The sequence below is a fragment of the Salvelinus alpinus genome, chromosome 31 (assembly GCF_045679555.1).
Source record: "Salvelinus alpinus chromosome 31, SLU_Salpinus.1, whole genome shotgun sequence".
NCBI classification, from domain to species: Eukaryota; Metazoa; Chordata; class Actinopteri; order Salmoniformes; family Salmonidae; genus Salvelinus; species Salvelinus alpinus.
This window is the reverse complement of record NC_092116.1, coordinates 27,515,743-27,585,742: the sequence shown is the minus strand read 5'-3', so window position 1 is coordinate 27,585,742 and position 70,000 is coordinate 27,515,743. Positions and strand designations below refer to the sequence as shown.

The 70,000-nt window shown below is 45.1% G+C and overlaps 1 protein-coding gene and 1 long non-coding RNA gene across 3 annotated transcripts; one reads left to right on the top strand and one right to left on the bottom strand.

The window, feature by feature from the left end:
* Nucleotides 1–12,449: 12,449 nt before the first annotated feature.
* On the bottom strand, nucleotides 12,450–25,889 carry LOC139561414 (uncharacterized). Of its 2 annotated transcripts, XR_011672127.1 has the most exons (4): nucleotides 25,832–25,889; nucleotides 25,440–25,514; nucleotides 25,194–25,308; nucleotides 12,450–14,564 (listed from the first exon to the last, which is right to left on the bottom strand). It is a non-coding gene; the product is annotated as an uncharacterized lncRNA (long non-coding RNA). The 2 variants fall into 2 exon arrangements; XR_011672126.1 differs by lacking the exon at nucleotides 25,832–25,889 and having other exon boundaries at nucleotides 25,440–25,798.
* A 94-nt stretch (nucleotides 25,890–25,983) lies between these two features.
* Nucleotides 25,984–55,018, top strand: ccnb3 (cyclin B3). Its single transcript, XM_071378262.1, has 11 exons — nucleotides 25,984–26,157; nucleotides 26,966–27,102; nucleotides 27,529–27,612; nucleotides 28,760–28,872; nucleotides 29,314–29,446; nucleotides 31,041–31,232; nucleotides 31,372–31,509; nucleotides 34,770–34,925; nucleotides 50,713–50,862; nucleotides 51,275–51,405; nucleotides 54,235–55,018. Exons 2-11 carry the CDS (start codon nucleotides 27,019–27,021, stop codon nucleotides 54,311–54,313), a joined length of 1,260 nt encoding a protein of 419 aa, XP_071234363.1. The 5' UTR covers nucleotides 25,984–26,157; nucleotides 26,966–27,018; the 3' UTR covers nucleotides 54,314–55,018.
* The last annotated feature ends 14,982 nt before the right edge of the window (nucleotides 55,019–70,000 follow it).

The following is a 70,000-nucleotide window of genomic DNA, read 5'->3' as shown; positions in this document are numbered from 1 at the left end:
CATTTGAAAGGACTGATAAAGATGCAGAAAGATGGGAACAGAAGTGACTGCTTTTAGTGGTGTAAATACAGTTGAAGTCAGAAGTTTACATACACTTAGGATGGAGTCATTAAAACTCGTTTTTCAACCACTCCACACATTTCTTGTTAACAAACTATAGTTTTGGCAAGTTGGTTAGGACATCTACTTTGTGCATGACACAAGTCATTTTTCCAACAATTGTTTACCTACAGATTATTTCACTTATAATTCACTGGATCACAATTCCAGTGGGTCAGAAGTTTACATACACTAAGTTGACTGTGGCTTTAAACAGCTTGGAAAATTCCAGAAAATTATGTCATGGCTTTAGAAGCTTCTGATAGGCTAATTGACACCATTTGAGTCAATTGGAGGTGTACCTGTGGATATATTTCGAGGCCTACCTTCAAACTCAGTGTCTCTGTGCTTGACATCATGGGAAAATCAAAAGAAATCAGCCAAGACCTCAGAAAGAAAATTGTCGACTTCCACAAGTCTGGTTCATCCTTGGGAGCAATTTCCAAACGCCTGAAGGTACCACGTTCATCTGTACAAACAATAGTACGCAAGTATAAACACCATGGGACCAAGCAGCCGTCATAGCGCTCAGGAATCAGACGGGTTCTGTCTCCTAGAGATGAACGCACTTTGGTGTGAGAAGTGAAAATCAATCCCAGAACAACAGCAAAGGACCTTGTGAAGATGCTGGAGGAAACAGGTACAAAAGTATCTATATCCACAGTAAAACGAGTCCTATATCGACATAACCTGAAAGGCCGCTCAGCAAGGAAGAAGCCACTGCTCCAAAACAGCCATAAAAAAGTCAAACTACGGTTTGCAACTGCACATGGGGACAAAGATAATACTTTTTGGAGAAATGTCCTCTGGTCTGATGAAACAAAAACAGAACTGTTTGTCCATAATGACCATCGTTATGTTTGGAGGAAAAAGGGGGATGCTTGCAAGCCGAAGAACACCATCCCAACCGTGAAGCACGGGAGTGGCAGCATCATGTTGTGGGGGTGCTTTGCAGCAGGAGGGACTGGTGCACTTCACAAAATAGATGGCATCATGAGGACAGAAAATTATGCGGATATATTGAAGCAACATCTCAAGATATCAGTCATGAAGTTAAAGCTTGGTCGCAAATGGGTCTTCCAAATGGACAATGACCCCAAGCATACTTCCAAAGTTGTGGCAAAATGGCTTAAGGACAACAAAGTCAAGGTATTGGAGTGGCCATCACAAAGCCCTGACCTCAAACCTATAGAACATTTGTGGGCAGATCTGAAAAAGTGTGTGCGAGCAAGAAGGGCTACAAACCTGACTTAGTTACACCAACTCTGTCAGGAGGAATGGGCCAAAATTCACCCAACTTATTGTGGGAAGCTTGTGGAAGGCTACCCAAAATGTTTGACCCAAGTTAAACAATTTAAAGGCAATGCTACCAAATACTAATTGAGTGTATGTAAACTTCTGACACACTGGGAATGTGATGAAAGAAATTAAAGCTGAAATAAATAATTCTATCTACTATTATTCTGACATTTCACATTCTAAAAATAAAATAAAATGATCCTAACTGACCTAAAACAGGGGATTTTTACGAGGATTAAACGTCAGGAATTGTGAAAACATGAGTTGAAATGTATTTGGCTAAGGTGTATGTAAACTTCCAACTTCAACTGTATAGTCTAGTGAGTGTGCATTTAGTCTAGTGATTGTGTATATGGTGTGTATATATAGTCTAGTGAGTGTGTATATGATGTGTATATATAGTCTAGTGAGTGTGAATATAGTCTAGTGAGTGTGCAAATAGTCTAGTGATTGTGTATATTGTGTGTATATATAGTCTAGTGAGTGTGTATATGATGTGTATATAGTCTAGTGAGTGTGTATATAGTGTGTATATAGTCTAGTGAGTGTGTATATTGTGTGTATATAGTCTAGTGAGTGTGTCTATATAGTCTAGTGAGTGTGTATATAGTGTGTATATATAGTCTAGTGAGTGTGTATATAGTGTGTATATATAGTCTAGTGAGTGTGTATATAGTGTGTATATATAGTCTAGTAAGTGTGTACATTGTGTGTGAATATTGTGTATATATAATCTAGTGAGTGTGTATATATGTTTTACGCCAACCCATGTACCCCGACCAACCACCCTCCTCTTACGTACCCTACTAAATGACTGTATACAAAATTGCGCACTTTTTCGTGTGCCTGACATGGTGTTGGTGGTAATGCAAGAATGGATGCTCTTCTTTGTTCGATAATGCCTCCATCTATACATCCTTCTGCTGCGATCCCCCTTCTCCCCTCCTCCTCCCTTTTTCCTTTTGGCAGCCCACCCCCTGACACTAGCACGAGTGGTTCTCCAGATGCAGTGTGTGTGTGTGTGTGTGTGTGTGTGTGTGTGTGTGTGTGTGTGTGGGGGGGGGGGGGGGGGGGGGGGGGGGCTCTGAGTATTTTGTCCACCTCTCCTCTGACACCACAGCTGGCGGCCCAGCCCTACATGGGTGGGTGTGTGTGTGTGTGTGTGTGTGTGTGTGTGTGTGTGTGTGTGTGTGTGTGTGTGTGTGTGTGTGTGTGTGTGTGTGTGTGTGTGTTTCTGCCCCTGCCGTGAAGCCTACTTTTCCAAACCTCTGTGCGTTTCCATGTATCCGTCTAAACCTGGCCTCTTTGTATATACATTTTGCCTGTATGTTTGTGTGTGTATGTTCCTGTCCGTGGGTGTGTATGTTCCTGTCCGTGTGTGTGTGTGTGTATGTTCCTGTCCGTGGGTGTGTATGTTCCTGTCCGTGTGTGTATATGTTCCTGTCCGTGTGTGTATATGTTCCTGTCCGTGTGTGTGTATGTCCTGCGGTGGGGCCGCCCTGTGGCCAAATATGGGAGGCAAAAGTTCACAATCTACATTCCTGCCATGTTAGGTATCTGAGCAGGGGGAATACATCAGCAAAACACACACACACACACACACACACACACACACACACACACACACACACACACACACACACACACACACACACACACACACACACACACACACACACACACACACACACACACACACACACACACGCAGTAGTTGAACTGGAGAACTAGACGAGGGGTCTTGATGGGACCCTATAGGCTTCCCAGTGGGCAGCATACAGGAGGGAGGGGAGGAGAGAGGGGGTGGGAGGGAGGGAGGGAAGGAGAGAGGGAGGGAGGGAGGGAGGGAAGGAGAGAGGGGGAGGGAGGGAGGGAAGGAGAGAGGAGGGAGGGAGGGAGGGAGGGAGGGGGAGGGAGGGAGGGAGGGAGGGAAGGAGAGAGGAGGGAGGGGAGGAGAGAGGGGGGGGAGGGAGGGAGGGAGGGAAGGAGAGAGGGGGTGGGAGGGAGGGAAGGAGAGAGGAGAGAGGGAGGGAGGGAAGGGAGAGGAGGGAGGGAAGGAGGGAGGGCGGGAGGGAGGGAGAGAGGAGGGAGGGAGGGAGGGAGGGAAGGAGAGAGGGAGGGAGGGAGGGAGGGAAGGAGAGAGGGGGGAGGGAGGGAGGGAAGGAGAGAGGGGGGAGGGAGGGAAGGAGAGAGGGGGGAGGGAGGGATAGAGGGAAGGAGAGAGAGGGGAGGGAGGGAGGGAGGGAAGGAGAGGAGGAGGGAGGGAGGGAGGGAGGGATAGAGGGAAAGGAGAGAGGGGGGAGGGAGGGATAGAGGGAAGGAGAGAGAAAGGTCGAGAGAGAAAGGGAGAGAGAGAAAGGGAGAGAGAGAAAGGGAAAGAGGGGCTGTAAAGGGACAAACCTCTCACCTGCGAACTGGACATGTTTTATTGAAGGGCTCAGCAATTATTAGAAACATACACTGATGAATTACATTTCATACTTGGGGATACGTCTCAAATGGCACCCTATTCCCTATTTAGTGCAATACTTGGCACCCTATTCCCTATTTAGTGCACTACTTGGCACCCTATTCCCTATGTAGTACACTACTTGGCACCCTATTCTCTATTTAGTGTACTACTTGGCACCCTATTCCCTATGTAGTACACTACTTGGCACCCTATTCCCTATTTAGTGTACTACTTGGCACACTAATCCCTATTTAGTGCACTACTGGCCCTGGTATATATGGAATATTGAGCTATTTGGGACCCAATGCAGGAGTTTGGATTTTACGCTAAAATCATTGTTTTTTCTAGTCCTAGTTTTCTTGTCGTCTCAATACGCCTCCCTGTCTGAGTAACTCCACCAAAACAGGTCAACAGAGAGAAGAACCCAAAACACACTGACCTCATCCTCTCTCCCACTCACTGTGGCAGCTGTGGAGAGTTTGTGTGTGTGTGTGTGTGTGCATGTGTGAGTGAATGCATGAGTGCATGAGTGCATGAGTGAGTGAGGGAGTGAGTGAGTGCATGAGTGAGTGAATACATGAGTGAGTGAGTGAGTGTGTGTGAGTGCATGAGTGAGTGAGTGAGTGATCATGTGAGTGCATGAGTGAGTGAGTGAGTGAGTGTGTGTGTGAGTGCATGAGTGAGTGAGTGAGTGAGTGATTGATTGAGTGAGTGAGACCATGAGCAGTTCCTTCCCTTCTCCATACTCTTCTCCTCCCATCATTCTGGTACAAGTTGATCTTGGTTTCATCTGACCATAGGATGTTGTTCCAGAACAGTACAGGCTTTTTTTAGATGGTTTTCAAACTCTAAAGTGGTCTTCCTGTTTTTGAGGCTTACCAATGGTTTACAACTTGTGGTAAACCCTCTGTATTTACTCTTGTGAAGTCTTCTCTTGATTGTTGTCTTTGACACAGATGTGCCAACCTCCTGGAGGGTGTAATTAATCTGGCCAACTGTTGTGAAGGGGGTTTTCTTCACCAGGGAGAGAATTCTTCTGTCATCCACCACAGTTATTTTCTGTGGTCTTCCGGGCCTTTTGGTGTTCCTGAGCTCGGCAGTGTGTTCTTTCTTGTTAAGATTAAGAATGTACCAAATAGTTGATTTGGCCACACCTAATGTTTTTGCTATCTCTCTGATGGGTTTGTTTTGATTTGTTCAGCCTAATGATGTCTTGCTTCACTGGCAGTGACAGCTCTTTGGACTTCATGTTGAGGGTTAACAGCAACAGATTCCAAATGCAAATGTCACACTCGAAATCAACTCCAGACCTTTTATCTGCTTACTTGTAAATGAACTAATGATGGACTAACACACACCTGGCCATGGAACAGCTGAGCAGCCAGTTGTCCAATTACTTCTGGTCCCTTCAAAAAAAAGTAGGGGGGGACCACATATAAGAAGTGCTGTAATTCACCGTTCACCTGATTTGGAGGTAAATACCCTCAAATTAAAGGTGAAAGTCTGCACTTTCAGCTCATATTCATTATTTAATTTCAACTCCAATATGTTTATGGTAAACAGCTCAAATAATAGTAACTTGGTCAATGTCCAAATATTTATGGACCTGATTGTATGTGAGTGTTAGGCTGAACCAATAATGTGAATGAAGCTGACCCAATAATGTGAATGAAGCTGACCCAATAATGTTAATGAAGCTGACCCAATAATGTTAAATAAGCTGACCCAATAATGTTAATGAAGCTGAACCAAGGATGTGAATGAAGCTGACCCAATAATGTGAATGAAGCTGACCCAATAATGTTAATGAAGCTGACCCAATAATGTTAAAGAAGCTGACCCAATAATGTGAATGAAGCTGACCCAATGAAGTGAATGAAGCTGACCCAATGATGTGATTGAAGCTGAACCAATGAAGTGAATGAAGCTGACCCAATAATGTTAATGAAGCTGACCCAATGAAGTGAATGAAGCTGACCCAATGAAGTGAATGAAGCTGACCCAATAATGTTAATGAAGCTGACCCAATAATGTTAATGAAGCTGACCCAATGAAGTGAATGAAGCTGACCCAATGAAGTGAATGAAGCTGACCCAATAATGTTAAAGAAGCTGACCCAATAATGTGAATGAAGCTGACCCAATGATGTGAATGAAGCTGACCCAATAATGTGAATGAAGCTGAACCAATAATGTGAATTAAGCTGACCCAATAATGTGAATGAAGCTGACCCAATAATGTGAATGAAGCTGACCCAATAATGTGAATGAAGCTGACCCAATAATGTGAATGAAGCTGAACCAATAATGTGAATTAAGCTGAACCAAAGATGTGAATGAAGCTGACCCAATGAAGTGAATGAAGCTGACCCAATGAAGTGAATGAAGCTGACCCAATGAAGTGAATGAAGCTGACCCAATGAAGTGAATGAAGCTGACCCAATGATGTGAATGAAGCTGACCCAATGAAGTGAATGAAGCTGACCCAATGATGTGAATGAAGCTGACCCAATGAAGTGAATGAAGCTGACCCAATGAAGTGAATGAAGCTGACCCAATGAAGTGAATGAAGCTGACCCAATGAAGTGAATGAAGCTGACCCAATGAAGTGAATGAAGCTGACCCAATGATGTGAATGAAGCTGACCCAATGAAGTGAATGAAGCTGACCCAATGAAGTGAATGAAGCTGACCCAATGATGTGAATGAAGCTGACCCAATGATGTGAATGAAGCTGACCCAATGATGTGAATGAAGCTGACCCAATAATGTGAATGAAGCTGACCCAATGATGTGAATGAAGCTGACCCAATGAAGTGAATGAAGCTGACCCAATGAAGTGAATGAAGCTGACCCAATGAAGTGAATGAAGCTGACCCAATGAAGTGAATGAAGCTGACCCAATGAAGTGAATGAAGCTGACCCAATGAAGTGAATGAAGCTGACCCAATAATGTGAATGAAGCTGACCCAATGATGTGAATGAAGCTGACCCAATGAAGTGAATGAAGCTGACCCAATGAAGTGAATGAAGCTGACCCAATGAAGTGAATGAAGCTGACCCAATGAAGTGAATGAAGCTGACCCAATGAAGTGAATGAAGCTGACCCAATGAAGTGAATGAAGCTGACCCAATGAAGTGAATGAAGCTGACCCAATGAAGTGAATGAAGCTGACCCAATGAAGTGAATGAAGCTGAACCAATGAAGTTGTTACAGACGAGACAAACACCTCTTCTATCAACACTGCAAAGTTGTTCCTGGGACCTGGAGATAAATACTTTTAACCACTAACTCTAACCCTGTGTAATATCATCAGTGAGTAAACAAATACAAAGTCAGTTAGGTTTAATGTGAGGTGAAGGCTCAAGGTCATCAGTTCTGACATATTTGCATCTTTTGTCCAATTTTCACCACTAACCAACTCTAACTTGGATATATTGTCACTAGCAAGCAGTAAATCGTTGGATCTGGTTCATTTGATTATATGCAATTCAATATTTGAAGATTGCAACCATATTACAAGAAATACAAGTTATTTATGGAAATTATTAACAAGCCATTGTCAACTTTCTGTCATCTATGGTTATTTTGCTCGCTGTCACCCTATGTTACATATGATTGATTTTTGTTTGCAAATGCAACTGGGGCCATGTAAATAATGGCTTTGAATCCACCTGCCCCTACCTACACCTTACCTTAGGCACTTCACCATAGAAATATAATTACTATTATATTGCAGAATTAATTGCCTGGTAACTTGGAATTTCCAGTCAGTCCATCATTCTACAGATTCAAAATTGGTCTACTACCTACATCATCTGCATTATGACAGCTGAATCCCCATAGTAACAGCTGCATTATGACAGCCCCTTAGTAACAATGGCAAAATGACAGTCCCTACCTAATAACTGCACTGGAACACAATCATTTCGCTAAACCCGCAATAACATCTGCTAAAAATGCGTATGTGACCAATACAATTTTTGTTGTTGTTGATAACAGTGCCAATATGATAGCCCCATAGTAACAGTGCCATTCCAAACATGAAAACCGTGAAAATAAACCAAAATACACAACACAGCGGAATATAAAGTGCATGGCCACCGGTGGCGCTTGTTTTGATCCTAAAATGAAGAAAATCTATGTGAAATGGAAGGAGTAGCCTTGACCGTCCCGCGGCTGAAAGACTTACGGTATTAGACTATAGCTAATATCGATGACTTAGCTACCATTTATAATGGTTGGATCTTGAAATGATCCTATAAACGTTATAGGCCTACTTTTTAAACGAATGAGAGCCCCATCCATGTATTTTCCCGTGTCTATTCCTTGGTTGTCAGTGTTATAGCTATAGTAAACGTTATGAATGAATGATTTGCTGTTTATATTATAGCTATAGTAAACGTTATGAATGAATGATTTGCCGATTATATTATAGCTATAGTAAACGTTATGAATGAATGATTTGCTGTTTATATTATAGCTATAGTAAACGTTATGAATGAATGATTTGCTGTTTATATTATAGCTATAGTAAACGTTATGAATGAATGATTTGCCGATTATATTATAGCTATAGTAAACGTTATGAATGAATGATTTGCTGTTTATATTATAGCTATAGTAAACTTTATGAATGAATGATTTGCCGTTTATATTATAGCTATAGTAAACGTTATGAATGAATGATTTGCCGATTATATTATAGCTATAGTAAACGTTATGAATGAATGATTTGCCGTTTATATTATAGCTATAGTAAACGTTATGAATGAATGATTTGCCGATTATATTATAGCTATAGTAAACGTTATGAATGAATGATTTGCCGTTTATATTATAGCTATAGTAAACGTTATGAATGAATGATTTGCCGGTTATATTATAGCTATAGTAAACGTTATGAATGAATGATTTGCCGTTTATATTATAGCTATAGTAAACGTTATGAATGAATGATTTGCCGGTTATATTATAGCTATAGTAAACGTTATGAATGAATGATTTGCCGATTATATTATAGCTATAGTAAACGTTATGAATTAATGATTTGCTGTTTATATTATAGCTATAGTAAACTTTATGAATGAATGATTTGCCGTTTATATTATAGCTATAGTAAACGTTACGAATGGATGATTTGCCGATTATATTATAGCTATAGTAAACGTTACGAATGGATGATTTGCCGTTTATAATGGGTGGCATCCAACCGTTGGAAGGAACGATTGTAGGGCTATATGAGTTCAAACTAACTATAATGATGCAATGCATCTGACTTGACTGTTGATGATAGAATGTGTCATTGTTTTAAATAAATACATTGTTTTAATGTATGTATTTATTAGGGACAGATAAAATGACTCAATGTTTTAACAGGCTAAATATTATTATCTAGGCTACTTATCTATAATTAACTCTACTGCCTAAAACTCTTTCTTATAAACCATCTAATAATAAAAAGTCAAAGTCATAACAGTTTTAGTTAAAAGCCCATCTTTTATTTAAGCAGGCTTTATTAACATCGCTACATTACCAGGGTTCGGGAGGGAGAACCGGCAGGGGGCGGTTATGTCAGGTAGGTTGCCCGGCCTGTCTTAACGCCTCCTGCGGCCTCCTCTCCTGCGCCGACGGGACACCCTCGGGCGGCGGCGTCTGCGGACAGGGCGGCTGCTTGATCTGCGTCTTCTGGGCATTGTGATTGATAGATAGATAATACTATGAATGACTTTAAGACGAGCCGTGGGTCCATTTTATAGGGCTGGAGGGGGCGGGCGTGACGTCACCATGGGTTAAATGATGACGCAATAATTATGAATGACTGTTTGAATTTTGAAAACTACTGTCTTCAGTGACGTCATAGTAGCATTGGCAGGATGACGCAATGGTGATCTTTTTTGTTTTGCAAATTTAAATAGTGTTTGTTCTTTGTCATTCCATCAGTTCGGTGCCTTTTGAGAAGTGTTACTTTTCATTTCAAATAAATGTAACATACAGTCATAAAGAAAACATGTTCAACTTCAGAAAAAACATGTTTTCCCATCTCAAGAGGGTTAGACATGTGCTCAGTTTTCCACCACAAAAATCCCTAAAAGTGTAGAGCCAGCTAGTGCTTTTACACTTGATTTGATTATTAGATGTTCAATGTTTCTGTTGAAAATATATATATTTTAATTGAATAACGTTTAGTTTCACCATATTAAAACGAGAGTTCAGTTCACGTAACAGGGTTGACCTTAAAATGAGGGAAATACATACACTACCGTTCAAAAGTTTGGGGTCACTTAGAAATGTTCTTGTTTTTGAAAGAAAGCACATTTTTTGCCATTAAAATAACATCAAATTGTTCAGAAATACAGTGTAGACATTGTTAATGTTGTAAATGACTACTGAAGCTGGAAACAGCTGATTTTTAATGGTATGTCTACATAGGCGTACAGAGGCACATTATCAGCAACCATCACTCCTGTGTTCCAATGGCACGTTGTGTTAGCGAATCCAAGTTTATCATTTTAAAAGGCTAACTGATCATTAGAAAACCCTTTTACAATTATGTTAGCACAGCTGAAAACTGTTGTTCTGATTAAAGAAGCAATAAAACCGGACTTCTTTAGACTAGTTGAGTATCTGGAGCATCAGCGTTTGTGGGTTTGATCACAGGCTTAAAATGGCCAGAAACAAAGACCTTTCTTCTGAAACTTGTCAGTCTATTCTTGTTCTAAGAAATGAAGGCTATTCATGTGAAAAATTGCCAAGAAACTGAAGATCTCGTACAACGCTGTGTACTACTCCCTTCACAGAACAGCGCAAACTGGCTCTAACCAGAAAAGAAAGAGGAGTGGGAGGCCCCGGTGCACAACTGAGCAAGAGGACAAGTACATTAGAGTGTCTAGTTTGAGAAACAGACGCCTCACAAGTCCTCAACTGGCAGCTTCATTAAATAGTACCCGCAAAACACCAGTCTCAACGTCAACAGTGAAGAGATGACTCCGGGATGCTGGCCTTCTAGGCAGAGTTCCTCTGTCTAGTGTCTGTGTTCTTTTGTCCATCTTAATCTTTTCTTTTTATTGGCCAGTCTGAGATATGGCTTTTTCTTTGCAACTCTGCCTAGAAGGCCAGCATCCCGGAGTCGCCTGTTCACTGGGACTTGTAAAAATGCTGAATTTTGGCAATTTAGCAAGTCTTTATTCATATAAATAAATCAGATTTATTGAATTCTCCACGTGTTCTATATTAAAGAGCACTTCATATAATATAACTGGCTTTTAAAATGCAATACAGATGCACAGTTTCTATTTACAACATCAAAGGGCCCTCTTTTCATGGAATAAATTGACCCTTCTGTTTCTTTGAACCCTGGAACAAATAATCACTCAGGGCCTAATCACTCAGGGCCTAATCACTCAGGGCCTAATCACTCAGGACCTAATCACTCAGGGCCTAATCACTCAGGACCTAATCACTCAGGGCCTAATCACTCAGGGCCTAATCACTCAGGGCCTAATCACTCAGGGCCTAATCACTCAGGGCCTAATCACTCAGGACCTAATCACTCAGGACCTAATCACTCAGGGCCTAATCACTCAGGACCTAATCACTCAGGGCCTAATCACTCAGGACCTAATCACTCAGGACCTAATCACTCAGGACCTAATCACTCAGGACCTAATCACTCAGGGCCTAATCACTCAGGGCCTAATCACTGAGGACCTAATCACTCCAGGATCTAATCACTCCAGGACCTAATCACTCAGGACCTAATCACTCAGGGCCTAATCACTCAGGGCCTAATCACTCAGGACCTAATCACTCAGGACCTAATCACTCAGGGCCTAATCACTCAGGGCCTAATCACTCAGGGCCTAATCACTCAGGGCCTAATCACTCAGGGCCTAATCACTCAGGACCTAATCACTCAGGACCTAATCACTCAGGACCTAATCACTCAGGACCTAATCACTCAGGACCTAATCACTCAGGGCCTAATCACTCAGGGCCTAATCACTCAGGACCTAATCACTCAGGGCCTAATCACTCAGGGCCTAATCACTCAGGGCCTAATCACTCAGGACCTAATCACTCAGGACCTAATCACTCAGGGCCTAATCACTCCAGGGCCCGGTTTCCCAAAAGCATCTTTGGGCTAAAGATCCTATGGTTCTAACAATGAATTTATCCTTAAGGTGTATTTGGGAAACCGATCCCAGGGCTTTAGTGATTTGGAATGTAAAGTCAATGAGCATTATGGGTAAAATGTACAAAACACAACAGAAGAGGACAACACTATTATTTTGATCCTGAAATGGATCAAATCTGAGCCAAACTGTAGAATATAATTGTTGGTTGTTGTATAACCCATATACGTCAAGCTCATCAGTTCTGACAACATTGTCCGACCACTAACTCTAACCTTGTTGCATCGCCAGTAAGCAAATATAGCGCTACAATAAATTATCTTTTCATTTTGGGTTGAGTTTATTAAACTCTAAAGTTCTATCCACTTTGCAAAGTTGCCCCTGAGACCTGGAGCTAAATCATTTGAATCGTTAACCCTAACCTTGTGGTAATATCGTCAGTGAGTAAACAAATACAAAGTCAATTTAATCCCAGGTTTAGTTTGAAGTTCAGGTTATGGCTCAAGCTCATGAATTAAATTTAGTCCAATTTTGACCACTAACTCTAACCTTGTGGCAAGCAATATTGTCAGTAAGCAATTATACATAAGCAATGCTATAGCTCATGAATATCAAGCTCATCAGTTCTGAAAACACTTGTAGAACCGTTACTGCAGGAGCTGAATAACCACCCAGATGGCGCCCTCTTGTGGTCATTATGTGTCATTACCACCAGGCCTCCCACTCAGTGTAGTTCAACCACTCTGGAGAACTATGTCAATCAATCAATCAAATGTATTTTATAAAGCCCTTTTTACATCAGCAGTTGTCACAAAGTGCTAATATAGAAACCCAGCCTAAAACCCCAAAGAGCAAGCAATGCAGATGTAGAAGCACAGTGGCCAGGAAAAAACTCCCTAGAAAGGCAGGAACCTAGGAAGAAACCTAGAGTGGAAAATATTTGTAGTTTCTATTGTCATGTGTACAAGTACATTGAAATGCCTTTATTGAAACTCTTTACCAGTAGTCAATATGAGTAGTACTGTAAACTAAAACAGAACGTAAGCAGAGAGAACAGTCTATGGCTTGGATGGCTGGAGTCTAACCATTATCCTGGCCTTCCTTTCACACCGCCTGATATAGAGGTTGTGAATGGCAAGGAGCTCAGCCCCGGTGATGTACTGGAGATAAAGAGTACATATGGCTACTGAACTACATACACTGCTGCCTTTTGGGGGCCCTAAGATAGATTTGTTTGTGGGGCCCCCACACCTTGTGGGCAAAACATTTTTGTGGACCCCCCCCTTGACGGCAGAGAGAACATTTTAAGTTTTAAAGTGAATTTCCTGAAATTCTACACATTCGGCCATGGGGAGTAGAGGACATTTTTCAGTTTTAAAGCAGGTGTTCTGCAATTCTACACATTTTGCCATGAGGTGAAGAGACATTTTTGCAGTTTTAACATACAGAAAATGGGTCGGGGCCACCTAGTGGCCAGGGGCCCTGTCGCTTATGCCACAACACCTCACCACAGCTTAGGCCAAGCACTCAGCAGCGGAGTGACTGGGATGAAGAGTGGGATGAAGAGTGTGCTGTCATGTTGGGGGTCCGATCTGAATTCAACTGATAGGGTTTGGGTGAACCAAGCTGGATGCTGGATGACTGGCTGGGAGTGGGTAGACAGGGATATGGTTAGACAGTGGTGTGGTTAGGTCAACGTTTGTCCATTGGACTTGGTTCCCCTCTCCCCTTCTGCTCCTGTTGGAGAACCAGGGAGTCATGGAGAGAGGCCCTCTTCAGCTCCGCTCTAGCCAGAGAGAGTGCACCGGAGACCAGCCTTCCAGCATAGTTGGTGGTTGGATGTAGAACCAGGGTGTCCTGGACTGAGGCTATCTTTAGCTCTCTCCAACCCAGGGAGAATACATCCGAGACCAGCCTTCCAGCATACCCCCTCAGCCTCACCTCAGTTAATAACGACGTGAGGATTTTATCAGACAGTTGATCAGATAACAGACAGAGATCGTCAATATTTGTTATGTTATTGTTCAGCCATGTGATGATGTCATCAGAGATCGCCTCTGCGTACGTCATCAGCTTGGCACTCCTTCCGTGGAGTCCTCGCTCTTCATAACTGACCTCGCCGGGGGAGTGGGTGCCCTTGGAGGGGCGGAGAGTGGAGCTGGACGGTCCAGAGGAATGGTACTTGATGGTCCCGTTGAATTGATGTGTCTCACCATTCCCACTCATCTCTGTATCCATATGAACCTCCCGTTGTCTTGTACTGTGTAGAACCGTCTTCCTTCTATCTGAGGGTGAGCTGGCATTGGAATAGGACAAAGATCTTGTGCTGAATGAAGAGGGTATGTTGGACCAAAAGCTCTGACTTCCAACTGCTTCCTTAAAGGCAGCTATGATGGCCAGAGAGGCTAGCTTCTCAGCCGATCTCTCCCTAACTGGCAGACTGATGGATGAGGACACGTGATATGTAGCTGAGTGTACTACATCTTCAGCCATGGTGTGGGCCAAACAGTGAATGATCCATCCATTGTCTTGGCTGGGTTCTAGAACATTCTGGAACCCACTCATTGCCTCCATTGGAACCTAAAAGAGAACAACGAGAATCCAAAAGAGATACATTTGTTTCAATTTGTATTATATGATTATGTTATAATAGGCCTATATTATTTCAATTTGTGTGTAGAAAGACAATAATTGAATGTTTAAGTTGTCTGTGTGTGTTCCTGGCTTCCACACCTGGTCTGAACACACACGGAAACCACCGCCACTGTGTGTGTGTCTATGTGTGTGTGCATGGTGCGTGAAACAGACACTGGTTGGAAACCCAGAGCCAGGCTGCCAATCACCACATGAGCTCTCAAGGTTCCAGGAAGTCAGAGAGTCACATGACAGACTGACAGGAAGTGTTTTATTTAGATCAAAAGACGAAAGAGAACCTGTATGGCCTTCTGTAACTCCCAGAAAAAGTCTAATGAAATGTATATGAGAGAACACATAATTGAATTGACACAGTCAGGCTGGTAATTCCCTTCTATGTTCTTACAGGGAACTGACCTGGAACCCAGGAGGTGTTCTGATAGATGATGGAATTGTGTGTGTGTGTATGTGTGTGTGTGTGTGTGTGTGTTGGATAATTTGGCAGATGTAATAAATGTCAATAAAGGATCATTCACAACAGAGTGTCAGGCTGTTCCAAGCGGTAACTGTATGCACGTGTGAAATGAATGTGGTGTTCTGTGTGTTCTGTGTGTCTGTGTGTTCTGTGTGTCTGTGTGTTCTGTGTGTTCTGTCTGTTCTGTGTGTTCTGTGTGTTCTGTGTGTTCTGTCTGTTCTGTGTGTTCTGTGTGTACTGTGTGTTCTGTGTGTTCTGTCTGTTCTGTGTGTTCTGTCTGTTCTGTGTGTTCTGTGTGTCTGTGTGTACTGTGTGTTCTGTGTGTTCTGTATGTACTGTCTGTTCTGTGTGTCTGTGTGTCTGTGTGTTCTGTGTGTCTGTGTGTCTGTGTGTTCTGTGTGTCTGTGTGTCTGTGTATCTGTGTGTTCTGTGTGTTCTGTGTGTCTGTGTGTCTGTGTGTCTGTGTATCTGTGTGTTCTGTGTGTTCTGTGTGTTCCGTGTGTGTGTGTTCTGTATGTTCTGTGTGTCTGTGTGTTCTGTGTGTTCCGTGTGTTCTGTATGTTCTGTGTGTCTGTGTGTTCTGTGTGTGCGTGATTATCCATAACTAAAACACACGCCTTAACCTGCCAAGCATAGATGATGCTATCAGAGGTCTATTTTTATTAAAACTAGTGCACTATATAGGGAACAGGGTCCTGGTTAAAACTAGTGCACTATACAGGGAACAGAGTCCTGGTTAAAACTAGTGCACTATATAGGGAACAGAGCCCTGGTTAAAACTAGTGCACTATATAGGGAACAGAGCCCTGGTTAAAACTAGTGCACTATATAGGGAACAGAGCCCTGGTTAAAACTAGTGCACTATATAGGGAACAGAGCCCTGGTTAAAACTAGTGCACTATATAGGGAACAGAGCCCTGGTTAAAACTAGTGCACTATATAGGGAACAGGGCCCTGGTTAAAACTAGTGCACTATATAGGGAACAGAGCCCTGGTTAAAACTAGTGCACTATATAGGGAACAGAGCCCTGGTTAAAACTAGTGCACTATACAGGGAACAGAGTCCTGGTTAAAACTAGTGCACTATATAGGGAACAGAGCCCTGGTTAAAAGTAGTGCACTATATAGGGAACAGAGCCCTGGTTAAAAGTAGTGCACTATATAGGGAACAGAGCCCTGGTTAAAAGTAGTGCACTATATAGGGAACAGAGCCCTGGTTAAAACTAGTGCACTATATAGGGAACAGAGCCCTGGTTAAAACTAGTGCACTATATAGGGAACAGAGCCCTGGTTAAAACTAGTGCACTATATAGGGAACAGAGCCCTGGTTAAAACTAGTGCACTATATAGGGAACAGAGCCCTGGTTAAAACTAGTGCACTATATAGGGAACAGAGCCTGGTTAAAACTAGTGCACTATATAGGGAACAGAGCCCTGGTTAAAACTAGTGCACTATATAGGGAACAGAGCCCTGGTTAAAACTAGTGCACTATATAGGGAACAGAGCCCTGGTTAAAACTAGTGCACTATATAGGGAACAGAGCCCTGGTTAAAACTAGTGCACTATATAGGGAACAGAGCCCTGGTTAAAACTAGTGCACTATATAGGGAACAGAGCCCTGGTTAAAACTAGTGCACTATATAGGGAACAGAGCCCTGGATAAAACTAGTGCACTATATAGGGAACAGGGTCCTGGTTAAAACTAGTGCACTATATAGGGAACAGAGCCCTGGTTAAAACTAGTGCACTATATAGGGAACAGAGTCCTGGTTAAAACTAGTGCACTATATAGGGAACAGAGCCCTGGTTAAAACTAGTGCACTATATAGGGAACAGAGCCCTGGATAAAACTAGTGCACTATATAGGGAACAGGGTCCTGGTTAAAACTAGTGCACTATATAGGGAACAGAGCCCTGGTTAAAACTAGTGCACTATATAGGGAACAGGGTCCTGGTTAAAACTAGTGCACTATATAGGGAACAGAGCCCTGGTTAAAACTAGTGCACTATATAGGGAACAGAGTCCTGGTTAAAACTAGTGCACTATATAGGGAACAGAGCCCTGGTTAAAACTAGTGCACTATATAGGGAACAGAGCCCTGGTTAAAACTAGTGCACTATATAGGGAACAGAGTCCTGGTTAAAACTAGTGCACTATATAGGGAACAGAGCCCTGGTTAAAACTAGTGCACTATATAGGGAACAGAGCCCTGGTTAAAACTAGTGCACTATATAGGGAACAGAGTCCTGGTTAAAACTAGTGCACTATATAGGGAACAGAGTCCTGGTTAAAACTAGTGCACTATATAGGGAACAGAGCCCTGGTTAAAACTAGTGCACTATATAGGGAACAGAGTCCTGGTTAAAACTAGTGCACTATATAGGGAACAGAGCCCTGGTTAAAACTAGTGCACTATATAGGGAACAGAGTCCTGGTTAAAACTAGTGCACTATATAGGGAACAGAGCCCTGGTTAAAACTAGTGCACTATATAGGGAACAGAGCCCTGGTTAAAACTAGTGCACTATATAGGGAACAGAGTCCTGGTTAAAACTAGTGCACTATATAGGGAACAGAGCCCTGGTTAAAACTAGTGCACTATATAGGGAACAGAGCCCTGGTAAAAACTAGTGCACTATATAGGGAACAGAGCCCTGGTTAAAACTAGTGCACTATATAGGGAACAGAGCCCTGGTTAAAACTAGTGCACTATATAGGGAACAGAGCCCTGGTTAAAAGTAGTGCACTATATAGGGAACAGAGCCCTGGTTAAAACTAGTGCACTATATAGGGAACAGAGCCCTGGTTAAAACTAGTGCACTATATAGGGAACAGAGCCCTGGTTAAAACTAGTGCACTATATAGGGAACAGGGTCCTGGTTAAAACTAGTGCACTATATAGGGAACAGAGCCCTGGTTAAAACTAGTGCACTATATAGGGAACAGAGCCCTGGTTAAAACTAGTGCACTATATAGGGAACAGGGCCCTGGTTAAAACTAGTGCACTATATAGGGAACAGAGCCCTGGTTAAAACTAGTGCACTATATAGGGAACAGAGCCCTGGTTAAAACTAGTGCACTATACAGGGAACAGAGTCCTGGTTAAAACTAGTGCACTATATAGGGAACAGAGCCCTGGTTAAAAGTAGTGCACTATATAGGGAACAGAGCCCTGGTTAAAACTAGTGCACTATATAGGGAACAGAGCCCTGGTTAAAAGTAGTGCACTATATAGGGAACAGAGCCCTGGTTAAAACTAGTGCACTATATAGGGAACAGAGCCCTGGTTAAAACTAGTGCACTATATAGGGAACAGAGCCCTGGTTAAAACTAGTGCACTATATAGGGAACAGAGCCCTGGTTAAAACTAGTGCACTATATAGGGAACAGAGCCCTGGTTAAAACTAGTGCACTATATAGGGAACAGAGCCCTGGTTAAAAGTAGTGCACTATATAGGGAACAGAGCCCTGGTTAAAACTAGTGCACTATATAGGGAACAGAGCCCTGGTTAAAACTAGTGCACTATATAGGGAACAGAGCCCTGGTTAAAACTAGTGCACTATATAGGGAACAGAGCCCTGGTTAAAACTAGTGCACTATATAGGGAACAGAGCCCTGGTTAAAACTAGTGCACTATATAGGGAACAGAGCCCTGGTTAAAACTAGTGCACTATATAGGGAACAGAGCCCTGGTTAAAACTAGTGCACTATATAGGGAACAGAGCCCTGGTTAAAACTAGTGCACTATATAGGGAACAGAGCCCTGGTTAAAACTAGTGCACTATATAGGGAACAGAGCCCTGGTTAAAACTAGTGCACTATATAGGGAACAGAGCCTGGTTAAAACTAGTGCACTATATAGGGAACAGAGCCCTGGTTAAAACTAGTGCACTATATAGGGAACAGAGCCCTGGTTAAAACTAGTGCACTATATAGGGAACAGAGCCCTGGTTAAAACTAGTGCACTATATAAGGAACAGAGCCCTGGTAAAAACTAGTGCACTATATAGGGAACAGAGCCCTGGTTAAAACTAGTGCACTATATAGGGAACAGAGCCCTGGTTAAAACTAGTGCACTATATAGGGAACAGAGCCCTGGATAAAACTAGTGCACTATATAGGGAACAGGGTCCTGGTTAAAACTAGTGCACTATATAGGGAACAGAGCCCTGGTTAAAACTAGTGCACTATATAGGGAACAGAGTCCTGGTTAAAACTAGTGCACTATATAGGGAACAGAGCCCTGGTTAAAACTAGTGCACTATATAGGGAACAGAGCCCTGGATAAAACTAGTGCACTATATAGGGAACAGGGTCCTGGTTAAAACTAGTGCACTATATAGGGAACAGAGCCCTGGTTAAAACTAGTGCACTATATAGGGAACAGGGTCCTGGTTAAAACTAGTGCACTATATAGGGAACAGAGCCCTGGTTAAAACTAGTGCACTATATAGGGAACAGAGTCCTGGTTAAAACTAGTGCACTATATAGGGAACAGAGCCCTGGTTAAAACTAGTGCACTATATAGGGAACAGAGCCCTGGTTAAAACTAGTGCACTATATAGGGAACAGAGTCCTGGTTAAAACTAGTGCACTATATAGGGAACAGAGCCCTGGTTAAAACTAGTGCACTATATAGGGAACAGAGCCCTGGTTAAAACTAGTGCACTATATAGGGAACAGAGTCCTGGTTAAAACTAGTGCACTATATAGGGAACAGAGTCCTGGTTAAAACTAGTGCACTATATAGGGAACAGAGCCCTGGTTAAAACTAGTGCACTATATAGGGAACAGAGTCCTGGTTAAAACTAGTGCACTATATAGGGAACAGAGCCCTGGTTAAAACTAGTGCACTATATAGGGAACAGAGTCCTGGTTAAAACTAGTGCACTATATAGGGAACAGAGCCCTGGTTAAAACTAGTGCACTATATAGGGAACAGAGCCCTGGTTAAAACTAGTGCACTATATAGGGAACAGAGTCCTGGTTAAAACTAGTGCACTATATAGGGAACAGAGCCCTGGTTAAAACTAGTGCACTATATAGGGAACAGAGCCCTGGTTAAAACTAGTGCACTATATAGGGAACAGAGCCCTGGTTAAAACTAGTGCACTATATAGGGAACAGAGCCCTGGTTAAAACTAGTGCACTATATAGGGAACAGAGCCCTGGTTAAAAGTAGTGCACTATATAGGGAACAGAGCCCTGGTTAAAACTAGTGCACTATATAGGGAACAGGGTCCTGGTTAAAACTAGTGCACTATATAGGGAACAGAGCCCTGGTTAAAACTAGTGCACTATATAGGGAACAGAGCCCTGGTTAAAACTAGTGCACTATATAGGGAACAGAGTCCTGGTTAAAACTAGTGCACTATATAGGGAACAGAGCCCTGGTTAAAAGTAGTGCACTATATAGGGAACAGAGCCCTGGTTAAAACTAGTGCACTATATAGGGAACAGAGCCCTGGTTAAAAGTAGTGCACTATATAGGGAACAGAGCCCTGGTTAAAACTAGTGCACTATATAGGGAACAGAGCCCTGGTTAAAACTAGTGCACTATATAGGGAACAGAGCCCTGGTTAAAACTAGTGCACTATATAGGGAACAGAGCCCTGGTTAAAACTAGTGCACTATATAGGGAACAGAGCCCTGGTTAAAACTAGTGCACTATATAGGGAACAGAGCCTGGTTAAAACTAGTGCACTATATAGGGAACAGAGCCCTGGTTAAAACTAGTGCACTATATAGGGAACAGAGCCCTGGTTAAAACTAGTGCACTATATAGGGAACAGAGCCCTGGTTAAAACTAGTGCACTATATAGGGAACAGAGCCCTGGTTAAAACTAGTGCACTATATAGGGAACAGAGCCCTGGTTAAAACTAGTGCACTATATAGGGAACAGAGCCCTGGTTAAAACTAGTGCACTATATAGGGAACAGAGCCCTGGATAAAACTAGTGCACTATATAGGGAACAGGGTCCTGGTTAAAACTAGTGCACTATATAGGGAACAGAGCCCTGGTTAAAACTAGTGCACTATATAGGGAACAGAGTCCTGGTTAAAACTAGTGCACTATATAGGGAACAGAGCCCTGGTTAAAACTAGTGCACTATATAGGGAACAGAGCCCTGGATAAAACTAGTGCACTATATAGGGAACAGGGTCCTGGTTAAAACTAGTGCACTATATAGGGAACAGAGCCCTGGTTAAAACTAGTGCACTATATAGGGAACAGGGTCCTGGTTAAAACTAGTGCACTATATAGGGAACAGAGCCCTGGTTAAAACTAGTGCACTATATAGGGAACAGAGTCCTGGTTAAAACTAGTGCACTATATAGGGAACAGAGCCCTGGTTAAAACTAGTGCACTATATAGGGAACAGAGCCCTGGTTAAAACTAGTGCACTATATAGGGAACAGAGTCCTGGTTAAAACTAGTGCACTATATAGGGAACAGAGCCCTGGTTAAAACTAGTGCACTATATAGGGAACAGAGCCCTGGTTAAAACTAGTGCACTATATAGGGAACAGAGTCCTGGTTAAAACTAGTGCACTATATAGGGAACAGAGTCCTGGTTAAAACTAGTGCACTATATAGGGAACAGAGCCCTGGTTAAAACTAGTGCACTATATAGGGAACAGAGTCCTGGTTAAAACTAGTGCACTATATAGGGAACAGAGCCCTGGTTAAAACTAGTGCACTATATAGGGAACAGAGTCCTGGTTAAAACTAGTGCACTATATAGGGAACAGAGCCCTGGTTAAAACTAGTGCACTATATAGGGAACAGAGCCCTGGTTAAAACGAGTGCACTATATAGGGAACAGAGTCCTGGTTAAAACTAGTGCACTATATAGGGAACAGAGCCCTGGTTAAAACTAGTGCACTATATAGGGAACAGAGCCCTGGTTAAAACTAGTGCACTATATAGGGAACAGAGCCCTGGTTAAAACTAGTGCACTATATAGGGAACAGAGCCCTGGTTAAAACTAGTGCACTATATAGGGAACAGAGCCCTGGTTAAAAGTAGTGCACTATATAGGGAACAGAGCCCTGGTTAAAACTAGTGCACTATATAGGGAACAGAGCCCTGGTTAAAACTAGTGCACTATATAGGGAACAGAGCCCTGGTTAAAACTAGTGCACTATATAGGGAACAGGGTGTCATTTGGGACAGGGATATATCTTTGGCCTCTCAAACAGGGATATCTCTTTAGCCTCTCAGACAGGGATATCTCTTTGGCCTCTCAGACAGGGATATCTCTTTAGCCTCTCAGACAGGGATATATCTTTGGCCACTCAGACAGGGATATATCTTTGGCCTCTCAAACAGGGATATCTCTTTAGCCTCTCAGACAGGGATATATCTTTAGCCTCTCAGACAGGGATATCTCTTTGGCCTCTCAGACAGGGATATCTCTTTGGCCTCTCAGACTGGGATATCTCTTTGGCCTCTCAGACAGGGATATCTCTTTGGCCACTCAGACAGGGATATCTCTTTGTCCTCTCAGACAGGGATATCTCTTTGGCCTCTCAGACAGGGATATCTCTTTGGCCTCCCAGACAGGGATATCTCTTTGGCCTCCCAGACAGGGATATCTCTTTGGCCTCCCAGACAGGGATATCTCTTTGGCCTCTCAGACAGGGATATCTCTTTGGCCTCCCAGACAGGGATATCTCTTTGGCCTCTCAGACAGGGATATCTCTTTGGCTTCTCATACAGGGATATCTCTTTGGCCTCTCAGACAGGTATATCTCTTTGGCCTCCCAGACAGGGATATCTCTTTGGCCTCCCAGACAGGGATATCTCTTTGGCCTCTCAGACAGGGATATCTCTTTGGCCTCTAAGACAGGGATATCTCTTTGGCCTCTCAGACAGGGATATCTCTTTAGCCTCCCAGACAGGGATATCTCTTTGGCCTCTCAGACAGGGATATCTCTTTGGCCTCCCAGACAGGGATATCTCTTTGGCCTCCCAGACAGGGATATCTTTTTGGCCTCTCAGACAGGGATATCTCTTTGGCTTCCCAGACAGGGATATCTCTTTGGCCTCCCAGACAGGGATATCTCTTTGGCCTCTAAGACTGGGATATCTCTTTGGCCTCCCAGACAGGGATATCTCTTTGGCCTCTCAGACAGGGATATCTCTTTGGCCTCCCAGGCAGGGATATCTCTTTGGCCTCCCAGACAGGGATATCTCTTTGGCCTCCCAGACAGGGATATCTCTTTGGCCTCCCAGACAGGGATATCTCTTTGGCCTCTCAGACAGGGATATCTCTTTGGCCTCTCAGACAGGGATATCTCTTTGGCCTCTCAGACAGGGATATCTCTTTGGCCACTCAGACAGGGATATAACTTTGGCCTCTCAAACAGGGATATCTCTTTAGCCTCTCAGACAGGGATATCTCTTTGGCCTCTCAGACAGGGATATCTCGTTGGCCTCTCAGACAGGGATATCTCGTTGGCCTCTCAGACAGGGATATCTCGTTGGCCTCTCAGACAGGGATATCTCTTTGGCCTCTCAGACAGGGATATCTCTTTGGCCTCTCAGACAGGGATATATCTTTGGCCTCTGAGACAGGGATATCTCTCTGGCCTCTCAGACAGGGATATCTCTTTGGCCTCCCAGACAGGGATATCTCTTTGGCCTCTCAGACAGGGATATCTCTTTGGCCTCCCAGACAGGGATATCTCTTTAGCCTCCCAGACAGAGATATCTCTTTGGCCTCCCAGACAGGGATATATCTTTGGCCTCCCAGACAGGGATATATTTTTGGCCTCTCAGACAGGGATATCTCTTTGGCTTCCCAGACAGGGATATCTCTTTGGCCTCCCAGACAGGGATATCTCTTTGGCCTCCCAGACAGGGATATCTCTTTGGCCTCTCAGACAGGGATATCTCTTTGGCCTCTCAGACAGGGATATCTCTTTGGCCTCCCAGACAGGGATATCTCTTTGGCCTCCCAGACAGGGATATCTCTTTGGCCTCCCAGACAGGGATATCTCTTTGGCCTCCCAGACAGGGATATCTCTTTGGCTTCCCAGACAGGGATATCTCTTTGGCCTCCCAGACAGGGATATCTCTTTGGCCTCTCAGACAGGGATATCTCTTTGGCCTCCCAGACTGGGATATCTCTTTGGCCTCCCAGACAGGGATATCTCTTTGGCCTCCCAGACAGGGATATCTCTTTGGCCTCCCAGACAGGGATATCTCTTACTACATTCAAACATAAGGAGGAAGACACATACTACACCCCAAATGGCACCCTATTCCCTACATAGTGCACTACTCTACCGGCCCTGTTCAAAAGTAGTGCACTATGTAGGGAATAGGGTGCCATTTCAGAGACACACAGAGATAAAGACCACAAGGAGAAATGAAAAAATTCCCTTTGAGGTGTTTGATATCTAGGGAGTCGTATTTCCCTTACTCTTGATATCTATACAATGTTTTGGATTACTTATCAAAGGATGCACTGGTTTGAAACACGCACACACGCACGCACGCACGCACGCACGCACGCACGCACGCACGCACGCACGCACGCACACACACACACACACACACACACACACACACACACACACACACACACACACACACACACACACACACACACACACACACACACACACACACACACACACACACACACACACACACACAGCCCTCTCATATCTCTATTGACCCTATCAAAGCCAGGGTAGACTCTTCATGCTTTAACAAGAGGTACCCTGATGCCTGTAAGGATAAGAACCAGACAGCCAAAAGCCAAATCTGTCATATTTATTGTGTGTGTATGTTATCGTCCGTATGTGTGAGTTTGAGTGTGTGTACATAACTAAATTGATATTCCGACATGTATTGCCCTATCATATTGAGCTTTGAAAGATTGAAACAGCATGAAAATATTTTCTCATTTCATTGACAACTGGACACATTCTCTCAGTCCCACAATTTAAACTGTTGTTGTTCAGCTTGAAGTTATAAGCTTCATGTCAAATGTTTCAGGAGGAACAGAAGAGTTAGGAAATAAAGAAAGAGATTGAGATGAAACCAGTTTTACTAAAGAAAGTTTCTTTAGATATGTACTTACCATGTTCCTCTTGTGAAAGACAACAGAAGACAAGACAAGGCCGGTTTGCTGTAGCTGAGATGCAAATGGCCAAGATGGGGAAATAGATATGCTGTTGTGAACCTATAGTCACTTCCTGTGTGAGAAACATTAACATATTAAAGGTGGGTCCAATCTGGCCCTTGGGTGGTTTGAGTAAAATATACTTTAAAATGACTAAAACCAAATGGAAACTGTGTAGAAATGATAATGGTACTATAGTCATACCGTTTCTTGACTGTCCAGTTCACTAATAATCACTAGACAGTCAGGGAGCATCCTTGAAGAATGAATGCGATACCCCTGTGAAAATGAGTTGACACCCGTTACTGAGTTGTTAGTTGCCATTTTTTCTTCAAATACAACAATATAATTCCATTTGATTTTACTCTAGCAAATGAAAATAGGGCCTGCCATTTAGTTTACAGAATCCTAGGGACTTTTTGTAACCAAACCATATGAATAGCAGAGTGACTGTTTTAACAGTTCTTTAAAACCAGACTTGTTTCAAGACAGAGGGTTTAACATTTTCACAGTTGTAAAGCTACAGCTTGCTAAGGTTATGTAGAATGTGCAAATGAAATCGCATATAGCAAAAATATAGTTCGTAGAATTCTCACAAACGCTCTAAGAAATTTCACCGCGGTACTGATCACAACAACATTTCGTGTATAAACGCATTACGTCAGCAAACACCAACGAGCTCCCATTGGTTGCAAAGAAGTTTGAAAATTCTAAAGACTCCGCCCCTAACAACGGCATCGTAGCTGAGCGCTGATAGGCGAACAATCGACAAATTCCAACCAATCAGCACCTACCACACGGTGTTTGGAAGCAGTTTTGCTTACAAACGTGTGTTAGCTCGCCGCCGGACCTGTGTTGAATGTTGTATTTTTCGCTCAGAAACTTTCGCAACCAATTTTGCCAGCACGGAAAATACGATAAGGTAAGATGTTGTTTCATTGACGGAGAAGCTAGTTTTCTCTCTATATAGTGTGCTACCCTTTCGAAATCATGCCAGTCGAATCACGTGCGGTCGGGTGCAGGACCCTTTGCACAGTAGGCTAACCAACGTTAACGTTAGATCCTTCTACACAATTTACGTTTTCTGCTTGTGATACCAACATATTGCCTTTTGAACCAGTATCTGGGTGTGAGGAGGCGAGATTTTATCTGATGCCCAGGGTCCTTCTATTCAAAGTCCAAATAACCAGCTCTGCAAACTTTATAAGGTCAAAATACGATCGTTAACGTTACAGTACGCGTCAGAATATGGAGTTTCGCAGAATAACACGTAATTTCTGCCACTGTGCACCGGAGAAAAAAAAAAAAAAAAAAAAGTCTAAATCAAAGTTTTGTTTTTGAACAAGTTCACATGCCCAAATCCACCTTCTGGACCTCCAATATAATCACTCATTACCGCCGCCCACAGGTCGGCTGATCCAGCAGCAGGACAGTATCTGGAAGGAATATTGTTCTATTGATTATTATTATTTATTTTTGGGAAGTACATACTGTGCGGAACGTCATTAATGACGATAGTTGCACTGCGAAACTCCATATTTTGGTGCGTAACGAATGTGTTTTGTCAACGTTTGCACAGCTGGTTAAAGGGACTTGAAGGATCCTGGGAATCAGAGGCGATCTCGGCTCCCTCAACTCCAGTTAACAAGCTATTATGCTTTGAAGATCACAGAAACAGGCCTTCACATAATTTTTCTTAGCGCATGCCAATTTAATGTTTTCTCTTGCAGGATACAACCACTAACTGTCTGAACCCATTTGGTGAAAACTCCAAGCTGAAGTCATGCCTTTTCCCAGAGGGAAGAAACCAAGTGTTACTGCTGGCAGTAAAATACCCAAATTACTTGGCAAAGGGATGGAGAATCAGGTAATTTGACTAATAATAGCCTCCCACTGTTGATTAGGGATGGTGTTTTTAGTGTAGTGCTGGAACAAAAACGTACACCACTCAGTTGCTTACTAGCTCTCCAGTAGGAGGCAGCTCTGCCTCTGACGGTTTTCTTTTTTATATTGTTGTCTGTATCCAGCTTTGTAACCAGCCAACATATTTATTGCATGTCTAGGTACATCAATTGGGGTAAGCTTGCTAAAAATGTGTCTGTGTTGCCAGGGCATATTGCATATCCCACAACGTTTTGAAATTGAGTCTGTCTGATATCTGCTGGTCAACTTAACCCCTCTTATCGCTCAATGAAACTGCTGGTCCTGCGTGAACTAAACTAACCTCAATGGTGTCTTGCTATCACTCTTCATTGCATAGCTCCATATCAAATAACATAGCTCTGTGTTTTAGGAGGAAGGCCCCCAGGTCAAGAGGTCGTCCTCCTCTCCCCAAGGAGCCCCTAAGAAGAGGACAGCCTTCGTAGACATCACCAATGTAAGTCTCTGTCCTCTTTCAGTCCATCTATCTGGGTCGTATTCACTAGAACCAAACAGAACCTAATTCAACTGGGAGGGACTAACCTGAATTTGTCCAACAAACTTGTTTTCCGTTGCGAAACGTTTTTGTCTAACTTTTCACGTAAAACCAGTTTCTTGTCTGTATGGAAGTAGTTGTCCTTGTACCTAGCGTGGTGACGACGGCAGTAAATAGACTCAGAGTACTTTTCCAAGTGGATGATGTTGGCAGTTAACGACAGAGAACGATTCATTGTCAAGGGCAATGAATTCCATTATCCTGGCATTAATGGATTTTACCTTTTGAGTCGTCTCGCTGAAGTGTTCTTACTCTTTCAAATGACTGCTCCGCGCGTTGACTGCTTGCTCCGCGCGTTGACTGCTTGCTCCGCGCGTTGACTGCTTGCTCCGCGCGTTGACTGCTTGCTCCGCGCGTTGACTGCTTGCTCCACGCGTTGACTGCTTGCTCCACGCGTTGACTGCTTGCTCCACATAGCAGACATTGTGGGCTAGGTTAGGAATGCTGTGCTGCACTATATTCATGGCGTCATTACGTTATATAGGTACGCACGTCAGCTTTGACATCGGGTTTACACATCGGAGTTAAACTAGACATCGGGTTTACACATCGGAGTTAATCTAGACATCGGGTTTACACATCGGAGTTAAACTAGACATCGGGCCGATTTTTAGCAAAATGTCGTCCGATTCCAATATGATTTTTGCTATATCGTGCATTCCTAGTTTTTGCAACTGTTTTCTACGGTCTTGGTTTGAAATGAATACACCACAGAACAGGGTCTGAATGGTCTCCTGGGGAATGAGACTCTACCAGAGCCTTCCACTGGGTTTTCAGCTGGTGTTCATTGCAGACTGGCACCGAAAGCCACTTTCGGTCTTGTTTGGCAGTTGGTTGTATGGTGGGGTAGATCTCAACTTGAGAAACAATTACTTAACTTCTGTCTTGGCAATAAAAAAATAAAAAAAGTATTATGCCAATAGGGGATTGGTGTCAAACGTACGAGTAACGTGACACACAGGCCGATCTATAACAAGTGAATAATCTGCCTCATCTGCACACTATGAAAAGACTGTGGCGTTGACTCTCTGGTCTGCTTGGCTTCCAGGCACACAAGGTTCACATCAGCCTTCCAGGTACCAAGAAGAACTCCCTGAAGAAGACGCAGAAGAAGAAGGCCACCGCCTCGGTGTCAGACAAGAATGAAGCCAACCTTAAAAAGTAACTCGTTTTTCTAGACCCCCTCCTCCTCTCTCCATCTGTGCTGTCGTTAGGTTTCATGGGCTGTGAAGAACGGTGTGGTTGTTTATCTGTGAAGGTGAGAGAGAATAAAGGGGGCCACATTATAAAGGGATGGAGTAATTGTATATGTTTATGATGCTTGTTATGGGGGCAGTGAAATATGCCTATTAGGATACTGAGTTCCTTGATCACTCATCTCTTATTGCGAGACGGTGGAAGTTTGTCCTCTTTTTTTTGAGTTCATCAATACGATAGATTCACAACATTCCACAGCACAGCAATACATCAAAACAGGAACTTTCTCTGCCTTCTACTGAGGGACGTTTGCTTGCAGTGACTGCTGTATAGACACGGACTGTTGCTCTGGATAGGAACCGATGCTAAATCTAAACCCTTCAGCCTATTCCTACCCGTCTCCAGGTCTGAATCAGTGAGCTCAGAGAGTCCGGAGGAGGAGAAACAGAGGGGGGAGGAGGAGAGTCCAGTTGAAGAGCTTGTGGTGGTGGAGGCTGTTCCACCTAGGGAGTTGCCCCCCCACCTCCGGAGACCACAGGTAGGCTAATGGAGCACCACAGTGGGATCTACAGTACCAGTCAAAAGTTTGGACACCTTCTCATTCCAGGGTTTTTCTTTATTTTTACGGTTTTCTACATTGTAGAATAATAGTGAAGACGTCAAAACAATGAAATTACACATATGGAATCATGTAGTAACCACACGTGTTAAACAAATCAAAATATATTTTATATTTGAGATTCTTCAAAGTAGCCACTTTTTGCCTTGACAGCTTTGCACACTCTTGGCATTCTCTCAACCAGCTTCATGAGGTAGTCACCTGGAATGCATTTCAATTAACAGGTGTGCCTTGTTAAAAGTTAATTTGTGGAATTTATTTCCTTCCAAATCCGTTTGTGCCAGTCACTTGTGTTACAAGGTAGGGAGAGTATACAGAAGATGGTAAAAGACCAAGTCCATATTATGGCATGAACAGCTCAAATAAGCAAAGAGAAATGACAGTCCATTACTTTAAGACAGGCCTTCATGGTCGAATTGCTGCAAAGAAACCGCTACTAAAGTACACTAATAAGAAGATGTGCTTGGGCCAAGAAACACGAGCAATGGACATTAGACCGGTGGAAATCTGTCCTTTGGTCTGATGTGCCTCAACCGTCGTGTCTTTGTCAGACGCAGAGGAGGTGAACGGATGATCTCTGCATGTGTGGTTCCCACCGTGAAGCATGGAGGAGGTGTGATGGTGACACTGTGACTTATTTAGAATTCAAGGCACACGTCGCCAGCATGGCTACCACAGCACTCTGCAGCTATACGCCATCCCATCTGGTTTGCGCCTAGTGGGACTATCATTTGTTTTTGAAAAGGACAATCACCCCAAACACTCCTCCAGGCTGTGTAAGGGCTATTTGACCAATCACTAGCGTGATGGAGTGCTGCATCAGATGACCTGGCCTCCACAATCACCTGACCTAAACCCAATTCAGATGGTTTGAGATGAGTTGGACCGCAGAGTGTTGGAAAAGCAGCCAACGGGTGCTCAGCATATGTGGGAACTCCTTCAAGACAGTTGGAAGAGCATTCTTAATGAAACTTGTTGAGAGAATGCCAAGAGTCTGCAAAGTTGTCAAGGAAAAGGGTGGCTACTTTATAAAATATATATTTGATCACTTTATTTTTTGGTTATTTTTTGGTTACTACATGATTCCATATGTGTTATTTCATAGTTTTGATGTTTTCACTATTATTCTACAATGTAGAAAATAGTAAAAATAAACCCTGGAATGAGTAGGTGTCCAACCTTTTGACTGGTGCTGTACATGGGGACAGTCAGGAATAGTTCTATGGAACTCATTGTCTAGCACTGTTCTGTACAGCTGGTTTGTACTGCACCTAAATATCACTCTTCCCTCCCTCTCTCTCTCTCCTTCCCTCTCTCTGTCTCTCTCTCTCCTTCCCTCTCTCTGTCTCTCTCTCTCCTTGCCTCCGTCTCTCTCTCCTTGCCTCTGTCTCTCTCCTTCCCTCTCTCTGTCTCTCTCTCTCTCTCCTTCCCTCTCTCTCTCTCTCCTTCCCTCTCTCTGTCTCTCTCTCTCCTTGCCTCCGTCTCTCTCTCTCCTTGCCTCCCTCTGTCTCAGATCCCTGAGGAGTTTGATATAGACGCCCAGCACCAGAACGACCCCACTCTGACTGCTCAGTACGCCAAGGAAATATTTGATTATCTCAAGGCCAGAGAGGAGAAGTTCATCCTGTCTGACTATATGTCCATCCAGCCCAGTCTGAACGCTGGGATGAGGGCCGTCCTGGTGGACTGGCTGGTCGAGGTGCAGGTCAGGAATCCAGTATACTTGCTACTATAGTAACACTACAGCGCAGTGTGCCCGTAGTACAGACCATTTGAAATAGGAGGCAAGATGAGACACTGGTTCTTTGTGTGATGGAGAAAGTGTGTGTTTACTCTGTTTCCAGGAGAACTTTGAGCTGAACCATGAGACTCTGTACCTGGCTGTGAAGGTGACAGACCACTTCCTGTCCACTGTGCCGGTCATCAGAGAGAATCTACAGCTTATAGGCTCTACAGCCATGCTCATAGCATCCAAGTTTGAGGTGAGGGATATTGAACACACATACACTACCTGTCCTCTGCTCCGGTTAACGGTAGGAGAGGTGAGGGATATTAAACACACACACACTACCTGTCCTCTGCTCCGGTTAACGGTAGGAGAGGGGAGGGATATTGAACACACACACGCTACCTGTCCTCTGATCTGGTTAACGGTAGGAGAGGTGAGGGATATTAAACACACACACACTACCTGTCCTCTGCTCCGGTTAACGGTAGGAGAGGTGAGGGATATTAAACACACACTACCTGTCCTCTGCTCCGGTTAACGGTAGGAGAGGTGAGGGATATTAAACACACACTACCTGTCCTCTGCTCCGGTTAACGGTAGGAGAGGTGAGGGATATTGAACACACACTACCTGTCCTCTGCTCCGGTTAACGGTAGGAGAGGTGAGGGATATTGAACACACACTACCTGTCCTCTGCTCCGGTTAACGGTAGGGGAGGTGAGGGATATTGAACACACACACTACCTGTCCTCTGCTCCGGTTAACGGTAGGAGAGGTGAGGGATATTGAACACACACACTACCTGTCCTCTGCTCTGGTTAACGGTAGGGGAGGTGAGGGATATTGAACACACACACTACCTGTCCTCTGCTCCGGTTAACGGTAGGAGAGGTGAGGGATATTGAACACACACACTACCTGTCCTCTGCTCTGGTTAACGGTAGGGGAGGTGAGGGATATTGAACACACACACTACCTGTCCTCTGCTCCGGTTAACGGTAGGAGAGGTGAGGGATATTAAACACACACACACTACCTGTCCTCTGCTCCGGTTAACGGTAGGAGAGGTGAGGGATATTAAACACACACACACTACCTGTCCTCTGCTCCGGTTAACGGTAGGAGAGGGAGGGATATTAAACACACATACACTACCTGTCCTCTGCTCCGGTTAACGGTAGGAGAGGTGAGGGATATTGAACACACACTACCTGTCCTCTGCTCCGGTTAACGGTAGGAGAGGTGAGGGATATTAAACACACATACACTACCTGTCCTCTGCTCCGGTTAACGGTAGGAGAGGTGAGGGATATTAAACACACACACACTACCTGTCCTCTGCTCCGGTTAACGGTAGGAGAGGGAGGGATATTAAACACACACACACTACCTGTCCTCTGCTCCGGTTAACGGTAGGAGAGGTGAGGGATACTGAACACACACTACCTGTCCGCTGCTCCGGTTAACGGTAGGAGAGGTGAGGGATATTGAACACACACTACCTGTCCGCTGCTCCGGTTAACGGTAGGAGAGGTGAGGGATATTGAACACACACACTACCTGTCCTCTGCTCCGGTTAACGGTAGGGAGAGGTGAGGGATATTGAACACACACTACCTGTCCTCTGCTCCGGTTAACGGTAGGAGAGGTGAGGGATATTGAACACACACTACCTGTCCTCTGCTCCGGTTAACGGTAGGGGAGGTGAGGGATATTGAACACACACACTACCTGTCCTCTGCTCCGGTTAACGGTAGGAGAGGTGAGGGATATTGAACACACACACTACCTGTCCTCTGCTCTGGTTAACGGTAGGGGAGGTGAGGGATATTGAACACACACACTACCTGTCCTCTGCTCCGGTTAACGGTAGGGGAGGTGAGGGATATTGAACACACACACTACCTGTCCTCTGCTCCGGTTAACGGTAGGAGAGGTGAGGGATATTAAACACACACACACTACCTGTCCTCTGCTCCGGTTAACGGTAGGAGAGGGAGGGATATTAAACACACATACACTACCTGTCCTCTGCTCCGGTTAACGGTAGGAGAGGTGAGGGATATTAAACACACACACACTACCTGTCCTCTGCTCCGGTTAACGGTAGGAGAGGTGAGGGATATTAAACACACATACACTACCTGTCCTCTGCTCCGGTTAACGGTAGGAGAGGTGAGGGATATTAAACACACACACACTACCTGTCCTCTGCTCCGGTTAACGGTAGGAGAGGGAGGGATATTAAACACACACACACTACCTGTCCTCTGCTCCGGTTAACGGTAGGAGAGGTGAGGGATATTGAACACACACTACCTGTCCGCTGCTCCGGTTAACGGTAGGAGAGGTGAGGGATATTGAACACACACTACCTGTCCGCTGCTCCGGTTAACGGTAGGAGAGGTGAGGGATATTGAACACACACTACCTGTCCGCTGCTCCGGTTAACGGTAGGAGAGGTGAGGGATATTGAACACACACACTACCTGTCCTCTGCTCCGGTTAACGGTAGGGGAGGTGAGGGATATTGAACACACACACTACCTGTCCTCTGCTCCGGTTAACGGTAGGAGAGGTGAGGGATATTGAACACACACACTACCTGTCCTCTGCTCTGGTTAACGGTAGGGGAGGTGAGGGATATTGAACACACACACTACCTGTCCTCTGCTCCGGTTAACGGTAGGAGAGGTGAGGGATATTGAACACACACACTACCTGTCCTCTGCTCTGGTTAACGGTAGGGGAGGTGAGGGATATTGAACACACACACTACCTGTCCTCTGCTCCGGTTAACGGTAGGAGAGGTGAGGGATATTGAACACACACACTACCTGTCCTCTGCTCTGGTTAACGGTAGGGGAGGTGAGGGATATTGAACACACACACTACCTGTCCTCTGCTCCGGTTAACGGTAGGAGAGGTGAGGGATATTAAACACACACACACTACCTGTCCTCTGCTCCGGTTAACGGTAGGAGAGGGAGGGATATTAAACACACATACACTACCTGTCCTCTGCTCCGGTTAACGGTAGGAGAGGTGAGGGATATTGAACACACACTACCTGTCCTCTGCTCCGGTTAACGGTAGGAGAGGTGAGGGATATTAAACACACATACACTACCTGTCCTCTGCTCCGGTTAACGGTAGGAGAGGTGAGGGATATTAAACACACACACACTACCTGTCCTCTGCTCCGGTTAACGGTAGGAGAGGGAGGGATATTAAACACACACACACTACCTGTCCTCTGCTCCGGTTAACGGTAGGAGAGGTGAGGGATATTGAACACACACTACCTGTCCTCTGCTCCGGTTAACGGTAGGAGAGGTGAGGGATATTGAACACACACTACCTGTCCGCTGCTCCGGTTAACGGTAGGAGAGGTGAGGGATGGAGGACAGGGGTGACAGGCTCATTGTGCCCAAAGTGTTCTCTCACTTGGGCTCTCTTAACTCTGTTTGTGTAATTCTCTTACCCACCATCCTTTCTCTCTCCCTCCATCAGGAGCGCTGTCCGCCCTGCGTGGACGACTTCCTGTACGTCTGTGACGATGCGTACAAGAGGGAGGAGGTTATTGCTATGGAGACGAGCATCCTGCAGGCGCTGGGGTTCGACATCAACATCCCCATCCCCTACCGCTTCCTCAGGCGATATGCCAAGGTACAGGGTTCTTCCTGGGTCATAATGAGGCTGTGGTGGTGGTGGGTGTGGCCAACTGAACAGAGGCCCTCTCGTTGGCCGCAGCGATTTAAAATGCCGCTGTTTCAAAGCCAATTTCCTGCATTTTGACACATTTTATGCTGTTTGAGTGAATCAAACGTAACAAAATCAACCCCATGCCATCAACACCCCTGAATGCACAATGTTTTACGTCTTAGATTCTGACGGTCTTGCTTTTATTATGTTTGTTAGTGCTCAAAGATCTTATTTAAACATCGATTATATTTTCTCCGTACTTTATATCTGGTTCTAGTTTACTGTGTGTTTCTTTTTCTGCACACGGTTTGGTCATAGGCGGCCCGCCCAATACTTTTCTATGCAGAAAAAACCCTGCACGTGTGCGAGACCCCCTCCTTTCTATAGGGTGTGAGAGGTATCTCTCTGCCTGTGTAAAATGGCATCAAACGTATGGAAACCATGTGTTTTGAGTTCGTTGCCATTACTATGAGCCGTCCTCCCCCACTTAAGGTGCTGTCAACCTCCTGTGAGTTGGATGTTTAGGGTTGCAACGGGTCAGAAACCTTCCGGTACATTTCTAGAAATGTCCCATGGACCCGGGAGTTTTGCTTTAATCCATCAAAAGTTAGCTTATAACAGTGGACCTTTTTTTGTGGGATAAACAAGGCAATTCTAGGTGTTGTGGCCTATTCTGGTTAAACTATCCCCAATGGAATTGCAGCCCTCTGCGTGTACAGTGCATTCTTCCATCACATGTGCTGCTGATTCTCAAGATCTTGCACACTAATGAGATGCTATTGAGCCCACACTACTACACTGTCTGAGCCAAGGACAACATGCATTCTGGTAAGTTTTGACTACAATACTGGATGGGGTGAATATATTTTGACATAACAAAAAAATTAACTAGTAAATAGTAGCCTACAGCCGTGTTTAAATAATTTCTAACTTGTTAACAATTTCTACTGGTTAGTTTTTGCTACCATGTGGGTTTTAGCTTGCTTGAGCCTGCTAACTGAGGAGTGTTAATTCACCTGTTTCCATACATGTTTCATTTTAAAACATTTATCTTACAAAGGAGTCTAACTATTTATCTGTACATGGAATTGTATTTTTTACAATTCTCTTCAAATTTTTACAGGAAAATGCCACGGGCACTATCTGATGTGTGGAGACATTTCACTGCAGCTAATGTAGAAGGAAAAGCTCTGTACATTTGCAAATACTGTGCTAAATCACATGTGAAGAATGCAACAACAAAGATGCAGAATCATCTGGCCAAGTGCATAAAGTTCCCTCAGCGCTCACAACAAGCAACCTCTGACAAAAGTCCCTCTACTTCTATTGGAGGTGAAAATGATGACTCGGACAACTTATCGATAGCAACAGCTCATGGTCCTCCTGGAATCAGATGGTTTTTTGACTCAATGGAGGAACGTAGTCAGAGAAATGCAGATTGTCTTGCTCGTGCTGTGTTCAGCAACTGGTTCGCCTCTGATGCTCACAGGCAATGTGTATTGGAAGAGATTTCTGAATGTTCTTCGCCCAGCTTACACCCCTCCAACCAGACATGCTTTATCTACTCATTTGCTGGATGCAGAGTTCAAAGTTCAAGTGAAGGTCAAGCAAATCATAGAGAAAGCAAACTGTATTGCAGTAATCTCTGATGGGTGGTTGAATGTTTGTGGGCAAGAAATAATTAACTACATCTCCACCCCTCAACCAGTATATTCTACAAGGGCACAGAGACAAGGGACAACACACACACCGGTCTCTATGTTGCTTTCAGACGCCCTTCACTCATCTGCAAAGTGAGAGGAATAAGAGCACCACATTGAAGCTGCCCAGCAACACCCGTTGGGGTGGTGTTGTCATCCTGTTTGACAGTCTCCTGGAGGGGAAGGAGTCCAAGAAATGGCCATTTCAGTCTGCTGATATCAAGAGGATACTCCTGGATGATGTATTTTGGGCGAGAGTGGTAAGCAGCCTGAAACTCCTGAAACCTATAGGGGTAGCCATTGCACGGATTGAGGGAGACAATGCCATCCTGTCTGATGTTCAGACTCTGCTTGCAGATGTAAGAGAATAAATCCTTACTGCCCTGCCCACTTCACTGTTGCTCCAATCAGAGGAAACTGCAGTTCTGAAATGCATCAAAAAGCGTGAAGACTTCTGCCTGAAGCCCATACACGCCACAGCGTACATGTAGGACCCCAAGGATGCTGGCAAGAGCATCCTGTCTGGTGTAGAGATCAACAAGGCCTATGGTGTCATCACTACCGTGTCTCGCCACCTTGGTCTGGATGAGGGCAAGGTCCTTGGCAGTCTGGCGAGGTAACTTTCAAGCCAGGGCTTTGGGATGGAGATGCAATATGGCAGTCGTGCCAACATATCTCATCAGCCAGCTGGTGGAAGGGACTTTGTGGATCTGAGGCTCTTTCCCCTGTTGCCTTCATCATCCCCCAAATCCCACCAACATCAGCCGCCTCAGAGCACAACTGGTCCTTGTGTGCGGACACACACACACCAAAGCACGCAACAGGCTGACCAATACAAGGGTTGAAAAATTGGTGGCCATCCGGGCAAATTTGAGGCTTTTTGATCCTGACAACGAGCCATCCTCAACTAGGTATGAAAGTGACAGTGAAGATGAGGCCTCAGTCTGATGTTCAAGAGGTGGACATTGAGGAGGTCCAGAGAGACGACATGGAAGCCTGAGAGGAAGACAACCAAAGCTCTAGTTTCTAGACTATCATTTTACAGATGTATGTTGAAACCGTTTTTGGGAGATGTGATGTATCATTCAATGTTCCCTGTTGTTCAGTGAAATCATCCAATGTGAAGTCAACTCATTTAATTTGTAATTTCTGTTAGGATTTAATCATTTGTAACTGTCTACTTATGATAACCCTTTTACCTTATGTTTGTCTCCATATTATAAATATATCCAATGCAAAAAAAACATCTGCATTTAAATGGTATTAAAATGTATTTGCATATATTTCAGAGGTGTCCACCTCTGAATATTCTCCAAATGTGCAACACTATGCATGTTGATCCTCTTGTCTGCAGCATCTAGTCTGTAACCATCTCTCTCTCTCTCTCTCTCTCTAGTGTGTAACCATCTCTCTCTCTCTCTCTCTAGTGTGTGTAACCATCTCTCTCTCTCTCTCTCTCTCTCTAGTGTGTAACCATCTCTCTCTCTCTCTCTCTAGTGTGTAACCATCTCTCTCTCTCTCTAGTGTGTAACCATCTCTCTCTCTCTCTAGTCTGTAACCATCTCTCTCTCTCTCTAGTCTGTAACCATCTCTCTCTCTCTCTAGTCTGTAACCATCTCTCTCTCTCTAGTCTGTAACCATCTCTCTCTCTCTAGTGTGTAACCATCTCTCTCTCTCTAGTGTGTAACCATCTCTCTCTCTCTCTCTCTAGTGTGTAACCATCTCTCTCTCTCTCTCTAGTGTGTAATCTCTCTCTCTCTCTCTCTCTAGTGTGTAACCATCTCTCTCTCTCTCTCTAGTGTGTAACCATCTCTCTCTCTCTAGTGTGTAACCATCTCTCTCTCTCTCTCTAGTGTGTAACCATCTCTCTCTCTCTCTCTCTAGTGTGTGTAACCATCTCTCTCTCTCTAGTGTGTAACCATCTCTCTCTCTCTCTCTCTAGTGTGTGTAACTCTCTCTCTCTCTCTCTAGTGTGTAACCATCTCTCTCTCTCTAGTGTGTAACCATCTCTCTCTCTCTCTCTAGTGTGTAACCATCTCTCTCTCTCTCTAGTGTGTAACCATCTCTCTCTCTCTCTAGTGTGTAACCATCTCTCTCTCTCTCTAGTGTGTAACCATCTCTCTCTCTCTCTAGTGTGTAACCATCTCTCTCTCTCTCTAGTGTGTAACCATCTCTCTCTCTCTCTAGTGTGTGTAACCATCTCTCTCTCTCTCTAGTGTGTAACCCTCTCTCTCTCTCTCTAGTGTGTAACCATCTCTCTCTCTCTCTAGTGTGTAACCATCTCTCTCTCTCTCTCTAGTGTGTGTAACCATCTCTCTCTCTCTCTCTAGTGTGTAAACCATCTCTCTCTCTCTCTAGTGTGTGTAACCATCTCTCTCTCTCTCTCTCTAGTGTGTGTAACCATCTCTCTCTCTCTCTCTCTAGTGTGTAACCATCTCTCTCTCTCTCTCTCTAGTGTGTAACCATCTCTCTCTCTCTAGTGTGTAACCATCTCTCTCTCTCTAGTGTGTAACCATCTCTCTCTCTCTAGTGTGTAACCATCTCTCTCTCTCTAGTGTGTGTAACCATCTCTCTCTCTCTCTCTAGTGTGTGTAACCATCTCTCTCTCTCTCTCTAGTGTGTGTAACCATCTCTCTCTCTCTCTCTCTAGTGTGTAACCATCTCTCTCTCTCTCTCTCTAGTGTGTAACCATCTCTCTCTCTCTCTCTCTAGTGTGTAACCATCTCTCTCTCTCTCTAGTGTGTAACCATCTCTCTCTCTCTCTAGTGTGTAACCATCTCTCTCTCTCTCTCTCTCTAGTGTGTAACCATCTCTCTCTCTCTCTAGTGTCTAACCATCTCTCTCTGTGTCTCTAGTGTGTAACCATCTCTCTCTCTCTCTAGTGTGTAACCATCTCTCTCTCTCTCTCTCTCTCTAGTGTGTGTAACCATCTCTCTCTCTCTCTCTCTCTCTAGTGTGTAACCATCTCTCTCTCTCTCTCTCTCTCTAGTGTGTGTAACCATCTCTCTCTCTCTCTCTCTCTAGTGTGTAACCATCTCTCTCTCTCTCTCTCTCTAGTGTGTAACCATCTCTCTCTCTCTCTCTAGTGTGTGTAACCATCTCTCTCTCTCTCTCTAGTGTGTAACCATCTCTCTCTCTCTCTAGTGTGTAACCATCTCTCTCTCTCTCTCTAGTGTGTGTAACCATCTCTCTCTCTCTCTCTCTCTAGTGTGTGTAACCATCTCTCTCTCTCTCTCTAGTGTGTGTAACCATCTCTCTCTCTCTCTCTAGTGTGTAACCATCTCTCTCTCTCTCTAGTGTGTAACCATCTCTCTCTCTCTCTCTCTCTAGTGTGTGTAACCATCTCTCTCTCTCTCTCTCTCTAGTGTGTAACCATCTCTCTCTCTCTCTCTCTCTAGTGTGTAACCATCTCTCTCTCTCTCTCTAGTGTGTGTAACCATCTCTCTCTCTCTAGTGTGTGTAACCATCTCTCTCTCTCTCTCTAGTGTGTAACCATCTCTCTCTCTCTCTCTAGTGTGTGTAACCATCTCTCTCTCTCTCTCTCTCTAGTGTGTGTAACCATCTCTCTCTCTCTCTAGTGTGTGTAACCATCTCTCTCTCTCTCTCTAGTGTGTAACCATCTCTCTCTCTCTCTAGTGTGTAACCATCTCTCTCTCTCTAGTGTGTAACCATCTCTCTCTCTCTAGTGTGTGTAACCATCTCTCTCTCTCTCTCTAGTGTGTAACCATCTCTCTCTCTCTCTCTAGTGTGTGTAACCATCTCTCTCTCTCTCTCTCTCTAGTGTGTGTAACCATCTCTCTCTCTCTCTAGTGTGTGTAACCATCTCTCTCTCTCTCTCTAGTGTGTAACCATCTCTCTCTCTCTCTAGTGTGTAACCATCTCTCTCTCTCTCTAGTGTGTAACCATCTCTCTCTCTCTCTCTCTCTCTAGTGTGTAACCATCTCTCTCTCTCTCTCTCTCTCTAGTGTGTAACCATCTCTCTCTCTCTCTCTCTAGTGTGTAACCATCTCTCTCTCTCTCTCTCTAGTGTGTAACCATCTCTCTCTCTCTCTCTCTCTAGTGTGTAACCATCTCTCTCTCTCTCTCTCTAGTGTGTGTAACCATCTCTCTCTCTCTCTCTCTAGTGTGTGTAACCATCTCTCTCTCTCTCTCTAGTGTGTAACCATCTCTCTCTCTCTCTCTAGTGTGTAACCATCTCTCTCTCTCTCTCTAGTGTGTAACCATCTCTCTCTCTCTCTCTCTAGTGTGTGTAACCATCTCTCTCTCTCTCTCTCTCTCGTGTGTGTAACCATCTCTCTCTCTCTCTCTCTCTCTAGTGTGTGTAACCATCTCTCTCTCTCTCTCTCTCTAGTGTGTGTAACCATCTCTCTCTCTCTCTCTCTCTAGTGTGTGTAACCATCTCTCTCTCTCTCTCTCTCTCTAGTGTGTAACCATCTCTCTCTCTCTCTAGTGTGTAACCATCTCTCTCTCTCTCTAGTGTGTAACCATCTCTCTCTCTCTCTAGTCTGTAACCATCTCTCTCTCTCTCTAGTCTGTAACCATCTCTCTCTCTCTCTAGTCTGTAACCATCTCTCTCTCTCTCTAGTCTGTAACCATCTCTCTCTCTCTCTAGTCTGTAACCATCTCTCTCTCTCTAGTGTGTAACCATCTCTCTCTCTCTAGTGTGTAACCATCTCTCTCTCTCTCTCTCTAGTGTGTAACCATCTCTCTCTCTCTCTCTCTCTAGTGTGTAACCATCTCTCTCTCTCTAGTGTGTGTAAACATCTCTCTCTCTCTCTCTCTAGTGTGTAACCATCTCTCTCTCTCTCTCTAGTGTGTGTAACCATCTCTCTCTCTCTCTCTAGTGTGTAAACCATCTCTCTCTCTCTCTAGTGTGTGTAACCATCTCTCTCTCTCTCTCTCTCTAGTGTGTGTAACCATCTCTCTCTCTCTCTCTCTAGTGTGTGTAACCATCTCTCTCTCTCTCTAGTGTGTAACCATCTCTCTCTCTCTCTAGTGTGTAACCATCTCTCTCTCTAGTGTGTAACCATCTCTCTCTCTCTCTCTCTAGTGTGTAAACCATCTCTCTCTCTCTCTCTAGTGTGTGTAACCATCTCTCTCTCTCTCTCTCTAGTGTGTAACCATCTCTCTCTCTCTCTCTCTAGTGTGTAACTATCTCTCTCTCTCTCTCTCTAGTGTGTAACCATCTCTCTCTCTCTCTCTCTAGTGTGTAACCATCTCTCTCTCTCTCTAGTGTGTAACCATCTCTCTCTCTCTCTCTAGTGTGTAACCATCTCTCTCTCTCTCTCTCTCTAGTGTGTGTAACCATCTCTCTCTCTCTCTAGTGTGTGTAACCATCTCTCTCTCTCTCTCTCTAGTGTGTAACCATCTCTCTCTCTCTCTCTCTCTAGTGTGTGTAACCATCTCTCTCTCTCTCTCTCTCTAGTGTGTGTAACCATCTCTCTCTCTCTCTCTCTCTAGTGTGTGTAACCATCTCTCTCTCTCTCTCTCTCTAGTGTGTAACCATCTCTCTCTCTCTCTCTCTCTAGTGTGTGTAACCATCTCTCTCTCTCTCTCTCTCTCGTGTGTAACCATCTCTCTCTCTCTCTCTCTCTAGTGTGTAACCATCTCTCTCTCTCTCTCTAGTGTGTGTAACCATCTCTCTCTCTCTCTCTCTCTAGTGTGTAACCATCTCTCTCTCTCTCTAGTGTGTGTAACCATCTCTCTCTCTCTCTAGTGTGTGTAACCATCTCTCTCTCTCTCTCGTGTGTGTAACCATCTCTCTCTCTCTCTCTCTCTAGTGTGTGTACCCATCTCTCTCTCTCTCTCTAGTGTGTGTAACCATCTCTCTCTCTCTCTCTCGTGTGTAACCATCTCTCTCTCTCTCTCTCGTGTGTAACCATCTCTCTCTCTCTCTCTAGTGTGTGTAACCATCTCTCTCTCTCTCTCTCTCTAGTGTGTGTAACCATCTCTCTCTCTCTCTCTAGTGTGTGTAACCATCTCTCTCTCTCTCTCTAGTGTGTAAACCATCTCTCTCTCTCTCTCTCTCTCTAGTGTGTAACCATCTCTCTCTCTCTCTAGTCTGTAACCATCTCTCTCTCTCTCTAGTCTGTAACCATCTCTCTCTCTCTAGTCTGTAACCATCTCTCTCTCTAGTCTGTAACCATCTCTCTCTCTCTAGTCTGTAACCATCTCTCTCTCTCTAGTGTGTAACCATCTCTCTCTCTCTAGTGTGTAACCATCTCTCTCTCTCTCTCTCTAGTGTGTAACCATCTCTCTCTCTCTCTCTCTAGTGTGTAACCATCTCTCTCTCTCTCTAGTGTGTAACCATCTCTCTCTCTCTCTCTAGTGTGTAACCATCTCTCTCTCTCTCTCTCTCTAGTGTGTGTAACCATCTCTCTCTCTCTCTCTCTCTAGTGTGTGTAACCATCTCTCTCTCTCTCTAGTGTGTAACCATCTCTCTCTCTCTCTCTCTCTAGTGTGTGTAACCATCTCTCTCTCTCTCTCTCTCTAGTGTGTAACCATCTCTCTCTCTCTCTCTAGTGTGTAACCATCTCTCTCTCTCTCTCTAGTGTGTGTAACCATCTCTCTCTCTCTCTCTAGTGTGTGTAACCATCTCTCTCTCTCTCTCTAGTGTGTGTAACCATCTCTCTCTCTCTCTCTCTAGTGTGTAACCATCTCTCTCTCTCTCTAGTGTGTAACCATCTCTCTCTCTCTCTAGTGTGTAACCATCTCTCTCTCTCTCTCTAGTGTGTGTAACCATCTCTCTCTCTCTCTAGTGTGTGTAACCATCTCTCTCTCTCTCTAGTGTGTAACCATCTCTCTCTCTCTCTCTCTCTCTAGTGTGTGTAACCATCTCTCTCTCTCTCTCTCTCTAGTGTGTAACCATCTCTCTCTCTCTCTCTCTCTAGTGTGTAACCATCTCTCTCTCTCTCTCTAGTGTGTGTAACCATCTCTCTCTCTCTAGTGTGTGTAACCATCTCTCTCTCTCTCTCTAGTGTGTAACCATCTCTCTCTCTCTCTCTCTCAGTGTGTGTAACCATCTCTCTCTCTCTCTCTCTAGTGTGTGTAACCATCTCTCTCTCTCTCTAGTGTGTGTAACCATCTCTCTCTCTCTCTCTAGTGTGTGTAACCATCTCTCTCTCTCTAGTGTGTAACCATCTCTCTCTCTCTAGTGTGTGTAACCATCTCTCTCTCTCTCTCTAGTGTGTAACCATCTCTCTCTCTCTCTCTAGTGTGTAACCATCTCTCTCTCTCTCTCTAGTGTGTGTAACCATCTCTCTCTCTCTCTAGTGTGTGTAACCATCTCTCTCTCTCTCTAGTGTGTGTAACCATCTCTCTCTCTCTCTCTAGTGTGTAACCATCTCTCTCTCTCTCTCTAGTGTGTAACCATCTCTCTCTCTCTCTCTAGTGTGTAACCATCTCTCTCTCTCTCTCTCTCTAGTGTGTAACCATCTCTCTCTCTCTCTCTCTAGTGTGTAACCATCTCTCTCTCTCTCTCTCTCGTGTGTAACCATCTCTCTCTCTCTCTCTCTCTAGTGTGTAACCATCTCTCTCTCTCTCTCTCTCTAGTGTGTAACCATCTCTCTCTCTCTCTCTCTAGTGTGTAACCATCTCTCTCTCTCTCTCTCTAGTGTGTAACCATCTCTCTCTCTCTCTCTCTAGTGTGTAACCATCTCTCTCTCTCTCTCTCTAGTGTGTGTAACCATCTCTCTCTCTCTCTCTCTAGTGTGTGTAACCATCTCTCTCTCTCTAGTGTGTGTAACCATCTCTCTCTCTCTCTCTAGTGTGTGTAACCATCTCTCTCTCTCTCTCTAGTGTGTGTAACCATCTCTCTCTCTCTCTCTCTCTAGTGTGTAACCATCTCTCTCTCTCTCTCTCTCTAGTGTGTAACCATCTCTCTCTCTCTCTCTCTCTAGTGTGTGTAACCATCTCTCTCTCTCTCTCTCTAGTGTGTGTAACCATCTCTCTCTCTCTCTCTCTCTCTAGTGTGTGTAGCCCCTCTCTCTCTCTCTCTCTCTAGTGTGTAACCATCTCTCTCTCTCTCTCTCTCTCTCTAGTGTGTAACCATCTCTCTCTCTCTCTCTCTAGTGTGTAACCATCTCTCTCTCTCTCTAGTCTGTAACCATCTCTCTCTCTCTCTAGTCTGTAACCATCTCTCTCTCTCTCTAGTCTGTAACCATCTCTCTCTCTCTCTAGTCTGTAACCATCTCTCTCTCTAGTGTGTAACCATCTCTCTCTCTCTAGTGTGTAACCATCTCTCTCTCTCTCTCTAGTGTGTAACCATCTCTCTCTCTCTCTCAGTGTGTAACCATCTCTCTCTCTCTCTCTAGTGTGTAACCATCTCTCTCTCTCTAGTGTGTAACCATCTCTCTCTCTCTCTCTCTAGTGTGTGTAACCATCTCTCTCTCTCTCTCTAGTGTGTAAACCATCTCTCTCTCTCTCTCTCTCTAGTGTGTGTAACCATCTCTCTCTCTCTCTCTAGTGTGTGTAACCATCTCTCTCTCTCTCTCTCTAGTGTGTGTAACCATCTCTCTCTCTCTCTAGTGTGTAACCATCTCTCTCTCTCTCTAGTGTGTAACCATCTCTCTCTCTAGTGTGTGTAACCATCTCTCTCTCTCTCTCTCTAGTGTGTGTAACCATCTCTCTCTCTCTCTCTAGTGTGTGTAACCATCTCTCTCTCTCTCTAGTGTGTAACCATCTCTCTCTCTCTCTCTAGTGTGTAACCATCTCTCTCTCTCTCTCTAGTGTGTAACCATCTCTCTCTCTCTCTCTCTAGTGTGTAACCATCTCTCTCTCTCTCTCTCTAGTGTGTAACCATCTCTCTCTCTCTCTCTCTAGTGTGTAACCATCTCTCTCTCTCTCTAGTGTGTGTAACCATCTCTCTCTCTCTCTCTCTAGTGTGTAACCATCTCTCTCTCTCTCTCTCTAGTGTGTGTAACCATCTCTCTCTCTCTCTCTCTCTAGTGTGTAACCATCTCTCTCTCTCTCTCTCTCAGTGTGTGTAACCATCTCTCTCTCTCTCTCTCTAGTGTGTAACCATCTCTCTCTCTCTCTCTCTCTAGTGTGTAACCATCTCTCTCTCTCTCTCTAGTGTGTGTAACCATCTCTCTCTCTCTCTCTCTCTAGTGTGTAACCATCTCTCTCTCTCTCTCTAGTGTGTACCCATCTCTCTCTCTCTCTCTAGTGTGTGTAACCCTCTCTCTCTCTCTCTAGTGTGTGTAACCATCTCTCTCTCTCTCTAGTGTGTGTAACCATCTCTCTCTCTCTCTCTCTAGTGTGTGTAACCATCTCTCTCTCTCTCTCTCTAGTGTGTGTAACCATCTCTCTCTCTCTCTCTAGTGTGTAACCATCTCTCTCTCTCTCTCTAGTGTGTAACCATCTCTCTCTCTCTCTAGTGTGTAACCATCTCTCTCTCTCTCTCTCTCTAGTGTGTGTAACCATCTCTCTCTCTCTCTCTCTCTAGTGTGTGTAACCATCTCTCTCTCTCTCTCTCTAGTGTGTAACCATCTCTCTCTCTCTCTAGTGTGTAACCATCTCTCTCTCTCTCTAGTCTGTAACCATCTCTCTCTCTCTCTAGTCTGTAACCATCTCTCTCTCTCTCTAGTCTGTAACCATCTCTCTCTCTCTCTAGTCTGTAACCATCTCTCTCTCTCTAGTGTGTAACCATCTCTCTCTCTCTAGTGTGTAACCATCTCTCTCTCTCTCTCTCTAGTGTGTAACCATCTCTCTCTCTCTCTCTAGTGTGTAACCATCTCTCTCTCTCTCTCTAGTGTGTAACCATCTCTCTCTCTCTAGTGTGTAACCATCTCTCTCTCTCTCTCTCTAGTGTGTGTAACCATCTCTCTCTCTCTAGTGTGTAACCATCTCTCTCTCTCTCTCTAGTGTGTAAACCATCTCTCTCTCTCTCTCTCTCTAGTGTGTGTAACCATCTCTCTCTCTCTCTCTCTAGTGTGTAACCATCTCTCTCTCTCTCTAGTGTGTAACCATCTCTCTCTCTCTCTAGTGTGTAACCATCTCTCTCTCTAGTGTGTGTAACCATCTCTCTCTCTCTCTCTCTAGTGTGTGTAACCATCTCTCTCTCTCTCTCTAGTGTGTGTAACCATCTCTCTCTCTCTCTCTAGTGTGTGTAACCATCTCTCTCTCTCTCTCTCTAGTGTGTAACCATCTCTCTCTCTCTCTCTCTAGTGTGTAACCATCTCTCTCTCTCTCTCTCTAGTGTGTAACCATCTCTCTCTCTCTCTCTCTAGTGTGTAACCATCTCTCTCTCTCTCTAGTGTGTGTAACCATCTCTCTCTCTCTCTCTCTAGTGTGTGTAACCATCTCTCTCTCTCTCTCTCTAGTGTGTAACCATCTCTCTCTCTCTCTCTCTAGTGTGTAACCATCTCTCTCTCTCTCTCTCTAGTGTGTAAACCATCTCTCTCTCTCTCTCTCTCTAGTGTGTAACCATCTCTCTCTCTCTCTCTCTCTAGTGTGTGTAACCATCTCTCTCTCTCTCTCTCTCAGTGTGTAACCATCTCTCTCTCTCTCTCTCTCTAGTGTGTAACCATCTCTCTCTCTCTCTCTCTCTAGTGTGTAACCATCTCTCTCTCTCTCTCTCTAGTGTGTAACCATCTCTCTCTCTCTCTCTCTCTAGTGTGTAACCATCTCTCTCTCTCTCTCTCTAGTGTGTAACCATCTCTCTCTCTCTCTCTCTAGTGTGTAACCATCTCTCTCTCTCTCTCTAGTGTGTAACCATCTCTCTCTCTCTCTAGTCTGTAACCATCTCTCTCTCTCTCTAGTCTGTAACCATCTCTCTCTCTCTCTAGTCTGTAACCATCTCTCTCTCTCTCTAGTCTGTAACCATCTCTCTCTCTCTAGTGTGTAACCATCTCTCTCTCTCTCAGTGTGTAACCATCTCTCTCTCTAGTGTGTAACCATCTCTCTCTCTCTCTCTAGTGTGTAACCATCTCTCTCTCTCTAGTGTGTAACCATCTCTCTCTCTCTCTCTCTAGTGTGTGTAACCATCTCTCTCTCTCTAGTGTGTGTAACCATCTCTCTCTCTCTCTCTAGTGTGTAAACCATCTCTCTCTCTCTCTCTCTCTAGTGTGTGTAACCATCTCTCTCTCTCTCTCTCTAGTGTGTAACCATCTCTCTCTCTCTCTCTCTAGTGTGTAACCATCTCTCTCTCTCTCTAGTGTGTAACCATCTCTCTCTCTCTCTAGTGTGTAACCATCTCTCTCTCTCTCTCTCTAGTGTGTGTAACCATCTCTCTCTCTCTCTAGTGTGTGTAACCATCTCTCTCTCTCTCTAGTGTGTAACCATCTCTCTCTCTCTCTCTAGTGTGTAACCATCTCTCTCTCTCTCTCTCTAGTGTGTAACCATCTCTCTCTCTCTCTAGTGTGTAACCATCTCTCTCTCTCTCTCTCTAGTGTGTAACCATCTCTCTCTCTCTCTCTCTAGTGTGTAACCATCTCTCTCTCTCTCTAGTGTGTGTAACCATCTCTCTCTCTCTCTCTCTAGTGTGTAACCATCTCTCTCTCTCTCTCTCTAGTGTGTGTAACCATCTCTCTCTCTCTCTCTCTCTAGTGTGTAACCATCTCTCTCTCTCTCTCTCTAGTGTGTGTAACCATCTCTCTCTCTCTCTCTCTCTAGTGTGTGTAACCATCTCTCTCTCTCTCTCTCTAGTGTGTAACCATCTCTCTCTCTCTCTCTAGTGTGTAACCATCTCTCTCTCTCTCTCTCGTGTGTGTAACCATCTCTCTCTCTCTCTCTAGTGTGTAACCATCTCTCTCTCTCTCTCTTAGTGTGTGTAACCATCTCTCTCTCTCTCTAGTGTGTGTAACCATCTCTCTCTCTCTCTCTCTAGTGTGTGTAACCATCTCTCTCTCTCTCTCTCTAGTGTGTGTAACCATCTCTCTCTCTCTCTCTAGTGTGTGTAACCATCTCTCTCTCTCTCTAGTGTGTAACCATCTCTCTCTCTCTCTCTAGTGTGTAACCATCTCTCTCTCTCTCTCTAGTGTGTAACCATCTCTCTCTCTCTCTCTCTCTCTAGTGTGTGTAACCATCTCTCTCTCTCTCTCTAGTGTGTAACCATCTCTCTCTCTCTCTCTCTCTAGTGTGTGTAACCATCTCTCTCTCTCTCTAGTCTGTAAACCATCTCTCTCTCTCTCTAGTCTGTAACCATCTCTCTCTCTCTAGTGTGTAACCATCTCTCTCTCTCTAGTCTGTAACCATCTCTCTCTCTCTCTAGTCTGTAACCATCTCTCTCTCTCTAGTGTGTAACCATCTCTCTCTCTCTAGTGTGTAACCATCTCTCTCTCTCTAGTGTGTAACCATCTCTCTCTCTCTAGTGTGTAACCATCTCTCTCTCTCTAGTGTGTAACCATCTCTCTCTCTCTCTCTCTAGTGTGTAACCATCTCTCTCTCTCTCTCTAGTGTGTAACCATTTCTCTCTCTCTCTCTCTCTAGTGTGTAACCATCTCTCTCTCTCTCTCTCTCGTGTGTAACCATCTCTCTCTCTCTCTCTCTAGTGTGTAACCATCTCTCTCTCTCTCTCTCTAGTGTGTAACCATCTCTCTCTCTCTCTAGTGTGTAACCATCTCTCTCTCTCTCTAGTGTGTAACCATCTCTCTCTCTCTCTCTCTAGTGTGTAACCATCTCTCTCTCTCTCTAGTGTGTGTAACCATCTCTCTCTCTCTCTAGTGTGTGTAACCATCTCTCTCTCTCTCTCTAGTGTGTGTAACCATCTCTCTCTCTCTCTCTAGTGTGTGTAACCATCTCTCTCTCTCTAGTGTGTAAACCATCTCTCTCTCTCTCTAGTGTGTGTAACCATCTCTCTCTCTCTCTAGTGTGTGTAACCATCTCTCTCTCTCTCTAGTGTGTGTAACCATTCTCTCTCTCTCTCTCTAGTGTGTGTAACCATCTCTCTCTCTCTCTCTAGTGTGTGTAACCATCTCTCTCTCTCTCTCTAGTGTGTGTAACCATCTCTCTCTCTCTCTAGTGTGTGTAACCATCTCTCTCTCTCTCTCTCTAGTGTGTGTAACCATCTCTCTCTCTCTCTCTAGTGTGTGTAACCATCTCTCTCTCTCTCTCTAGTGTGTAACCATCTCTCTCTCTAGTGTGTGTAACCATCTCTCTCTCTCTCTCTCTAGTGTGTGTAACCATCTCTCTCTCTCTCTCTCTCTAGTGTGTGTAACCATCTCTCTCTCTCTCTAGTGTGTAACCATCTCTCTCTCTCTCTAGTGTGTAACCATCTCTCTCTCTCTCTCTAGTGTGTGTAACCATCTCTCTCTCTCTCTCTCTAGTGTGTGTAACCATCTCTCTCTCTCTCTCTCTAGTGTGTAACCATCTCTCTCTCTCTCTCTCTAGTGTGTAACCATCTCTCTCTCTCTCTCTAGTGTGTGTAACCCTCTCTCTCTCTCTCTAGTGTGTGTAACCCTCTCTCTCTCTCTCTAGTGTGTGTAACCATCTCTCTCTCTCTCTCTAGTGTGTGTAAACCATCTCTCTCTCTCTCTCTAGTGTGTGTAACCCTCTCTCTCTCTCTCTCTAGTGTGTGTAACCCTCTCTCTCTCTCTCTCTAGTGTGTGTAACCCTCTCTCTCTCTCTCTCTAGTGTGTGTAACCCTCTCTCTCTCTCTCTAGTGTGTGTAACCCTCTCTCTCTCTCTCTAGTGTGTGTAACCCTCTCTCTCTCTCCTAGTGTGTGTAACCATCTCTCTCTCTCTCTCAGTGTGTGTAACCATCTCTCTCTCTCTCTCTAGTGTGTGTAACCATCTCTCTCTCTCTCTCTAGTGTGTGTAACCATCTCTCTCTCTCTCTCTCTAGTGTGTGTAACCATCTCTCTCTCTCTCTCTCTCTAGTGTGTGTAACCATCTCTCTCTCTCTCTCTCTCTCTAGTGTGTGTAACCATCTCTCTCTCTCTCTCTCTAGTGTGTGTAACCATCTCTCTCTCTCTCTCTCTCTCTAGTGTGTGTAACCATCTCTCTCTCTCTCTCTCTAACCATCTCTCTCTCTCTCTCTAGTGTGTGTAACCATCTCTCTCTCTCTCTCTAGTGTGTGTAAACCATCTCTCTCTCTCTCTCTCTCTCTCCAGTGTGTGAGTGCCAGTATGGAAACTCTAACCCTGGCCCGGTATGTGTGTGAGCTGAGTCTTCAGGAGATGGATCTGGTCCCAGAGAGAGGATCATTACTGGCCTCAGCCTGTCTGCTGCTGGCTCTAGTCACCAAGGAGCTGGGAGGATGGGTGAGCTTCTACACACTCACTCACACACGACTCCTCCCCTTCATCTACACTGGTTGAAGTGGATTTAACAGGTGACATCAATAAGGGATCATATCTTTCACCTGGATTCACCTGGTCAGTCCATGTCATGGAAAGAGCAGGTGTTCATAATGTTTCGCCGCTCAGTGTATTTCTGTACCGTTCTGTCTACACTTTCTGCTCTCCTAAGTATTTATTACACATCCCATTCTCAATGAGCCGTTAACTGTTATAGTCTGAAAACGTACCCTGGTTCTTCAATGCCTTGTCTGCCATCTTACTGTCCCCGTCTCCTCCCTCTCCTCCCTCTCCAGTCACCCATAGTCGGTACAGCGGCGCTGGTAATACTAAACTTTATAGTCCGTATTTAATCACCCACCCCTATGTACTCTAGACCCCCATCCTGGTTTTCCACTCTGGGTACGGTGTGTCAGAGCTGGTACCTGTTGTCCGGAGGCTCCATTCCATGCTCGCCTCCCCGCCTGACGACAAACTCCTGGCCGTCCGGAGCAAGTACTCTCACAAGTAAGTGTACTGTGTAAACTAGGTATTATAGTACTCTCACAAGTAAGTGTACTGTGTAAACTAGGTATTATAGTAGTCTCACAAGTAAGTGTACTGTGTAAACTAGGTATTATAGTACTCTCACAAGTAAGTGTACTGTCCGTCAGCTCCCAGGCTTTGCTCACTTTCAAAATAAGGTATGAATAGAGTGACTGAATAAAAGCTATATATATATATATATTTAAAAAAATCCTTTTAATCATCTGTCAAATACTAAACACATGAGCTGTGCTTGAAGTAGTTTGTACCTGGATCTAAAATGGCTACAGAAGTTCATGGAGCACGAGTCAAAACATTTTCAACCCCGGTTGTCAGCTGGTGAGACCCTCCTGGGAAAACGATGATTTTCACATTGTATTCATAGACTGGTCCTAAATGTTGTTGACGTTGGAATATATTACGACATTTTGTCCTTACCCGGTCGAGGATTTGAGGGCCCATGCCAAACCTTTAACCTCCTGAGGGGGAAGAGGCGCTGTCACGACTGCATGTGGACCATTCTAAATTACACCACTTTCCAGAGGCGCTGTCACGACTGCATGTGGACCATTCTACATTACACCACTTTCCAGAGGCGCTGTCACGACTGCATGTGGACCATTCTACATTACACCACTTTCCAGAGGCGCTGTCACGACTGCATGTGGACCATTCTAAATTACACCACTTTCCAGAGGCGCTGTCACGACTGCATGTGGACCATTCTACATTACACCACTTTCCAGCCTAGTGTTCATTATCTCACGTTTCCAGTGTCTATGTACAGTTGAAGTCGGAAGTTTACATACACCTTAGCCAAATACATTTAAACTCAGTTTTTACAATTCCTGACATTTAATCCTAGTAAAAATTCCCTGTCTTAGGTCAGTTAGGATCACCACTTTATTTTAAGAACGTGAAATGTCAGAATAGTAGAGATTTCTTTCATCACATTCCCAGTGGGTCAGAAGTTTACATACACTCAATTAGTATTTGGTAGCATTGCCTTTAAATTGTTTAACTTGGGTCAAACGTTTCGGGTAGCTTCCCACAATAAGTTGGGTGAATTTTGGGCCATTCCTCCTGACAGAGCTGGTGTAATTGAGTCAGGTTTGTAGGCCTCTTTGCTCGCCCACGCTTTTTCAGTTCTGCCCACAAATTGTTAACAGGATTGAGGTCAGGGCTTTGTGATGGCCACTCCAATACCTTGACTTTGTTGTCCTTAAGCCATTTGTCCATTTGGAAGACCCATTTGCGCCCAAGCTTTAACTTCCTGACTGTCTTGATGTTGTGTCAATATATCCAGATAATTTTCCTACCATCTATTTTGTGAAGTGCACCAGTCCCTCCTGCAGCAAAGCACCCCACAACATGATGCTGCCACCCCCGTGCTTCACGGTTGGGATGGTGTTCTTCGGCTTGCAAGCTTCCCCCTTTTTCCTCCAAACATAACGATGGTCATTATGGCCAAACAGTTCTATTTTTGTTTCATCAGACCAGAGGACATTTCTCCAAAAAGTACGATCATTGTCCCCATGTGCAGTTGCAAACCATAGTCTGGCTTTTTTATGGCGATTTGGAGCAGTGGCTTCTTCCTTGCTGAGCGGCCTTTCAGGTTATGTCGATATTGGACTCGTTTTACTGTGGATGTAGATACTTTTGTACCGGATTCCCCCAGCATCTTCACAGGGTCCTTTGCTGTTTTTCTGGGATTGATTTGGACTTTTAGGGGACAACGCGTCTCGTTCCTGAGCGGTATGATGGCTGCGTGGTCCCATGGTGTTTATACTTGCGTACTATTGTTTGTACAGATGAACGTGGTACCTTCAGGCGTTTGGTTCGTCCTTGGGAGCAATTTCCAGACTTGTGGAGGTCTCCAATTTATTTATTTTCTGAGGTCTTGGCTGATTTCTTTTGATTTTCCCATGATGTCAAGCAAAGAGGCACTGAGTTTGAAGGTAGGCCTTGAAATACATCCACAGGTACACCTCCAATTGACTCAAATTATGTCAATTAGCCTATCAGAAGCTTTTAAAGCATGACATTTTCTGGTATTTTCCAAGCTGTTTAAAGGCACAGTCAACTCAGTGTATGTAAACTTCTGACCCACTGGAATTGCAATAAAGTGAAATAATCTGTAGGTAAACAATTGTTGGAAAAACTACTTGTGTCATGCACAAAGTACATGTCCTAACCGACTTACCAAAACTATAGTTTGTTAACAAGAAATATGTGTAGTGGTTGAGAAACGAGTTTTAATGACTCCAACCTAAGTGTATGTAAACTTCCGACTTCAACTGTATGTTAAAATGGTGCATTTTTACATGTTGAAGAAAGAAAATCAAGTTGTGTCTGACATCATCAAGGTAAAACATTTTTAAAGACGAGCAAGAAAATACCGTCCCCCTGACTAAACTTGTTTCAGGTTTTCTTTGAATCCTACCCCATAGAAACACTGTTTTACGTATGTCGACACTGTTTTGGTGCCGGAGGTAATGAGGTAGAGCAGTGTCGGAATGGACAGTGGATATTGACAAGCCCGGTGGACGGAGGGGCAAGGTGCGAGGAGCCAACGTTGAATTGGCAGGCCGCCATCCCTCGTCTTTCCACGCTTTGTTGCAGTCACTTCCATGGTGGCGCTGGTGTCAATTGTTCCGCAGTGGGCCGACTCTTACAAAAAGCACACGCCTACACTTGGTGACGTCATTCCCGTAGGTTTCTATCGTAACGGCACATGGCGACGTGGTGGGGGGGGGGGGTTGCGTTTGTAAGTGAATACTTTCAATGGAGACTTTTCTTTTTTGCCATCAGGGTTTTCTTTGAAGTCGCGACAATTCCCACGGTGGACCTGGAGGCGTTGGAGAAGGCGTTGGAGAGGGCGTTGGAGTGACCCATAGAAACCAGTCGGTGGGAGAATATGTACATATTCTAAGGAGAGACTGTATATATTTTGTAATAATTATATATATCACTGTTAATTTTTATAATGAAGGGATGGCATCTTCTGTTGTATAATCAAGCGTATTTTTTTTTTATAGCTGCAATGCTTTTTTTTACATGTTCATGTTGTATTTTGTATCTGTTTTTACACTTTAAGAAAAAAACATGTTTAAACTTTTTATACAAGTGTTTGAAGTTTAATCTAAAAGTTAAAGGTATTTTTAGAAGTGTGTAGTGAGAGGGAAAAAGTAAATAGATTTACTATTAATATCACTGACCATTTTGATATTGTTGTGTAACCCACGGTAACAGTGTTCTTTATCGGTATAAACGATGGCTGTCTGTCGTGAGTTGTCAAGGTTTTGCTCCAGCCCTGCTCCAATTTACACAACTTTATTCTACTAATCGGCCTCTCATCAGGACCTTGATTAGCGGAAGCAGGTGTGTTAGACTGGTGCTGGAACTAAAGCCTGCATACTACTCAGTTCCTCTCCAGGTCTGTCTGCCTCTAAAAATGTATTTTATGTTGTACAGTGTGTATCATGTATAAAGTCTTTAACATTTTGAACAAAGAGGATTTTACTGTTACGCTATTTTTAAATGGCTCAGACCTCTGAAAATTAAATAAACCCTGTTTTATTGTTTATAAAACAAATGATCTTGTCATTTTTTTGCCCTTACTTTAAGGTGTGATGCCTACTTGCATGGAGAAGTCCATCGCAACAAATCACATCGCTTTTGTTTACAATTCCAGTTAAAGGCTGGAGAAAAGTAACTACTAAATTCATACGCTGGCCAGACATCATGATTATTTACTTTGTAAAAACAAGCTTATATTTTGGGTTCTGATGGGGTATGACAGATTAAATTTATTTAATGAGGTTTTTCTGCCTTAATCGACATCGGCGTTCAGGGAGCAGTTGGGATAACTGCATTCATTCTGATTGGCTGGGCTTGAACTCAAGGGCAGGACGGAATACTTTTCCACCTTGCCTGCTCAGGGACTCGACCAGTGACCATCACTGGCCCAAAGCTCTCCCTGATATCTCTACACCTGTACTTTGACAACAGAAGGATGATAACTGACTTTATGAAAATTAATCGTCCCTGGCTGTTTTTATTGAGCCGTCTGACTGGCATAGTTTTCAACAGGTTGTAATAGTCCTGCAGAGTCCGACTGTCTACATTTTAATGAACAAAAATATAAAACACAATTTCAAAGATTTTACTGAGTTACAGTTCCTAAGGAAATCACTCAATTGAAATAAATGAATTAGGACCTAATCTATTTGATTTCATGGACATGACTGGGGAGCCAGGAGTGGGTCTGGGAGGGCATGGGCCCACCCACTGGGGAGCCAAGAGTGGGTCTGGGAGGGCATGAGCCCACCCACTGGGGAGCCAAGAGTGGGTCTGGGAGGGCATGGGCCCACCCACTGGGGAGCCAGGAGTGGGTCTGGGAGGGCATGGGCCCACCCACTGGGGAGCCAAGAGTGGGTCTGGGAGGGCATGGACCCACCCACTGGGGAGCCAAGAGTGGGTCTGGGAGGGCATGGGCCCACCCACTGGGGAGCCAGGAGTGGGTCTGGGAGGGCATGGGCCCACCCACTGGGGAGCCAGGAGTGGGTCTGGGAGGGCATGGGCCCACCCACTGGGGAGCCAAGAGTGGGTCTGGGAGGGCATGGGCCCACCCACTGGGGAGCCAAGAGTGGGTCTGGGAGGGCATGGGCCCACCCACTGGGGAGCTAAGAGTGGGTCTGGGAGGGCATGGGCCCACCCACTGGGGAGCTAAGAGTGGGTCTGGGAGGGCATGGGCCCACCCACTGGGGAGCTAAGAGTGGGTCTGGAAGGGCATGGGCCCACCCACTGGGGAGCCAAGAGTGGGTCTGGGAGGGCATGGGCCCACCCACTGGGGAGCTAAGAGTGGGTCTGGGAGGGCATGGGCCCACCCACTGGGGAGCTAAGAGTGGGTCTGGGAGGGCATGGGCCCACCCACTGGGGAGCTAAGAGTGGGTCTGGGAGGGCATGGGCCCACCCACTGGGGAGCTAAGAGTGGGTCTGGGAGGGCATGGGCCCACCCACTGGGGAGCTAAGAGTGGGTCTGGGAGGGCATGGGCCCACCCACTGGGGAGCCAGGCCCAGCAAATCAAAATGAGTTTTTCCCCTTAAAAGGGCTTTATTACAGACAGAAATACTCCAGTTTCATCAGCTGTCCAGGTGGCAAATCTCAGACAATCCCGCAGGTGAAGGAGCCGGATGTGGAGGTCCTGGGTTGGCGTGGTTACACATGGTCTGCGGTTGTGAGGCTGGTTGGACGTACTGCCAAATTCTCTAAAACGATGTTGGAGGCAGCTTATGGTAAAGAAATTAACGTTAAATTCTCCGGCAACAACTCTGGTGAACATTCTTGCAGTCAGCTTGCCACACTCCCTCAAAACATGAAACATCTGTGGCATTGTGTTGTGTGACAAAACTGCACATTTTAGAATGGCCATTTATTGTCCCCAGCACAAGGTGCACCTGTGTAATGTTCATGTTCACACACACACAGTGACTAGCTGATTACAATCTATCAGTGAGAACTATTGTTTAAGACAAATAAGCTTTTTGTGCGTCGAACATTTCTGGGATGTTTTATTTCAGCTCATGAAACATGGGACCAACACGTTACATGGTGCGTTTTATATTTTTTAATCAGTATAGTTTGTTTCCTCTGCAGTACCAGCAACACACACTCCTCTTCTTTATTCCTCTCTCCTGGTCCTCCTCTTTATTCCTCTCCTCTGTTCCTCCTCTCCTCTGTTCCTCCTCTTTATTCCTCTCCTATGTTCTTCCTCCCTCTGTTCCTCCTCTTTATTCCTCTCTCCTGTTCCTCCTCTTTATTCCTCTCTCCTGTTCCTCCTCTTTATTCCTCCTCCCTCTGTTCCTCCTCTCCTCTGTTCCTCCTCTCTTCTGTTCCTCCTCTCCTCCTCCTCTCTCTGTTCCTCTCCTCTGTTCCTCCTCTCCTCTGTTCCTCCTCTCCTCTGTTCCTCCTCTCTCTGTTCCTCCTCTCTCTGTTCCTCCTCTCTCTGTTCCTCCTCTCCTCTGTTCCTCCTCTCCCCTGTTCCTCCTCTCTCTGTTCCTCCTCTCCCCTGTTCCTCCTCTCCTCTGTTCCTCCTCTCCTCTGTTCCTCCTCTCCCCTGTTCCTCCTCTCTCTGTTCCTCCTCTCCCCTGTTCCTCCTCTCCCCTGTTCCTCCTCTCCCCTGTTCCTCCTCTCTCTGTTCCTCCTCTCTCTGTTCCTCCTCTCCTCTGTTCCTCCTCTCCTCTGTTCCTCCTCTCCTCTGTTCCTCTTCTCTGTTCCTCTCCCCTGTTCCTCCTCTCCTCTGTTCCTCCTCTCCCCTGTTCCTCCTCTCCTCTGTTCCTCTTCTCTGTTCCTCTCCTCTGTTCCTACTCTTCTCCTGTTCCTCCTCTCCTCTGTTCCTCCTCTCCCCTGTTCCTCCTCTCCTCTGTTCCTCCTCTCCCCTGTTCCTCCTCTCCTCTGTTCCTCTTCTCTGTTCCTCTCCTCTGTTCCTCCTCTTCTCCTGTTCCTCCTCTCCTCTGTTCCTCCTCTCCTCTGTTCCTCCTCTTCTCCTGTTCCTCCTCTCCTCTGTTCCTCCTCTCCTCTGTTCCTCCTCTCCTCTGTTCCTCCTCTCCCCTGTTCCTCCTCTCCTCTGTTCCTCCTCTCCTCTGTTCCTCCTCTCCTCTGTTCCTCCTCTCTGTTCCTCCTCTTCTCTGTTCTTCCTCTTCTCCTGTACCTCCTCTTCTCTGTTCTTCCTCTTCTCCTGTTCCTCCTCTCTCTGTTCCTCCTCTCTGTTCTTCCTCTTCTCCTGTTCCTCCTCTCCTCTGTTCCTCCTCTCCCATGTTCCTCCTCTTCTCTGTTCCTCCTCTCTGTTCCTCCTCTCCTCTGTTCCTCCTCTCCCCTGTTCCTCCCCTCTCTGTTCCTCCTCTCCCCTGTTCCTCCTCTTCTCTGTTCCTCCTCTCTCTGTTCCTCCTCTTCTCTGTTCCTCCTCTGTTCCTCCTCTCCTCTGTTCCTCCTCTTCTCTGTTCCTCCTCTCTCTGTTCCTCCTCTCCTCTGTTCCTCCTCTCCTCTGTTCCTCCTGTTCCTCCTCTCTGTTCCTCCTCTCTCTGTTCCTCCTCTCCTCTGTTCCTCCTCTCCTCTGTTCCTCCACTCCTCTGTTCCTCCTCTCCCCTGTTCCTCCTCTCCTCTGTTCCTCCTCTGTTCCTCCTCTCCTCTGTTCCTCCTCTGTTCCTCCTCTTCTCTGTTCTTCCTCTCCTCTGTTCCTCCTCTTCTCCTGTTCCTCCTCTTCTCTGTTCCTCCTCTCCTCTGTTCCTCCTCTCCTCTGTTCCTCCTCTTCTCTGTTCCTCCTCTCTCTGTTCCTCCTCTCCTCTGTTCCTCCTCTCTGTTCCTCCTCTCTCTGTTCCTCCTCTCCTCTGTTCCTCCTCTCCTCTGTTCCTCCTCTCCTCTGTTCCTCCTCTCCTCTGTTCCTCCTCTCCCCTGTTCCTCCTCTCCTCTGTTCCTCCTCTCCCCTGTTCCTCCTCTTCTCTGTTCCTCCTCTGTTCCTCCTCTTCTCTGTTCCTCCTCTCCTCTGTTCCTCCTCTGTTCCTCCTCTTCTCTGTTCCTCCTCTCCTCTGTTCCTCCTCTCCTCTGTTCCTCCTCTCCCCTGTTCCTCCTCTCCTCTGTTCCTCCTCTGTTCCTCCTCTCCTCCTCTTCTCTGTTCCTCCTCTTCTCTGTTCCTCCTCTCCTCTGTTCCTCCTCTCCTCTGTTCCTCCTCTCCCCTGTTCCTCCTCTCCTCTGTTCCTCCTCTGTTCCTCCTCTCCTCTGTTCCTCCTCTGTTCCTCCTCTTCTCTGTTCTTCCTCTCCTCTGTTCCTCCTCTCCTCTGTTCCTCTTCTCTGTTCCTCTCCTCTGTTCCCCCTCTCCTCTGTTCCTCCTCTCCTCTGTTCCTCCTCTCCTCTTTTCCTCCTCTCCTCTGTTCCTCCTCTCTGTTCCTCCTCTTCTCTGTTCCCCATCTCCTCTGTTCCTCCTCTCCTCTGTTCCTCCTCTCCTCTGTTCCTCCTCTCCCCTGTTCCTCCTCTCTGTTCCTCCTCTTCTCTGTTCCCCCTCTCCTCTGTTCCTCCTCTCCTCTGTTCCTCCTCTCTGTTCCTCCTCTTCTCTGTTCCCCCTCTCCTCTGTTCCTCCTCTCCCCTGTTCCTCTCCACGGATCAATTAAAGTGATTGATAGCCCAGTGAGTCCATTGACCTACTATCTATCGAACCAATTTCTACACACACACGCACGCACACACGCACCCACACACACACACACACACAAGCTGATTACAATCTATAAGTGAGAACTATCATTGTAGCAGGGTAGACATAATCAGAGATATCGATTGGATGATGGGAGTAGATTGTTTACGTCCCAGGAAGTTGATTCTGAGTTCTAAGTACTCATCTGTTCTGACATAGAATTATGGTTTGTGCAGTCTGTGTGCATCTGTGTGTCTGTGTATGTATTCTGTAGTCTGGCTCCATTGATATGTTAGCATTCCCTGGTCAGGAAAGGGCAACTTCTCCTTAGGAGGAAAGAAGAGGAATATATCAAAGGATCTGTCCTCCAGGCTCCCACTGGCCCTAGTCAACAACCAATCAAATCACTAGATGAATATGGAAAGAGTAAGATTTGTGTGACTCAGACCCAATAGGGTCCTGGTCTTTTGTCAGTTTTAATATGACCTTTTCAAATATCATTAAACCTCTGTGTCCACAGTACACACACAGATATCATTAAACCTCTGTGTCCACAGTACACACAAACATCATTAAACCTCTGTGTCCACAGTACACACACAAATATCATTAAACCTCTGTGTCCACAGTACACACACAAATATCATTAAACCTCTGTGTCCACAGTACACACAAACATCATTAAACCTCTGTGTCCACAGTACACACACAAACATCATTAAACCTCTGTGTCCACAGTACACACACAAACATCATTAAACCTCTGTGTCCACAGTACACACACAAATATCATTAAACCTCTGTGTCCACAGTACACACACAAACATCATTAAACCTCTGTGTCTTCAGTACACAGACAAATATCATTTGACATTGTGCGGACTAACAAAATGTCCCCAGTTGTTCACATTTTTGTTTGTTTACTATTCGTGTGGGGACTTCTGGTCCCCACAAGACTAGATAAACATGTCCACACACACCACTCTCTCTCACAATTATTTGGTCTGGGTGTTATATTCTCCTACCATATCTATTGTGTTATATTCTCCTACCATATCTATTGTGTTATATTCTCCTACATTATTTTAACATTTCTACAAACTTCAAATAGTTTTCTTTCCAATGGTACCAATTATATGCATATCCAGGCTTCAGGGCCTGAGCTACAGGCAGTTTACTTTGGGCACGTCATTCAGACAGGAAGTGGAGAAAAAAAGAGCCTAGCCCTAAGAAGTTAAACTAACATCAAATTGATCAGAAATACAGTGTAGACATTGTTAATGTTGTAAATGACTATTGTAGCTGGAAACAGCTGATTTTTAATGGTATATCTACATAGGCGTACAGAGGCCCATTATCAGCAACCATCACTCCTGTGTTCCAATGGCACGTTGTGTTAGCTAATCCAAGTTTATCATTTTAAAAGGCTAATTGATCATTTGAAAACCCTTTTGCAATTATGTTAGCACAGCTGCAAACTGTTGTACTGATTAAAGAAGCAATAAAACTGGCCTTATTTAGACTAGTTGAGTATCTGGAGCATCAGCATTTGTGGGTTCGATTACAGGCTCAAAATGCCAGAAACAAAGACCTTTCTTCTGAAACTCGTCAGTCTATTCTATGTTCTGAGAAATGAAGGCTATTCATGCGAGAAAATGCCAAGAAACTGAAGATCTCGTACAACGCTGTGTACTACTCCCTTCACAGAACAGCGCAAACTGTCTCTAACCAGAATAGAAAGAGGAGTGGGAGGCCCCGGTGCACAACTGAGCAAGAGGACAAGTACATTAGTGTCTAGTTTGAGAAACAGATGCCTCACAAGTCCTCAACTGGCAGCTTCATTAAATAGTACCTGCCAAACACCAGTCTCAACGTGAAGAGGCGACTCCGGGATGCTGGCCTTCTAGGCAGAGTTGCAAAGAAAAAGCCATATCTCAGACTGGCCAATAAAAATAAAAGATTAAGATGGGCAAATGAACACAGACACTGGACAGAGGAAGGTTGGGAAAAAAGTGTTATGGTGTTCGGATCACAAAGAACATTCGTGAGACGCAGAAAAAATGAAAAGATGCTGGAGGAGTGCTTGACGCCATCTGTTAAGCGTGGTGGAGTCAATGTGATGGTCTGGTGGTGCTTTGGTGGTGGTAAAGTGGTAGATTTGTACAGGGTAAAAGGGATCTTGAAGAAGGAAGGCTATCACTCCATTTTGCAACGCCATGCCATACCCTGTGGACGGCGCTTAATTGGAGCCAATTTCCTCCTACAACAGGACGATGACCCAAAGCACAGCTCCAAACGATGCAATAGCTATTTCGGGAAGAAGCAGTCAGCTGGTATTCTGTCTATAATGGAGTGGCCAGCACAGTGACCGGATCTCAACCCTATTGAGCTGTTGTGGGGGCAGCTTGACCGTATGGTACGTACGAAGTGCCCATCAAGCCAATCCAACTTGTGGGAGGTGCTTCAGGAAGCATGGGTGAAATCTAAACTCAGCAAAAAAATAAACGTCCTCTCACTGTCAACTGCGTTTATTTTCAGCAAACTTAACATGTGTAAATATTTGTATGAACATAAGATTCAACAACTGAGACATAAACTGAACAAGTTCCACAGACATGTGACTAACAGAAATTGAATAATGTGTCCCTGAACAAAGGGAGGTCAAAATCAAAAGTAACAGTCAGTATCTGGTGTGGCCACCAGCTGCATTAAGTACTGCAGTGCATCTCCTCCTCATGGACTGTACCAGATTTGCCAGTTCTTGCTGTGAGATGTTACCCCACTCTTTCACCAAGGCACCTGCAAGTTCCCGGACACTTCTGGGGGGAATGGCCCAAGCCCTCAAGACACTGACATTCCTGTCTTGCAGGAAATCACGGCATTGTCATGCTGGAGGGTCATGTCAGGATGGGCGTGCAGATAGGGTACCACATGAGGGAGGAGGATGTCTTCCCTGTAACACACAGCGTTGAGATTGACTGCAATGACAACAAGCTCAGTCCGATGATGCTGTGACACACCGCCCCAGACCATGATGGACCCTCCACCTCCAAATCAATCCCGCTCCAGAGTACAGACCTCGGTGTAACGCTCATTCCTTCGACGATAAACGCAAATCCGACCATCACCCCTGGTGAGACAAAACCGCGATTTGTCAGTGAAGATAACTTTTTGCCAGTCCTGTCTGGTCCAGCGACGGTGGGTTTGTGCCCATAGGCGACGTTGTTGCCGGTGATGTCTGGTGAGGACCTGCCTTACAACAGGCTACAAGCCTCAGTCCAGCCGCTCTCAGCCTATTGCGGACAGTCTGAGCACTGATGGAGGGATTGTGCGTTCCTGGTGTAAATCGGGCAGTTGTTGTTTTTGCCATCCTGTACCTGTCCCGCAGGTGTAATGTTCGAATGTACCGATTCTGTGCAGGTGTTGTTACACGTGGTCTGCCACTGCGAGGACGATCAGCTGTCCGTCTTGTCTCCCTGTAGCGCTGTCTTAGGCGTCTCACAGTACGGACATTGCAATTTATTGCCCTGCAGTCCTCATGCCTCCATGCAGCATGCCTAAGGCACGTTCACGCAGATGAACAGGGACCCTGGGCATCTTTCTTTTGGTGTTTTTCAGAGTCAGTAGAAAGGCCCCTTTACTGTCCTAAGTTTTCATAGCTGTGACCTTAATTGCCTACCGTCTGTAAGCTGTTAGTGTCTTAACGACCGTTCCACAGGTGCATGTTCTTTAATTGTTTATGGTTCATTGAACAAGCATGGGAAACAGTGTTTAACCCCTTTACAATGAAGATCTGTGAAGTTCTGTGAAGACAGGGTCCCTTTTTTTGCCGAGTCTAGAATGCCAAAGGTCTGCAAGGCTGTAATTGCTGCAAATGGAGGATTCTTTGACTAAAGCAAAGTTCGAAGGACACAATTATTATTTCAATTAAAAATCATTATTTATAACCTTGTCAACGTCTTGACTATATTTCCTATTCATTTTGCAACTCATTTCATGTATGTTTTCATGGAAAACAAGGACATTTCTAGGTGGCCCCAAACCTTTGAACGGTTGTGTGTGTGTGTGTGTGTGTGTGTGTGTGTGTGTGTGTGTGTGTGTGTGTGTGTGTGTGTGTGTGTGTGTGTGTGTGTGTGTGTGTGTGTGTGTGTGTGTGTGTGTGTCTGAGAGAGCAAGAGAGGTGTGTGTGTGTGTGTGTCTGAGAGAGCAAGAGAGATGTGTGTGTGTGTGTGTCTGAGAGAGCAAGAGAGATGTGTGTGTGTGTGTCTGAGTCTGAGAGAACAAGAGAGATGTAGCAGTACCGGTTTAAAAATAACAGACAGAACACACACCCAGTCAGCAAAGCACTCCCCTTGCTTCTCAACTATTCATGATGCCCAATCTGGTTCTAAGCAGGTTGCTGTTCCGATGAGGTTAGAGAGATGGGGAGGGGAGAAATGAGGGGGGAAAGAAGTGGGGGTAGGAGCGTGAAGTGAGTGTCTGTAAGGGGAGATGGGATAAAGAGAGGTCGGAGATATGGGGAGAGAGAAGGGGAGAAGAGTAAGAGTGGTTTTATGGAAGGAGTTGAAGGGAAAGAAGTGCTAAAGAGGAAGGACAGAGAGAGAACTGAGAAGTCTGGTAGAGGAGGAGAGAAGACAGAGAGAGAACTGAGAAGTCTGGTAGAGGAGGAGAGAGGACAGAGAGCCCTGAGAAGTCTGGAAGAGGAGGAGAGAGGACGGAGAGAGAACTGAGAAGTCTGGAAGAGGAGGAGAGAGGACGGAGAGAGAACTGAGGAGTCTGGAAGAGGAGGAGAGAGGACAGAGAGAGAACTGAGAAGTCTGGAAGAGGAGGAGAGAGGACAGAGAGAGAATTGAGAAGTTTGGAAGAGGAGGAGAGAGGACGGAGAGAGAACTGAGAAGTCTGGAAGAGGAGGAGAGAGGACGGAGAGAGAACTGAGAAGTCTGGAAGAGGAGAATGAGGGAACTGAGAAGTCTGGAAGAGGAGGAGAGAGGACAGAGAGAGAACTGAGAAGTCTGGAAGAGGAGGAGAGAGGAGAATGAGGGAACTGAGAAGTCTAGAAGGGGAGGAGAGAGGAGAAAGTGAGATGAAAGAGATCTAGGAGAGAGAAAGTGGAGGATGAGGAGGAGGCGTTAAAAGGAAAATATAACAAGCAGTCCCACTCAGCTGCCCAGGCACATCCTAATTAAAGTTGTTATAAAAATCTATCCACTGGGAAAGCACATATACACTTCAGACACTTAATTTTGACTAATGTTCTCTCACTCCATCTCCCTCTACCTCCAGCTCTGGCTCTTTCTACCGGTCACACTTTACATCACTCTCTAGTTGCTCCTCTCTGCCTCTTTCTACCGGTCACACTTTACATCACTCTCTAGTTGCTCCTCTCTGGCTCTTTCTACCGGTCACACTTTACATCACTCTCTAGTTGCTCCTCTCTGCCTCTTTCTACCGGTCACACTTTACATCACTCTCTAGTTGCTCCTCTCTGGCTCTTTCTACCGGTCACACTTTACATCACTCTCTAGTTGCTCCTCTCTGCCTCTTTCTACCGGTCACACTTTACATCACTCTCTAGTTGCTCCTCTCTGGCTCGAGGGACCAGGAGAAGTTGTTGTAAGCTGATTTCTAATAGACTACAGAGTAATAGATCACAGTCTGTCTGTAGTGTTCAGTGTGTGCTTTTCTGAAGCAGCAGCTTCTCAGAGGAAGTTAGCGGACGCCGCAAGGAGACGGTACTAATGCAATTTACTGCTGTTTCAGAATCAGTAGATTCAGCTCTTAAGTTCATCTGTTAGCAGCAGTGTGTGTGTGTGTCTCTTCTCTCTCTCCTTTCTCTCTTCTCATCTCTCATGGGTAAACACTGATAAAATGAACAAGGGAAGGAGGGAGGGATAGAAAAGGATAAACTAACTCTCTCAGAGGGTATCTGAAAGGCTCAGACGACAGATCCCATAATTATGTGTTTCCCACAGGACTCAAAAACAAAAACCCCAACAAGCGCAACGACCCCACAGTACATCAAGATATTACACATCAAACCAACTCTAAACTCCCAGAGAGAGAGAGAGAGAGAGAGAGAGAGAGAGATTTTCCTTTATTATTTCCCCCTACTCCACCACCCCTCTCCTAATTGGAGTAAACTAATGGACAACAACACTTCTACTTCCTGCTCATACAGACTATATACATTTTATGGACACAGTATATTTTACAATAGTTATCATTGTTTGTTTTTAGTCCCAACCTTCAGCTCCACTCAACCCCTCCCATCTATCTCTGAACACCATCCAGTTATGATTTCTATTTGCCATATACACTGCTCAAAAAAATATAGGGAACACTAAAATAACACATCCTAGATCTGAATGAATGAAATATTCTTATTAAATACTTTTTTCTTTACATAGTTGAATGTGCTGACAACAAAATCACACAAAAATTATCAATGGAAATCAAATGTATCAACCCATGGAGGTCTGGATTTGGAGTCACACTCAAAATTAAAGTGGAAAACCACACTACAGGCTGATCCAACTTTGATGTAATGTCCTTAAAACAAGTCAAAATGAGGCTCAGTAGTGTGTGTGGCCTCCACGTGCCTGTATGACCTCCCTACCATGCCTGGGCATGCTCCTGATGAGGTGGCGGATGGTCTCCTGAGGGATCTCCTCCCAGACCTGGACTAAAGCATCCGCCAACTCCTGGACAGTCTGTGGTGCAACGTGGCGTTGGTGGATGGAGCGAGACATGATGTCCCAGATGTGCTCAATTGGATTCAGGTCTGGGGAACGGGCATCAATGCCTTCCTCTTGCAGGAACTGCTGACACACTCCAGCCACATGAGGTCTAGCATTGTCTTGCATTAGGAGGAACCCAGGGCCAACCGCACCAGCATATGGTCTCACAAGGGGTCTGAGGATCTCATCTCGGTACCTAATGGCAGTCAGGCTACCTCTGGCGAGCACATGGAGGGCTGTGCGGCCCCCCAAAGAAATGCCACCCCACACCATGACTGACCCACCGCCAAACCGGTCATGCTGGAGGATGTTGCAGGCAGCAGAACGTTCTCCACGGCGTCTCCAGACTCTGTCACGTCTGTTACGTGCTCAGTGTGAACCTGCTTTAATATGTGAAGTGCACAGGGCGCCAGTGGCGAATTTGCCAATCTTGGTGTTTTCTGGCAAATGCCAAACGTCCTGCATGGTGTTGGGCTGTAAGCACAACCCCCACCTGTGGACGTCGGGCCCTCATACCACCCTCATGGAGTCTGTTTCTGACCGTTTGAGCAGACACATGCACATTTGTGGCCTGCTGGAGGTCATTTTGCAGGGCTCTGGCAGTGCTCCTCCTGCTCAAAGGCGGAGGTAGCGGTCCTGCTGCTGGGTTGTTGCCCTCCTACGGCCTCCTCCACGTCTCCTGATGTACTGGCCTGTCTCCTGGTAGCGCCTCCATGCTCTGGACACTACGCTGACAGACACAGCAAACCTTCTTGCCACAGCTCACATTGATGTGCCATCCTGGATGAGCTGCACTACCTGAGCCACTTGTGTGGGTTGTAGACTCCGTCTCATGCTACCACTAGAGTGAAAGCACCGCCAGCATTCAAAAGTGACCAAAACATCAGCCAGGAAGCATAGGAACTGAGAAGTGGTCTGTGGTCACCACCTGCAGAACCACTCCTTTATTGGGGGTGTCTTGCTAATTGCCTATAATTTCCACCTGTTGTCTATTCCATTTGCACAACAGCATGTGGAATTTATTGTCAATCAGTGTTGCTTCCTAAGTGGACAGTTTGATTTGGCAGAAGTGTGATTGACTTGGAGTTACATTGTGTTGTTTAAGTGTTCCCTTTATTTTTTTGAGCAGTGTATATTTCAACTGAGCTGTGATGTTTCACGAAAGTTCTGAACCTTTCTACTCTCATAGCTTCTAAAGATTGTAAATGAAAAATAAAACGTTTTTGCTAAGAGTATTATTATATTATTGATCGATTGAATATGACTTTTCAAATCAAGATGAACAGTGTTACAGACAGAAAGAGAGAGAGAGAGAAAAAGAGGTATAACGAGTTCTCGCACCGCATTTCTCAGCCGGAGAATTCAGGCTCAATTGACTCTGTGGGTACGTCCTAAGTGGTACCCTATTTCCCATAGAGCTCTGGTCTAAAGTAGTGCACTAGATAGGGGATAGGGTCCCATAGAGCTCTGGTCAAAAGTAGTGCACTAGATAGGAGATAGGGTCCCATAGAGCTCTGGTCTAAAGTAGTGCACTAGATAGGGGATAGGGTCCCATAGAGCTCTGGACTAAAGTAGTGCACTAGATAGGGGATAGGGTCCCATAGAGCTCTGGTCTAAAGTAGTGCACTAGATAGGGGATAGGGTCCCATAGAGCTCTGGTTTAAAGTAGTGCACTAGATAGGGGATAGGGTCCCATAGAGCTCTGGTCAAAAGTAGTACAGTAGATAGGGAATAGGGTCCCATAGAGCTCTGGTCAAAAGTAGTACAGTAGATAGGGAATAGGGTCCCATAGAGCTCTGGACTAAAGTAGTGCACTAGATAGGGGATAGGGTCCCATAGAGCTCTGATCAAAAGTAGTGCACTATGTAGGGAATAGGGTTCCATAGACCTCTGGTCTAAAGTAGTGCAAGATGTAGGGAATAGGGTCCCATAGAGCTCTGAACTAAAGTAGTGCACTAGATAGGGAATAGGGTCCCATAGAGCTCTGGACTAAAGTAGTGCACTAGATAGGGAATAGGGTCCCATAGAGCTCTGGACTAAAGTAGTGCACTAGATAGGGAATAGGGTCCCATAGAGCTCTGGACTAAAGTAGTGCACTATGTAGGGAATAGGGTTCCATAGACCTCTGGTCTAAAGTAGTGCAAGATGTAGGGAATAGGGTCCCATAGAGCTCTGAACTAAAGTAGTGCACTAGATAGGGAATAGGGTCCCATAGAGCTCTGGACTAAAGTAGTGCACTAGATAGGGAATAGGGTCCCATAGAGCTCTGGACTAAAGTAGTGCACTAGATAGGGAATAGGGTCCCATAGAGCTCTGGACTAAAGTAGTGCACTATGTAGGGAATAGGGTTCCATAGACCTCTGGTCTAAAGTAGTGCACTAGATAGGGAATAGGGTCCCATAGAGCTCTGGACTAAAGTAGTGCACTAGATAGGGAATAGGGTCCCATAGAGCTCTGGTCTAAAGTAGTGCACTAGATAGGGAATAGGGTGCCATTTGAGATGCTGTCTAACTCAGAACATGTCGGGGGAAGACTAGAAGCAACTGTATCTGGCGCGTCTCCACCAGGTGTTCTCACCATCTGGGTTTATAACACACACACACCTTGAGGCGCTCTAAGCCACACACACACACACGCACGAACGCACGAACGCACGAACGCACTCACACACGCACACGCACACGCACACCTTGAGGCGCTCTAAGCCACACGCACACACACACACACACACACACACACACACACACACACACACACACACACACCTTGAGGCACACACACACACACACACACACACACACACACACACACACACACACACACACACACACACACACACACACACACACACACACACACACACACACACACACACACACACACACACACACCTTGAGGCGCTTTAACCCCCTCCACACACACACATTATTGATGGTTGAACTGCAACGTGATCATCAGGGGTTTTTGGGACCATTACTGCAAGATGTGTCTGTGAGCATCTGTATGTCTGAGTGTATATATTAACACAGGTAGCTGTGCTGCAGAGCAAATGTTTTCTATCCTTTTCCCCCCTACTGAGGCTGCTGGGGCACAATGTGACTGTGCAATTTATTCTTGGTACTTTTTACTCTTTTTTTTCTCCCCAATTTCGTGATCTCCAAATTGGTAGTTACAGTCTTGTCCCATCACTGCAACTCCCGTACGGACTCGGGAGAGGTGAAGGTCGAGAGCCGTGCGTCCACCGAAACACGACCCTGCCAAGCCGCACCGTTTCTTGACACACTGCTCGTTTAACCTGGAAGCCAGTCGCACCAATGTGTCGGAGGAAACACCGTCCAACTGGCGAATGAAGTCAGCGTGCATGCGCCCGGCCAGCTGACATGATTAAAGACATCCCCGCTGGCCAAAATCTCCCCAAACCTGGACGACGCTGGGCCAATTGTGCGGCGATTCATGGGTCTCCCAGTCACGGCCGGCTGCGACACAGCCTGGTCTCGAACCTGGATCTGTAGTGATGCTGCTGTGATTCAGTACGTTAGAACGCTGCGCCATTCGGGAGGCCTGTGCGTGTCCCATACTGAGCCTGACTAGAAACATCAACCAGTTGAATACTAAACCTATTCCCTGATCAACCAGTTGAATACTAAACCT

Excerpts from the sequence above, each read along its gene's own strand:
- ccnb3 (XM_071378262.1), top strand. The coding sequence starts at position 27,019 with ATGCCTTTTCCCAGAGGGAAGAAACCAAGTGTTACTGCTGGCAGTAAA. Across the intron at positions 34,926-50,712 it reads TCCTCAGGCGATATGCCAAG|TGTGTGAGTGCCAGTATGGA; the intron begins GTACAGGGTTCT and ends CTCTCTCTCCAG. Across the intron at positions 50,863-51,274 it reads CCAAGGAGCTGGGAGGATGG|ACCCCCATCCTGGTTTTCCA; the intron begins GTGAGCTTCTAC and ends TATGTACTCTAG.